The sequence below is a fragment of the Salminus brasiliensis genome, chromosome 19 (genome assembly GCF_030463535.1).
Source record: "Salminus brasiliensis chromosome 19, fSalBra1.hap2, whole genome shotgun sequence".
Lineage (NCBI taxonomy): Eukaryota > Metazoa > Chordata > Actinopteri > Characiformes > Bryconidae > Salminus > Salminus brasiliensis.
Window position 1 is genome coordinate 4,429,592 of NC_132896.1, and position 72,089 is coordinate 4,501,680.

Here is a 72,089-nt window from a genome sequence, read left to right on the forward strand (position 1 = left end):
AGGAGGGTCTTCAGTCTGGGTTTGAAGACAGCGAGCGTTGGACTCTGCTGTTCGGACACCCAGGAGAAGTTCGTTCCACCACTTCGGTGCAGGACAGAGAAAAGTCTGGACGCTCGTCTTCCGTGGATCTTAAAGGATGGCGGGTCGAGCCGAGCCGTACTTGAAGCTGGAAGGGCTTGAAGGCCCACTCTCAATTATGATGAAAAAAAATAAAATCTGATAAATTAACATCACCAAGAGGGAGGCGTTGGAACTGAATAAAACTGTGATCTAATGGTGATAAATGTAAGTGATTACAAAATTAGAGCGAAAGGAGACTTTACAATAACAAGTCATTTGAGAAAAGGTCCTAGTCCCCTGTTGGGCCGCCTCTAGCCTGGATACCAGATGAGATTCAGTTGGGCATAGAGGCAGAGGCAGTATCCTGTATGCCATCCTGTGGCACATTTATTTACCCAGCCGATTCCAAAAACACTCAATTGGTGATAAATCTGGCGACTGAGCAACCCTTTCTGTGTGGGCCAAGCATTATCCTGCTGCACAATGCCAGTCAGAAGCTCTGCCATGTGAGGCAACACATGGGGCCGCAGGAAGTCCTGCACATATCGCCGAGCTGCTAGTGATACAGGCAAGATTGAAGGGCTCATCATAAGGCCTCCATACTCGAGCCTGAGCGACGTCGGATCCCAGTCAGAACCTAGAACTGACGCTAAAGGTGTTCCAGTCTGTAGCAGTCTGTTTCCCATGTGTGCATGCCCTCATGTGACCTCTGCTCCCGACACCTTTGAGAATGGCCTAGATGGCGGGCAGTTTGTTCTGGGCAAAATGTCAACAATCTCTCATCAGGAGGAACACCACCCAAAAGTAGCCTCATATACACCCTCTTGTGGTAGAACCCAGTGTCTAATCAGACCTGTAATTGTTTACATTTTGCAGCAATCCAACATTTTGTGCATTGTTTTTTTGTTGTTGCCAATAGGCGTATTAATTGGGTTGGATATCAATATATATATATATTATGAAATGATGTTTTAATATGCAGTATTTCTCATTATCTGATTAACATGGCATAGAAATTAGGACTGTATCTACCTGGATAATCATAAAGAAATATACTAATCAGCCATAACATTAAAACCACTGACAAGTGAACGAACAGCATTGACTATATGGACTATATGGCTCCAGTGGAACCTGTCAATGAGTGGATATATTAGGGATCAAGTGAACAGAGTTCTTGAGCTTCATCACCAAAACTGATGGAGGCCCCATCTCACAACTTGTTGTAAAGGTGCACATATTTGTCACTGTACACCAAAATGTGTTTTCCACATTTAACCTATCTGTGGTAGTGAACACACACACTCTAGTTAGTGAGCTAGGGGCAGTGACACACACATCCAGACGGTGGGCAGCCAACTCCAGCGGCCTTGCTCAAGGGCCCAACAGTGGCAGCTTGTCAAGCCTGGGAATCGAACCCACAACCCTGTTATCAAGAGCCCAGTGCTCTAACCGCTGAGCCACCTCTGTCTGGATAGCTCAGAGCTGTTTTGTTGGTCGTAATCAAATAGTTTACCAGTTTTGACTTCATACTTTTACACTTCGTACTTACTCAGGCTACTGTGCAGATGTATATTTGACAGCTGCTGTATTGGAACTCCTAAATTTCCCTTTGGGAATTAATGTGGTTGCGAATGTGTTTCTTGTCTTGTCCTACGTTATCTAGCGCAGAAGCATGCAAATGTGGATCCAGCTACGATACTTTGTCTGAAAGGTCATCAGGACTAAGTAATCAGGACAGCATGTACTGCAGCTGACAGAGAGGCTGCCTTCCATTCCACAGGTTCCCTAAGCAGTAATCTTACCTCCCTGATTACACACTGAGCACAGGATGCTGGTTAGGAGAACCGCAGTTAATAAATACCTTCATTCGGAGTGCTCTGTAACGTCGCCATCAAACACGAAACAACTTGTGCTCTTCAAGAGACGTGACGTGGTGACTGGGCACAGTCAAGGGGTGGATTTAGGGGCTTTGTGTAGAGCCAAGGCTTCACTGACTCTCCATCAAATACTTGGTACGTCTCTAGGGCCAAATATATCCGAACAGTGGAATGGGTCATACCTAAGCCTTCTGAGATCTTTCTGCATCTCCAAGCTTCTTTCTGAAGGCCTTGGAGATGGATCTCTGGATCTGGCCATGATGATCCTCACCTCTCACTTCAACCATCAGGAGCAAACCAGGCTAAATGTCTGCCAGGCTGTTGCAACGTACGTGGTTGCTATGACATTCCAGGTAGTTTCTGCTAGCACTGCTAGCTAGTTGCTACAGTGTTGCCAAGTGGTTGCTAGGAGCTTGCTAGATGGGTAATGGCTATGGCGTTGCAGGTGGTTGCCATGATGCTGCTTAGTGGTTGATAGGATTTTGCTATATGGTTGGTGCCATCCTGGTATCCCAGGCGGTTGCTATGGTGTTGCCAAGTGATTGCTGCAGTACCCCATGTGGTTGGTTGGGTGTTACATTTGTTTTTGTGACACTTGAGCGGTGCACACATTTTGCTGCCCATTCATTCCTACAGAGCCCATGCGCAACCACAATCATTGTTTGCCAAAAGTTTGTAGACACTTGCTCCTCCAGGCGGCTTTTGAATCAAGGGTTATTTAAGGGAGTGTGCGCCCCCTTTTGCTGCAGTAGCAGCCTCTACTCTCCTGCAAATTTTGCTGTCAGCATTGCTGTCAGGATTTGAAGGCATACGGCCATGACAGCATCCGTGAGGTCAGGTACCGAGGTATTGGCTGAAGCTATTGTGCTGCAGGGCTTTATACCCCTGGATCTACCTCCAGACATACGGTTATACTGCCAATGCAATTAACCAAGCTGTGCATGCACAACTACAACTACATGCATTACTGTAAAGTACCTGAACTCAGGTACTGTAAACTGCAGTACACTTGAGGGGTGCACACATTTTGCTGCCCAGTCATTCCTACAGAGCCCATGCGCAACCACAATCATTGTTTGTCAAAAGTTTGTAGACACTTGTGGTGGGGGCTCAGTGAGGGGGCAGTGGTGGCTCAGCGGTTAGAGCGCCGGGATATCGATAACAGGGTTGTGGGTTCGATTCCTGGGTTCGGCAAGCTGTTACTGTTGGGCCCTTGAGCAAGGCCCTTTATTTACCCTCTCTGCTCTCCGGGTGCTGGAGTTGGCTGCCCACCACTCTGGGTGTGTGTGAGTGTGTGTGTTCACTACCAGATGGGTTAAATGCAGAGGACACATTTCACTGTACAGTGACACTTTTGTACGGATGGGATGGGATGGGATGGGATGGGGTGGGATGGGGTACTTGATGAATCGCACTGCTCCTCTCTATCGCAAGGTGGCGCTGCAAATAAGCGCCTTCAGTGGTGTTTTAGGCCTCCTCTGCTCTCCAATTCAGAAGGTGGCAATAATGCGCCACGATCTGGTGGAGAAAGTGTCGATGGAGAAGGAGGACGAGACGGTTCTGGAGCGAGGTGCTGCGGGGCAGCAGAGCTGAGCAGAGCACAGCAGAGCACAGCAGAGCACAGCGAGCTTCCCCCCAACCCGCCCGTCTCCGCCTGGGGAAGCAATTCGGGCTTTTATCGCCCCCCGAAATGAAGAGTAAAACCAACCCTTATCGCAGAGGACAGCTTTAAGTACGCGGCAGACCCGACCCGACCCGGCCCGGCCCACATTAATGGCTCAGTCCGCAAGTTGCTCCGCAGTCTGAGGAATGAGGGAGTCGACGCTCCTCGCTCCCTCGTTGTCCAACGAGAGGACAAGATGGCAGCTCAGCCAGTGTTTTGAGCGTGGTGTGGGTGCATAGCTACTAACCCCTGACATGTTCAGAGAAGCCTCGCATTTCGACGACGGTTGCTGGCTGTGAAGGTACGACGGAGATTACTCTGGAAAACCACTCGCTTTTCACCGCTAGCTGCCATATCTGGGTTAGCCACGCAGCTAGCGGCGGTGAACAGTTGGCGACTTCTGTAAACAAGCTCGCCTGCTGCTGCTGCACGGTCGGGTTTAGTGCCAAAAAGTTGCATTTTCGCTCTGTGTAGCTGCTAAAGACGGAGGTACGAGAATGTAAACATCTGGCCAGGCGTAAACGAGCGAAGTATTTGATTCTAGAGGGCTTAGGTGCGCTGGAGTTCGTCGCCAAAGTAGTTTTCCTAAGTTTGGCTGAGTGTCGGTTGTTGTCACTGCTCCCGTGTTACTCAACGCTTAGCTAGCGTTAGCTAACCGGCTAGTGCTAGCTAATACCACTAACGGTGGACGGTAGCTATATTAGCTCTTTTTACTATATATTTATTTTATTTTTTTGCACTTACTAAATTATTTATTTAGCTATATTATTTTTTTGCACTATGTTTTAATCTCTGGCTCACAAATCTGTCTAAAGTTTACCCATATGTAACGTTTAAGCACCTTCATATTCTTACTCATACTAATATTCGTTTGTATTTAATTATTATTATTTTTTAGTATTATTTTTTACATTTTAATGTTATTAAACACCCTCTTTAGACCAAATGTGCTTAAAAAATTGCAGAATATGGCTGGCTAGTGCTAGCTACCACTAACGGTGGACAGTAGCTATAGCTCTTTTTACTATATATATATATATATATATATATATATATATATATATATATATATATATATATTTATTTTTATTTTTTTTGCATTTACTAAATTATTTATTTAGCTATATTATTTTTTATTTATTTATTTGCACTATGTTTTAATCTCTGGCTCACAAATCTGTCTAAAGTTTACCCATATGTAACGTTTAAGCACCTTCATATTCTTACTCATACTAATATTCGTTTGTATTTAATTATTATTATTTTTTAGTATTATTTTTTTTACATTTTAATGTTATTAAACACCCTCTTTAGACCAAATGTGCTTAAAAAATTGCAGAATATGGCTGGCTAGTGCTAGCTATGTAGGTCCTGGGCTTCGTTAGTGCAGTCTGGAGCACAGCAGTTTAGTAGGTAAACAAAGGCAGTATTTTACTTAATTTAAGCTTATTTAAGCTACTTATATTAAAAGTAAAGTTTTAGCTGTTAGTTTGTTTTGTGTGTAATTTAATTGTTGTTTTTTTTTTTTTAAAGAGGTCTAGAACAGGGCTTTAAGACTTTAGCTGCTATGATGTGTGCTGGGCTAAGTTAGTACAGTCTGGAGCACAGCAGTTTAGTAGGCAGTGTTTTACTTAAGATTTTAACATTGAAAGGTTTTAGGTGCAGATTTAAGGTTTATCGTGGCATCTAGACCAAAAATGCACCAGTAAAGAGTTAAAACGGGGCCTGAGACCTCCTGTGTTCCTGTGTTTATAGGAGCTTTACAAGTTCCTCCTTCTGTGCTTTCTGGTACTTCTCACTTCTACATGCCACAAGTGACAGCCCTTTACTTTAGTGTTGGCTCTTTTTTTATATATATATATATATATATATTTTTTTTTTTTTTATAAATGCATATGGTGTTTTCTGGCTTAATCTATATGTCTGGCAGCTCCAGCTAAAACTAATTGAAGTTACTAAACTCCTGCTTGTAATTTCCCTTCTTTTCCAATGGACCGCTCGGAGTGGGGATGGGCAGCGTCTCACATAGTGCTTTAGAGTTTTGCTCCTCTCAGGCCTGATAATAATACTAATACTTTGTGATACTGATACTAATACATGGATTTTACCCAGTGTTTTACACTCTGTGCTGCACAGCATCTAAATAAACAGTTGTCAGTGCTTAGTGTTTGTAACGAAACTGTGTTATTTAAGCACGATGTCCAGAATGTGCCCAGCAAAGCATACTGTGTTGTAATCTATCAAGCTAACTATGCAATACGGTCTTAGTGCCCACCCCGAGTCTGGGACTTTTTGTTTTTTCCTTGCCGATCAGATTTGCCAAAGCATTATGTGTAATGGTAGGCCTTTGGTTGGAAATCGAGGCTTGTGCAATTTCCACTTGGTCATATAAACAGGGGCAGGTTGGCTACTTGTGTTAGTTTGGAGTACCATGAAAACAGTCCCTGATCCCTGCCCTGTTTATTCACTTAACCAACACGGCAGCTGAGTGCTTTGCATGGGGTAAGGCTGTTTTCTGTAAGTTTTAATCACTATTGCTACTCTTTTTTTTGTTTTTGTTTTTTGATGGAGAGAGGTTTACTGAGCACATTAACAAACAGAGGCAGCGAGAAGCCTTTTATTTGCTCACACTTTCTGCCAGGAGGACAGATCCTCTCTCATTAAGCTGCTTTTTGTTTTGGGGCAAATGCAGCTCCCTGTAATTTCCTGTTGTTTGAGTGAAACAGTTGCAGCGTCAACAGGTGTGATTCACAGTGACCCCCCCCCCCCCCCCCCGCCTCTCTCTCCTTTAACCCCATTGGTTACTGACATGGGGGAACGGGTCAGTTGCCACCTGTCTCTGGCATACGGCAGCAGTTGAAACTGCAGGACGGGGAGAAGCGTAACTTAAGACCTTGGCTGGGGGGTGGCTTAATGGCCATAGCAGTGTCGTTCTGGTTTGGGCTAGGAAAAAAAAACCTGCTTACGCACAGTTCAGGCGTGGTAGTGTTAAAGGGCCCTCCTGTCTCAAGTGTTTGGAGCTTTTAACCATTAGAGACACTGTATGTCCAATTTTTTGTGGACACTCTTTCTAATGAATGCATTCAGCTACTTTAAGGTGCACTCATTGTTGTTGCAGATGTGCAAATGCACACACACAGCTTGTCTAGCCCTTGTAGAGAAGGACTGCCAATAGAATAGGACTGTCTTCTGGAGCAGATAATCAAACATAAACCTGTTGGCACCGTGCTGCCTAATGCCAAGCGTGGGTTAGAGGGGTACAAAGCCCCCAGCATTGAGCTGTGGAGCAGTGCAAGAACTGTGTTTTCTGGAATAATGATGGTGGAGCTCCATCCAGTACTTTGGGATGAGGGTGGTCATCTAATATCCTAGTTTTTGTCTCTGAATGCAAGCAAATCTTCAGTGTTGCTCAGTCAATCAATCAGTATCATTGATTTCAGAAGAAACTATAAATGAGCAGGTGTCCCAAAACTTTTGTCCATGTAATGTATCTTGGTACTTTGAAATATTTCAGGTTGTTTTAGAAGATTTGCCTCTGTTTGGATCTTTCGCTCATCTGGAAACGGATGAATTATGAAATCTGTACACAGGATTTAGTCTGGCACCACATGATTCCTCCATGTCGACGCTGCAGGCGTTTTCAGTCCTTCAGGTTTGGCTCTCTGCAACCAAACCAGGTCCAGATTGCTATTAGTCCCCTCATAATCCACCTTCCTCGTTGTTTCACGCTTGCCTCTCTCTCTGGATTCTTATGTGAAATACAGGGGTGTGTGTGAATGTACGTATATACATGTGTGACTGTTCTGCCACACCTGTTCCCTTGTCTTCTGTTCTCCTGTCCAAACTTGTGCCATATGTTGTGCCAGCCTAAGCAGCTCCTGTGTAACTAGCGTGACTAATCTCCACCAGCTAATGGAGAAGCTCTGTCAGTTAATGGCACTAGTTTCTCCAACACATTCACGATGCAGAGAGGTGTATTTGTGTGTCTTGATGCGTATTAGCCTAATTGGTATTCCATTAGTATATTGCGCAGGTGTAATTAGCATTACAAAGCCAGTACGTCTATTTTTGAACCATCTCACCAAGAGCTGAACTTCTTATTAAATACAGTAGTTCTTTTTATTTATTTATTTTTTATTTTTCCTAGACAAGCCTGAAGACAAGGAAGGAAAGGAGAGGGTGTTAACCCCTAGATGTCTGTAGTAACTAATGTTTTGCTGTAACTAATGTTATATATTACATGGTTACAGTCAGCTTGTCTTCGTTTTACGCCAGAAAAGACAAAATAAGGCAGAAATCTAAAGGACGTATCACAATACTGGGGTTGAGGTAGAGCTGGACAATATGATGATATTTTATTGTATCGTGATTTTGTTTTTGTGATACACAATCAGCTTTTCTAAGCATATCGAGCATATGATCAGTGCTTAAATAAGACTGATCAGCTGCACGTTTCTTTGCAAACTGTGTAATTAGTGCTGTTTCACTGGATGACGTGCAGCAGATTTTGAGTGAGAATCCCTGCGTTCAGTACAGGAGAGAACCTGAATAGTGGTTTTTAAGAATCTGTTGCTACTGATTCATTCAGCCTGTGGTTACATGTATTGTGATTAGGGCTGGGCGATATAGTAAAAATGCTAGATCACGATATTTAAACACTTGTCCGCGATACGATCTTTATCTTGATGCATGTCAACACAGACTAAATGCATTAGTATCCACAGATTCTTAAAAACCACTATTCAGATACTGTCCTGTACTGAATACAGTGATTTATACTCAACATCTGCTGCTCTTCATCTCATTAGTACAATAACAGTTTATCATGATACGATGAAATATCGTCATATTGCCCAGCTCTTATTGTGATAAATATTGTGTATCGCACAAAATGTCTAGATATCGTGATATTGTATTTTTACCATATTACCCAGCCCTAGGTTAAGGTTTATTATGTTCTGACTCATTAAAAAAAATTTAACTTGAGGGAAACTAAACTATATTAGTATGAAAAAAACACAATCATATGCATTCTTATGCAGTCAGAACGGTGAAGACTGAGCGCAACACTCTACCATCATTATCATCATATTGCCCAGCTCTAGTTCACACAGTGATCACTCCCATAATATTGTCTGGTATGACGCTTTGTGGAACTGCCTTAGTATTGAAAACCAATCCCCCATCTTCTGGTAGTGTGGCAGTCTTGTAGTATCGAGTGTGGTATCAAACGTTTAGCATCTAGAATTTCTTGTTTCTGGACTCGTTGGCACAAATGCTGAACATGAAAATCCATCTTGGCTTCGTTAAGGGTTAAATGTGAGCTGCTTCCCTCTGGGAGTCAGATTATACCTGAGCTAATCAAATTTCCTCCGTTTGTTTTCCAGGTATGGCAGCACAGGTTTTGGTCTGCCCACCGCATGTGTATCAACCCCAGACAAGTGCCTTTAGCAGTGTGAGGAAAGCGGAGGCCAGCGGCTGTGCGTACCATGAGAAGACCCCTCGCACCTATGTGGTCGGTGTGAATCTAGGCATTGCTCACCCAACCAATATTGTCCCGGCGTTAAAGACAGAAGAGTGGCAGGGCGCGAGACCCCGTGGTGCGCCGGACCCGTTACAGACTGTGTGTTCTTCGTCGGCTCCTGTGAGGCGTCACTCGCCCTACAAGTGTGTGGAGCCGGGGGGAGTTGTAGGGCGTGGCTTCAGCACGGCCAGAGCAGGTGAGGAGGGCAGAGAAGACAGTGGCCAGAGCGTCCGGAACGAATCTTCTGGAGGAGCGGGAGCAGGTGAAGTAGAGGAGGAGGACCAGGAGGAGGAGGAGGAAGGGCGGAACGACAACGAGGAGGAGAAGAGAGGGAGGAGCGGAGGTTTAAATTCTGTAGACGGAGCCCTACGCTGTGGGTTTAAGCGCAAAGGTGAGGAGCTGGACAGTAAGAGTAAGAGCACCATGCAGATAGTAGAGGAACATTCCGCACTACCTGCCATGCTGCAAAGCAACGTGGGGAGTACGGCCACGGGTGTGGCGCCCTCCAAACCGAGCGGGACAGGAGTGGGCGGGGCCGGCGCCGCAGGGGACGGAGACTACCAGCTGGTTCAGCACGAAGTCCTGTATTCCATGAAGCACACCTACGAGGTGTTGGAGTTCCTGGGCCGAGGAACTTTTGGGCAGGTGGTCAAATGCTGGAAAAGGGGCACCAATGAGATTGTGGCCGTGAAGATCCTGAAGAACCACCCTTCGTATGCGCGGCAAGGCCAGATTGAGGTGGGCATTCTCTCCCGCCTGAGCGACGAGAACGCAGAAGAGCACAACCTGGTGCGGGCCTTCGAGTGCTTCCAGCACCGCAGCCACACCTGCCTGGTGTTTGAGATGCTGGAGCAGAACCTGTACGACTTCCTGAAGCAGAACAAGTTCAGCCCGCTGCCGCTGAAGATCATCCGGCCCGTGCTGCAGCAGGTGGCCACAGCACTGAAAAAGCTGAAGAGCCTGGGTCTGATCCATGCCGACCTCAAGCCCGAAAACATCATGCTGGTGGACCCAGTCAGGCAACCCTACCGCGTGAAGGTCATTGACTTTGGCTCAGCCAGCCATGTCTCCAAAGCAGTATGTTCCACTTACCTGCAGTCACGGTATTACAGGTGAGTCATGTGATCTGTGTTTTTACAATTTAAGTTGTCTGTTCTTATACATACCTTCAGCACTGTGCAAAAGTTTTAGTCCTCTGTGATCGAGCGTAAAGCTGCTGATCTGGGCAGTAAGTGTTTATCTGCTCAGTAAAACACTGATATTAGAATAAACACTAATAATATCAATCCTACAGAAAGTGGTGGAGGTTCTCCATCACTGTGTTCATCATTAGAACATCTCCAAAGTTCTCCTCTCTCATGGAGTCTAGTATTATTTAGAGTTCTCCTCAGATCAACACCTGGTTTGGTGGTAAATCAGGGCTTAATGATGGTAAATCAGGTGAGCTGCTGCTGCTGCTGCTGCTGCTGCTGCTGCTGCTGATTGAGTTGAACACATCCTCCACGCTGTGCTGGCTGGACTGAGGGGCGTCCAGGAGAAACCTGGAGGAACCGAGCTCTGTTCTTCAGACTAGCTCACAGACAAGATCTCACTACTTTCTTTCCTCAGAATGAGAAGCTCTTGTTTCTCCTTCTTACTGGATTTATGTTCAGCTGCTTTATCTGATCTGATGAGATCTGGAGTTTCTACAGTTTCTACACTCTCTTACCGCTGAGAGAAATGGCTGTAAATAATCTGCTTAGGTGTCTAAAACTTCTGCACAGTCTTCTGAACTTGTCTTAACTTGTTTAATATTCTGTTACTGAGATGCATTCACAGCTCTTGGTGAGTTTGGTAGCTTAGGCGTGTAGACAGCGCTTGACCAAATGTTATTGCTTCACAGCTCTGACTTGTGTGTTCATAAGCTAGGCTGTCGCAATTTGCGAGGCTCACATTTTTGAGGAAATTCAAGAGAGGAAGTTTTACTTATGTGGTCCTCCAGAACAATTATGTAATGTGGCCCCTCTTTTATTCTTTTTTTTTTTTTTTCCCTGCAAGTTTAATGTCAAGGAATTTCTTTGTTGACCGCTGTGAAGTTACACCCAAGCTCACTGTTATGTAACTCAATTTAAGCAGAAGTATTTACAGAAGTGGGTAAAGCACTGGTGCGGTAATGGGGCTTAAGTAAAAGGAAATACAAGTATTTTAATGGTAATATAGATGCTGCTTGTGTTACAATAATAGACTACTGAAGTGATTTGGCTAGCTTCTATAATTTATTAAATACCAGATCTAGTGTCGTTGTAATTGGTCAGCTGGCTCCCTTAGTCAAACACAGTAGTTTAGATCAGTGAACATTGGAGTAAAATAATTAATTAAAATATCTAATTGGCACAGGTTTACAACTTCTCTGATCAGCCTTAATATTAAAAATAGCACTTTACAAGACGGGGAAAGTGAATAACATTGATTTATCTCATTACAGTAGCATCCACTGGCGCAATATACTCAGTGGGATATACATAATAGGCAGCAAGTGATCAGTCAGCTCTTGAAGGTGAAGTAAGGAAAATGTGAAAGTGTGAGAATCTGAGCCACTAAACATCATTCAGGTCTTGTTTGGGTGTTCCTGGTATGTAGTGGTCAGGGCATGGAGGCCCCATCTCACAGCCCTTATAGGATTGAAAGGATCTGCTGCTAATGTCTTGGTGCCAGATACTACAGGACACCTTATGAAGATGTCTACACAGTAAAATGCTGCGTAGAGCTGGGCAATATGACTATTTTATTGTATCATGATAAATTTTGTTTTCGTGGTACAATATGCTTTTATGAGTGTATCGTGAATATCGTCATGGCTTAAAGAGCAGCATATTTTGAGTAAAAATCACAGTACGCAGTATGGGAGAGTATTTGGATAGCAGTTTCTCAAACCTTTCCGCTGTTGGTGCATTTTGTCTACATGACGAAATACTACAAATATTGTATATCATAAAAAAGATATTCCCCAAAATATTCCCAAGCAAAACTGTTGGCTGAAGGCTTCCAAATTTATCACAACTATATGTCCCAGTTGAGAACAGTTGGCGCATTATACGTTTTTTTTTTTTTTTTTTTGTGCAGCCAAACATCATGAGAACATGTCCACACATGCACGTTGGTCAGTACTGAGTGTACGTCTTATTTAACAAGTCCCAAATAGACAGAAGTGCTGATAAACTGTGTAATACCGCTGCTTTTATTACTGTTGACGTACGATGTGGCCATCTTGGATTTTGGACTCTGGGTTGGTGAGGCTCTCCTGATTTTCCTAGTTGGAAATCCCACTTGAAATTGCAGTTTAAAGTTGTGGTTATAAATTTAATTGAACATAAAAACAGGAGTAAAACTGTAGTGAAATGGTTAAATTTACTCGCCCGAGTGCAGTCATGTGTCCACTTGAAAAACACTTGAAGTATGAGTTCCTACAGAATCCTCCAGTGAAGACAGTGTTGCATGCCTGCACGGCAGGCTGAGCCCTTCAGGCTAAGCTTTGAACCAACGTATTTGCATTGAGACTTTTCTCACAGTGGCGTGGGATCCCCCCACCCCCCACACACACCCACACACCACCCCCAACCCACCGACCCACCCAAGCTGGTTTGATAAGATGGTAGTCTGGGCCACCACAGCAGTGTGGTGGCTTATGGATGCATTCCTTCTGTCTCTCGGCCGGCCTGAGTGAGGCCTCGGGGAAGAACGTGGCGCGTAAAGTCACATTTCGCTGCCAGAGAACGACGCTCTGAGACGAGGCTGTGCCGAGAGCAGTTTTTGAGCACGTCGCCCCGCAGATATTTTTAGCTTTTTTCCTTAGTGGGCTGCGTCATTGGTTTGTTTTAGCATGTTATGTCAGCCATGTTTTTTTTTTAAAGGAATGTTTTTGAGGTTCTGCTCACAGGAGACCAACTTAAAAGGCAGGGACTCTTCCTGTGCTGGATGAAGGTCTTATTTGCTCTCTCTTTATTGTTCATTTAATGATGGATGTCTCCTAATAGTCATCAAATATAGGTAGATATAGAGGTTCCTTTATTGCTATGAAGATTGTATGAAGTAGTTGTCTTGACTGTGTTCACACACAACAAGCAGCAGCTAATTTTATTTATATATATATATATATATATATATATATATATACACACTTATTATAGACTGTACTTATCTTCTTTAATCTTATCCTTAATAAGCTCTGATAATCACTAAATGCTGGTCTTTCAAGCTTGAGTAACTGCACATTTGAATATTTATATATATATATTGGACACACCTGGTTGAATTTATGCTAAACATAATTTTGGCAACATTTGATCCACATGCTTGAGTGACCATTTTTATGTTTTTAAGGAAGAGGACGCTGGAGGCACACAGGTATCCATCGTATTTAGGATGTTGTGCCTAAGTTGTATGTTGAACTGAAGGCAGATGTTCTGGTCATATAGGCTAATAAGGCTATTTATTGGCATTGGGCTCAAGGGCTAAATGTGTAGCTGCATGGTTTGAGAGGTATTTCCACCATCACACATACACAATGCTTTGGCCCTACTGCTTAGGCCTACTGAACCCCCCCCCCCAGCCATGCATTCTAATCACAGTGGATGCCCGTGTGTCCTCAGTGTCAAAACAGAAATATTGGTCACCCTAGATTTTGGATCAGATGTTTTTTGATCAGTTGTTTTTTGGATCAGTTGATCAGCAGCACGCATTCAACCAGGTGTGTCCAGTCTTTTGGCTGATGCTGTACATACTAAAGTACTGTTGGAATGATGGCCAGATTCACATTTAGCTGTGAAGTGAAAACTGAGGTGAAAAATGAGTGACCAAAATGAGGATACTAGTTTTGTAGGACAGCGAAATCCATGAGGCCATCTTGGATTTGGGTTGGTGAGGCTCTCCTGACTTCCTAAGTGGGAAACCCAACTTGTGGGGGCAGTCCAGTTGAAATTTCCTACATGGAACTCAGAAAATCTGACTTCCTAGTTTGAATGCAACCTTAACAACCTGGTTTTAATGTTGTGTCTGAGTAGTAAATTTTATACATACCCATATATAACGCTGTATATAACCAGATGTGAGCAGTGTTGGGTTTCACGCATGGCTCTGGGGTAGAAGCCTGTAAAAACGTTAGTGTTTCCAGTGAAGTTGACCACGCATTGCCCCTCATTCCTTTCCCCCCATTTCAACGTCCGTGATCTCTGTGAAGGCAAACGAACAGAACAGGCACCCTTCCTCCCTCAGGTGTTTGAACGGGCCCAAGGACGTTATATAATGTTGCACTGGAGAGTACAGCCTGTCTTTGAAAAGCATGCAGCCGGGACGGTTTGAGGTGAGCTTATCAGCTGTTATAGATAAAGAGGACACTGGAGCTCGCATGCTGGAGCTTTAAATGGCCGAAGGGACGGATTTTGCACTTTGGCACCATGTGTTTTTCTCTTGAATGTGGTTGGGGCAGCTCTGTGTTTGTTTTTCAGTGTCTTGCAGAGGGAGTGTGCGAACTCAGGTTGCACCCTTGATACGAGAATGAGTCACGATGACGCGCTTCCAAGCTTTTGCAGCTATATTTTAAGTAGCCTAATGGGGAGGGATACCGCAATATGCTTGGAGTTTGCTCTCCATGTTGGCTCTCTTTGGCTGCCACGTCTAATAGGATGTGCTTTCTGGGTCTGAAATTCAGGTATCTTGGCCGTCTGTGCCATGTGAACTCAAGTACGCAAGTAAGGGGTAAGAAAAGTTCAGACACACTGTACTGGGGTGAACGCGTGGGCGGTGTATCTCAACGTCTTATTCAAGTGAAAGTGAAATCCTGGAGCTAAAAATGTACTTCAGTGTGGGTCAATGTAGTACAGTTACAGTTATCTGAATTGGATGTAGGAATATTGTGAGAAATTAAAATAAATAAAAATATGTAATGTTTTTAACCTGTGTTTTAAAAGACTAAATAAAAATTAGTACAATTAAATGTTTCAGATGAATAAATCTTCTAAAATTATATTTAAATGAGTAACATATTCGTCCTCAATACAGTTGCAATACCCCTGTAAATTTTTTTTTATTTTTTTTTTATTTTTTAAATGTTTATTATTATTATTTTTTTTTTATTTAAAAGAAACAAACAAATAAGCAATTTTCTACATTTATTTTTGTGTGTTGAATTTAACAAATCTTAATTTATGTTTTAGGTGTTGGCCCAATTTATTAAAGTAGGTTAATAAACAGTTTTTATGCATTAGTGTGCAACAGTTTCTCTGTGGGGAGTTTATACTCATTTCCCCTTCGAAACTCAACAGTACAGAAGCTTTATGCATATTTTATATTTGTATATTTCCTGTCTATAAAGCCTCTGTGTCAAACACAAAACCTGTGGCATGCAAAATTATTTCGATTTTCCATGTTTCACAATGTGCTGCTACTGCGTCCCCAGAATGCACTGTAATGCACAATGCTTTCTGTGGCCCCTAGCTTTGTTGGGTCATATAAAATAAAATAAAATAAATAAATAAATAAATAGTCTAGTCTCAAGTGGTAGAGTTTGACACCCCTGCTATAAAGTTACTAGCAGTGCTGCTATGTTGAGGGGAATGCTGCAGCTCAAAGTACTAGCTGTAAAAGAGGCACGGATAAAGGAAACGGATGACTTGCAGATAACGACGGGGTACGAGAGAGGCAGGGTTTTAATGCATGCGCAGTGTGTTATGTGGTCTGTAAGAAAGTACACAGCGCACTTTACAGAAGACTAAGCGTAGCTATGAATGATGATCTATGAATAAAATATCACGAGCGAAGTGTAGCACACGTATTTTGTCTCGTAGGCGTCGAGTATAAGCCCGGTTCCCTGTGTTCCTTCTTCTAAACGAGTTTCCCTTTTCTGCTCTCTGAGAGTCACCCACTAGGCTTGTCACACACATCTGGTTTGCCTATATTTAGGCAGAGCCTGTTCGCGTTCACAGCCACCATGTCATGACAAGCAGGCCGTTCTCAGTAACGGCAAGCACGTAGCGATGCCTCCAGGAAGTGAACCTGATGATTGCCTCAGAGGTAGTATATCAAACAGCTTGGCTTTTCCACTCCTTCTACTCGTTAAACCTTCTACTTGTGATTCAGTGACTGGGACTTTTTTTCATGTTGGATTTCGCTGAGAAAGTGGACGGTCTGGGTGGACGGCACTGTATTTTGAGGCGGTGCTCTTCCAAATGACAGGAAGTCCAATTCAAAGAATTCCCAATATTCCCATATTTATTTTCATATATATTAATTATTTATTTATCTGGCTCTACACTATATGGACAAAAGTATTGAGACGCCTGCTCATTCATTGCTTCCTCCAAACTCAAGGCTGTTAAAAAGAAGTGTAGTTGCTTTTGTTGGAGTAACTGTCTCTGCGGTACATGAAAGAAGGCTTTCTGCTAGATTTTGAGAAGCTTTTCTGTGAGGTTTTGATTGCATTCAATGACTAGTGTTAGTGAGGTTTTGAGGATGTTTAAAGATCACCACCCCACCTAATCATCCCCAACTTGTCTTAGGTGCTGGATCGACAGTTCCTCTGCTGCTCCACAGCTCCGTGCAGGGGGGGCTTATACCCCACAGATGGAAGTACAGTGCTATTCTATTGGCAATGCTTCTTTGCTAGGACTAGACAAGCCGTGTCTATGCTATGTATAGTAGCTAAAGAAATGTGTCCACAAACATCTGGACATATAGTGCAAGTCCAACTTGTTCTATATTGCCTATCAGTGTCTGTGCCCTATCAGAATGAGCATTCAAAATGGTGTATAAAAATTTAGCTATCACTGATGGGCCTCTGTCTCTAGTCCGAGCAACTCCCAGTTACTCCCAGTTATCATCTTCCATGGAAACCAAGGTCAGTGATCCAAACGAGGCCTCGTAGGGGAGCCTGTCTGAGTAAAGGAGGCCAAGAGAGGGGAGGGACGTATGCTACGCGCACACCCACTCTCAAATGACTGGGCCTGTAAATTTCAGGGTAGGGCTACTAGGTTTCGGGCCTGGGTGGCTGGAGTTCAGCACGGTGTGGTGATCTCCTTTCTCAAATGCACCCATTTACCAAACAACACAATACATGGTCTGCATTGAACAGTGCAGTTCACAACAGTGTGCCATATATTATAGGGTTGATGTCCAATGAAAAACTCAGAAATGGTGACTTTACAGGGGAATGTTCTTAACTCTGAATGGAGGTCAGTGTAAAAGGAGACTTTATGAGGGTAATTTAGAGCATTTCTATTGGTCCATTCATTCAGAGCTATTTACACAATCATACAGAGCAGCTACAGGGGTCAAACCATGGAGAAAAATGAAATGGAGATGGCTTTTATTGGACAGCCGTGATATAAACTTTATATAACTTTTAGCTTATTTTATTTTAGTGTTATTGTAGCGTGTTCAGAAAGTGTTTGGTACATTAGGAGACATGAGGAGAGTGCAGTAGAGCGAGTTGTGAGCTTAAGCTCAGTTTGTGTACTGCATGGTTGTGGCTCAAGTGTCTCTCAGACTCCGCTGGTTGGCGACTACGAAGTTCTTACAGGACTTAACGATGTCTCTGCTGTGTGTGTGCGGTAGCCTGCTATCGCTAGCGCAGCTGTGCTAAGAGCTTGTGCTGTTGTTAGGCTTGTAAATGATACAGGCCTAATTTCGCCCTGCACTTTATTTAATAGTATTACAGTAGTGGGATTACGGAGACCGTAGGGCAAATTTCTGATGGTTACTCGAATGAGCAGCACTACTGCACACCCATCCTCAAGCACCACAGAGCCTTGGATTGTGATATTAAGGGGTTTAATTGACAACTCCAGTATGATCTCAAGGCTGAGCTTAAGTAGTTATAATAGACTAGTTTTTATTCTGTTTCAAGGAGTGTAAAACTCTCAGTACGTTAAAAATCTGACTGAATCTTGACCTGAGAATACTGTAACTGTGCCAGACCAGGAACATGTCTTGTCCCTGTGAGTGCTTCGACCAGAGAAACCAGTGTGGCTCATGCATTATTCGCCATGTTTCTCAGGTTAGCGTGTGTAGATTTCCATGTAAAGTGAGGTTACTGCTCCAGTTTCAGATCAGAGGGTCACTAGGTGCGTTGGTCCAAACCACCAAACACCGAATGCAAGAAAAACAAACCTGTACATGTGTCTGCATTCTTAGTTTCACAGAAATCCCCTGAAATTCCTAATGAAATATTTTCGTAGGATCAAGAACTGAAAAGTGGAGCATTGATGTTTTCACATGCAAACTCCAGATCGAATATCCCGGCTTGAGGACTGCCTCCTAGAGTTAGCTTAAACCTCATTCTGGAGTCTGAGGTCATGGCTTCGGCCAAGGAATACCCATCAGTCTAATGAGGCTCCTGAGACGCGTCAGATGAGCCACCCGGCCTTCGTCTGTGCTCGGATGGCAGTGCTGGGAGTGAGCTGGCAAATCCGTCTTTCTGTCCTTGAGACCGATCTGATCTCGGATCAGTTTGCCTTGTCTGCCTAGGGAATACAGTTACCTGGTAGCAAGAAGTGATGGAAATGATTAGTATTCATACTAATGTATTTAAATAGATTTGCAACTATGGACAAAAGTATTGGGACACCTGCTTATTCATATTCATTTTTTTTCTTCTGAAATCATGGCTATTAAAAAATCCGGATCCTGCTCTCTACTGTGCAGTGAAGAAGGCTTTTAGGTTTTGGAGCAGCATTGCTGTGAGGATCTGATTGCATTCAGCAACAGTAGTGTTACTTTTGTCAGTAAGTTCGATGATCACCACCCCGCCTCATCATCCCCAACTCATCCTGGAAGTAATTGATGGAGCACCACCATCATTCCAAAGAACACAGCAGTTACACTGCTCTATGATCTGCAGGGACTAGACCAGCTGTGTGTGCTTTGTGTGTGCATTTGCACACCTGTGTCAGCACCCAATGAAGACAAACAAAACGTCCCAGGGCTCTCGTGCCGTTTCTGACCAGGTCCACTTCTAAGGAGCGCTTGAACACAGCGTCGTTATGACGGTGTCTGGGTTGGTAGCCCCTCTACATGTCCGCTCTGAAAAAAGTGAGTTTTCCATAATGTCCCCTTCAGACCATGCACTCCGAAGACCTTTAGAATTGAGAGCTGTCCGAGTCCAGTTTTATCTCTCCCCACTACCTCAGCTGACCGCTCTGCAAGGTTGTGAAATACCCCAGCTTTTCAGCCACGGGGCTAATTTTATCAGACTGTCCGAATAGCTGAAACACCAAGAAAGCTAATATTCATCGGTCTGTTGCATAACAAGCCACTCTCATTTACCAGGCCCCGGCAAGTGACCGAGCTCAGGTCTGAATGGATCGAGTGTGCCGTCCCTGCCGTCCACATAACTGGCAGTGTGTGTTCTGAGTCATGCATGCAAGCCTCAGAATTAGGCAGCCTGGGAACATCCGGCCCTTGGCTTTTTCCAAAATCTGAGGACCTGGGGAGTGATTGTGATGGCAAATCATGCTTCAGATTCATGGCTGCGGTAGTTTGTTTGCTGTGTGGGATAGTTTTGAGGCCTGTAGGGTGCATATTTTAGACCTTAGACTGAGTTTGGTGGTGCTTCTGTAACTGCAGAACAGTTAAAGAGCGGAGACTTAGGTTCTTTCCGAAATCCAGCAAATTTGATACATGAGTTTACTCCAAAATAATAGGTTTAGCATCCAGTACCCAATATTGTTCCCTCTTTAGGAGAATGACTCTCTTTATGCGTTATGCAACAGCTCTGTTTGCCTTCTTTTCTTTTTTTCTTTCCCCTGTGGGTCATAAAGCATGTTTCCATGTCACTACAGCAGCTGTTGATGTCTGATATGGAAGGGTTCAAAGTCTTTACATGCCTCACTCTACTGCAAAACGTTTGTTCTAGGTTGCTGGGACGTTTCTCGCAGAGCCTGTTTCGCCTTTAAAAAAAAAAAAAGAAAGTAAAGGGACGCACTAAAGCTGACTGCTAGTGGCCCTGGAATTAGAAACAAGTCAGTAATTTATTCTCGTGCAAGATCTCAGATCTGCATGTCCGACAACCAACCGCAACCCTGACGTCAACGATGGTGGACACTGTCCCGTCTTGCTAGGGCGGTTGTTTGTTTGCAGAATGTTCAGTAGATATTGTGAAGCGCTGAATATCGCACATCGTCCTGAACGCAGCTGTCAGAGCCGCTTCAGTGCTGTGACCGTAGTGGCTCGTTTCTGAAGGGTGTTTTGTGGTTTACCGCAGACATGAGCTAAAAAAAAAAATGGAAGTTGTCACTCTCATTGCTAATTAGGAGTGCTGGGTGTACTGGTGTTAAAGTAAAGCCTGTATCTCAATTTCTGTCGTTTTACCACTTTTTGACATTATTCATATCCGGCAGTTGTTCTTTTACATGGTGTTACAGTTTCATGATGAACGGACCGATAGAAATGCTCTAAAATCTTTCTGCATTGACTTCTATTCTAAGTTTAGAAGGTTTTTTCCTTCTGTTAAATTTCTAATGTGGAGATGCACAGATATGCTGGTACAGTTATGTTGCCTTACATTTTTGCTGAAGGTAGAGACGCTGCCTCACTGCCTGAAAACCCTGCAAGTGCAGGCAAACACAGAAGCCACGAGAGTGCACGAGAGTTAGCATTTGCACAATAAAAGGAAGAGCTTATCAGTTGCAAAGTTTGTCTCTGTGTATTTGGTTTAATTGCATTTAAAAGGGAAAGCTGTTTCATGTGCATGGCTGAAAAACATATGATGTGACAAATATAAAAAAATAATTCAAATTATTATCCGAGATGCACAGATATAGGAATCGGATGCAGGTATCCAGCATTTCGGTTCATTGGTAAGCATTTATAATAAAAAAATGATAGTAGACAATGTCAGTTTTATCGTTATATCGTTTTGAGTATATTGTGGATGTTGCCGGTACTTACACACTGATTACCTGTTTACTGTGTCATTACTAAGATAAAAGTCTATATATATAAAGTATATATATTTAAAATAATATATATATATATATTAAAAAAAAAAAATGCCCAGTCCTCTTAGACATATTACAGTGTACAGAATTAAAAACATGTAAATAATGGATATAGGCTAGATTACATTGATTAGAGGTTCTGGATGTTTAAAATGGTCCAGTCCTAACTGAATTTTTGACCGTAGTGTTTTTTACAACATCGAGTGTTGTAACAAAAAAATGGATTAAACTATCGTAAAATATCACAAAGATCAACATTACAGATAATTAGAAAGTTATTCCTCTAGAATTACACCTTTAGTAATTTCTGTAATGCAGATATTTTAGTTTATAAAATATAAATACATATTGAAGGATGTCATTTGTCTGATGCCAATAATTTATACAATTTTTTTTTTTGTTAAATATCTGCCAGTACTGATATGAAACCACTATTCGCTGTCCCCATTTTGTTTTTTGACACTTTAAAATTGAAAAAATTAACTGAAATTAAATACCTTCCAATTTTGTATGTTTACGTAATACGTGTCGTCTTATTGTCCAGATACTGCCAAATCTGGGTGTTCATTTGTGTTTATCTTCCATTCCTATGTATAATCTTAACTATTGAGAGGCCTCAATATTCATCCACAGCAATGTTTTTGTGCAGTCGTCTCTGTTCAGATTCCTTTCCTTCTGGGGCTTGAGATGGCTTTGTTTCCTGTCTTCGTAATTGTATTCATGACCGCTGGTATGGAGGCCATGCCTGGCACTGTTTGTGTCCCGTCTCAGCCCACCCCCCCAGTCTCGACTTCTTTACTTGCTGAAAACTCAGCAGTTCACCGTGGCTCAGAGACCATCTCAGTATATCATTAGACCTTTTTCCTTACATGTGAAGAACTACGTCATTTCAGGCTCATCTCCAGAGCTTATATGCATTTAGTACGTGAAGGCAAAATCGCCAGGTTTCGCCCTTATGCACCGATTTACCTATTTACTTTTCAGGGATATTATGTTCAGCCATGACAGCTGTCGCTCTCCCCAGACTGGCCAGACCTAATTGGTTGGGTTCCTGCTCCGGTGAAGGACCTAGAGGGCATGATGAGCAGTCGTCCTATTAGCCCTAATCTGTACTGAAGCTGCCCAGCAGAACAAACAGCTTGCCGAGTTAGTGGGCCGCTCAGCCCTTGTTGAATTTAGCACTCCCAGGGTGCAGAGCAGACTTCATCATGTTTGGACTGCTTTGTAAAACAAGCTCCAAGCTTCTGCCTCACAAACTTAATGTGAAAGTTTAAACAAAATCTGTGTTTATCTTTCGTTTAGTGAATTCTGTCCTTTCGGCGTTCTCCGTGTCGGCTGTGTTAAACAGAAAGTCAATCAGTTCTAGCTTGCCGTAGCCGCAGCCCTGTTTGAATTAGGGCGAGGTAGTGTTACAGGTGAGTGGGTTCCTCTAGACTGGGCCCCCTTTGCATCTATTTCCTGGGGTTGAGGCTGTGAAAGCAGCCTTTTTCTGCTACTTTTCTACTACTGCTGTGGCATCACAGACTTGCAGTCGGCCCAGCACACATTGCACTGAGCACCCCCAGTGTAAAAGTTAGTTTTTGACATTTTGCAAATTTGGAAAGTGACTTTTGGAATTTGGAATTTATTTATTTTTTTCTTGCTGGAAAGTTTTTTTTATTATTATTTATTTTTTTTGGTGCATATTTACTGTTTGCTGGTTAGAGGTTCTACAAGGTCATCATGTTGGCTTAGATTTAAATTATATAATTATAAATGTATATACATAAATGACTGGACTGTAATAGATGAAAAGTGTTATGGTCCGATCCTTTGTTTTTACCGCTGTGCTAACACAGTTCTCTGGCATGCTCCAAGCACTGGCACTGATGACCGGTCAGATGGTAGCAAGGCAGCTTAGAGCCATTATTTTTGCAGTGCACTGTTAAAAGTATAAGATCGTTGAGGTTCCTGAAAGTTCCTCAAAGCACCTTTAAATTGAAGAACCTTAGAAAGTTCCTTTTCTTTTCACAGTGTGGAACGTGAAAGCTTACTGTAAGATCTGCAGCGCTAGTCTTTTATTTAATCTGCTGTGTTTAGGACAGTCAATGAAGGGATCAGACACAAGAATCAGATCGGTACTGATACTGATCCTCAGCAGTAAGGTACTAAGATCGGATCAGGGGCATAAAACTGAATAGGACGTCCCGAAATATAAATGTAGCCTCCGAGCAAACCTTGTTTTCCTTTGAAGACCGATGCAGCTGGAATCAGATGAGAGACTGTCTACATTTCTCACAATTTCCAAATGTACAGCGTGAACGTTGCAGTGCTGAAAAGGCTTTTGTGTGGCATCTGTGTCCTGCTTTGATGGCTCTGTAAATGCGAAAGATCTCTTTGTTTCCGCAGAGCTCGAAATTGTTTGCTGAGCATTTAGTGAAAATATAGCCTATACCCCCACTATTGCAGGCCCATAATGAAAGGTCCATAGTGTGTTTGGGCCTGACTCTCTGTAATGCCTAGCTTGCATCTGAAATGTCTGGTCATTACTGCACGAACCCCGTGCTCAGTTCTGGAAAAAAGTCTGGCCACCGGGTTCCCACAAAGTGCCGCGTTCTGACCCGTGTGTTTGCATTGTGCACGCAGCTTCTAGAACAGCGGTGCGCTGGAGCCGCCCGGATGGAGTGGTATGCTGGCTGGCCTTTGGGCCCAACTCTGAAAAGGGGCCCAACTCTTTACTGTTTTCAATGTATGAAGGCTGTACTTAAGTCCTGTGTAGATGGAGGGCAGCCAGGTAGATTTTGACCCATAAAAAAAGTAAAAGAATTTAGTTTTAATCTGGTTTCAAAACTATTATTACAAAATCCAGCGTGAACTCAGCCTGGATGTGCACTTAATTAATTGGACTATTAGGGTTGTAACTTTTAGTCGTTTGGGATGTTTGTAGTTGTTCGTAGTGCTAGGGATGCACCGATACCACTTTTTCCTTACCGATACCAGATACCAGAAGTATCTGCCGATACGGAGTACTGATACTAACGCTGACTTAAATACTCAATAGATGGCTATAAACCATGATGCTCCTTAAAAAGACTAGCATGTACTGGTTGATTTGATTTGAAAAGTTTCAGAGCTTTGAAACTATGAAAATCGCCACAGTGCAGTAAGCAAGTAAGGAAGCATAAGCTTGCTAAGCTCGACCAAACAGCTTTTTATTTAGTGTTTAAAATTCATCATTTTCATTACAAGAACACATCTCTATGTAAAAATATACTAAACTTCAGTGTGTGGCTCAAAACAAGCTTCTTACACTTAATTTTTGGTTTTAGAACCAAAGAAAAAAATGCTAAAAGTTGCATTAAATGTCTTTAATTGTGATAATTATTTATGACTGGCTGTTTACTGATTGTTTAAACATTTGGTTTCATAAAGTATGCAAACCGAAATTTTCTATGTCAAAAAAACAAAAGTACGGTGTCAGTAAGCTTTATGGTATCGGTGCTCTCTCAGATCTGTGTGACATTAAAAAATGATATTAAAATTATTACAAAAATGATAAAAATTAAGTTTTAAAACCAGATTAATACAAAATCCAGTGTGAACTCTGCTTGTATGTGCGCTTAGCTCATTGGGCTAACTTCAGCTTTACTGAAATACAGTAAGAATAAGTGACGGTTAGGGATGTAACCTTTAGTCGAGTTAAAGACGTTGTTCGAGTCTTGCTGGGCTAGTAAAACATCATTTTGACGGTAGTGAAAACTACAAGGTGAAAATGCTCTGTTAGGAGATAAAAGAAAGTTGGACGATAAAGCCGGCTTGTCCAAACTGCATGGTAGAGGTGGGCGATGTGGCGAAATTGTATGAAATCCTGTGTATATTTATGCACCGTTCCCTTAAAACCATAGTACCGCTTGTGTACTCCTGTGGCTCCACCCCATCCCGTCTGCGACATGGAAGCAATATGGAGGAGAACTCCAACACCGGGCCAACTGAGCAACTTAAGCATCTCATATAATCGTTCATTAATCGCAATTGATTCGAGCTCATACCGCCCAGCACTTATTCAGACTCCAGCAGGTATTTAAGGTTCGCCCTTATTCAGACTTATTCATATCGCCCAGCGCTTATTCAGACTCCAGCAGGTATTTAAGGTTCGCCCTTATTCAGACTTATTCATATCGCCCAGCACTTATTCAGACTCCAGCAGGTATTTAAGGTTCGCCCTTATTCAGACTTATTCATATCGCCCAGCACTTATTCAGACTCCAGCAGGTATTTAAGGTTCGCCCTTATTCAGACTTATTTATACCCCCCAGCACTTATTCAGACCCCAGCAGGTATTTAAGGTTCGCCCTTATTCAGACTTATTCATATCGCCCAGCACTTATTCAGACTCCAGCAGGTATTTAAGGTTCGCCCTTATTCAGACTTATTTATACCCCCCAGCACTTATTCAGACCCCAGCAGGTATTTAAGGTTCACCCTTATTCAGACTTATTCATACCGCCCAGCGCTTATTCAGACTCCAGCAGGTATTTAAGGTTCCAGCTGGAACAAAGAAAGACTTCTCTTTGGCTCAGGTTCTGAATTTGGAGCAGGTTTCTGCAGCTTTGTGTGCATTGAAACTGCTAAGCCAGTTACAGGAGTCGGTCGACCCTTCCAGCGAAACCATGATCTTAAGGCTTACCCTGAAGTGTCGGGTTTCCTGTTACCGTAAATGAAAAACGAGCTGCCTCTCAGTTATTTAAAGCCCCTGATCCGCTGGATCAACTGTGTTTTGGGTTTTAATTTCACACCGTACCTCTGAAAGCATCCCGTCTGGTGGTTGCGCTACTGAGAAGGTGCGCTTCCTCTGCTTTCAGGTCGCATATTATCTCGGGGAAACTGCGTTGGGTGCTGGTTTCAAGTTTATCGTGGCATGGGTTGTTTTATATTTATGTATTTGCACAAAAAAAGAATACTGTTATTATTAACTACTGTAATTAAATGCTCTCTGGGTTTTATTCCAGTCCATAAGTGTGCATCAACTGTGCCAGTGGGGCTAGATATGGCCTTAGCCACCAAGTAGTGCGTGAAGTCCACCTGGAACTGGAGGCACTGAGCATGCATTAACAGTGCCAGTGGGGCTGGGTATGGCCTTAGTCTCCAGAGAGGCCAGTGAAGTTGGCTTGGAGGTGGGGTCTCGTGGGCTTGATTCAGTGAAACACTGGCGAAGGGAGGTGCCTACCTGATGGTGACCTCTCTGAAGAGCTTGGTGAGGGGGGTGGACGGGGCCCTATGTGTAACCCAGAGCAGTAGATTAGTAGTAGGATGTTTTCATCTTCCTGTATTTTTTTCACATTATATATATTTTTAGAAATCAATCGATTTTGAGACTCGTTGAATCTCCAAAAGAACCGTGAACAAAGATTTGAAGAGATTTACACCCTTACTCCCTGGATCACGCTGTAGCTCTGTTTTGGAAAACCCGTTCCAGACTGCCTGGTTGGCGTGAGTTCTATTTCCTCCATTTTCAGCACCAGGAGCTCTCGCCCTCAGCCAGGTTCCTGATTAGTTTCTGGGATAAAGGCCGCTGAATTTTTCCACTATGGCGCGGGGGCAGTGGAGCCGATGGAAAAGTTATTGCTGGGTTGTGGAGGGGAAGTCCGAATAACTGCTCTCTGCTGTAAGAGATTAGATAAGCTGTGTTTGGGTGGGATTTGTTTACAGAGAGCGCAGTGACTGGATAGTGGTGTACAGGCAGAGCCTGGAGGGAAAACCCAATGACCCGTGTCAGTTTGGACTCTCTCTCTCTCTCCCAGCCTTTTTTTTTTTTTTCCTCTCTCTGTTGCTTGCTCGCTCGCTCGCTCTCGTCTCTGTTGCTGTGTTAATGAAAGGCCTTAACACTCGGTGCCCCTCCACACCCAGACACACATGTACACACGCTCCCCTGGCAGGCACGTGTGGATCATTAGCTGTAACTGCATGCGCAAACTTGGAGCTCTGTGTGAGTTTGAGCTCCTGCCAGAAAGCTGCATTCTGTTCTCAGTACTGAATGTCCTCTCCTGCTCCGTGCGCAGCGGGAGAAGTGGAAATCCTGAGTTTGGTGCTGGAGACGCGGGATGTGCGGATCGATTCTGGTGTCTGCGGTTTGTTGGAGTTTCTGGAGTTCTGTCTAGGGGGGTGTGCTGATGCACCCAGTCCAGGGGGCATTTCGATTCTCGTGATGCGTAGAAACGTAGTACGTTTAACTAGATTTGAATAAAATGACTTTTATGCAGTTGTTGCATGATCAGCTGGACCTAATGAGGCTAGAGTGAGAGGTGGGAGGACTGTGGCTCGTGACATGACCCTGCTGGAGTGGGCTGTTTGCTGCTGGTTGCTTGCAAACCAACCAGGTGTTTATATGTAATTATAATCAGATGTAATTAAGAGCGCATGGTGTCGTTTGGATGCATAGTCACAGGCCTGGTTCCGTCCCTTTCTTCATTTTTGAGTAACTACTGTGAAATAGCCCTGCGCAAAACGCCCTATTGCATTCCTATTGCTACATATTGTGATTGCGATATGAAAGCAAACGGGGGGGCGGGGGGGTGGATTTTGCATAGAGCAAAACTTTGAATTGAATTTTGTAAATGACTTAATTAGGGATGCATGACGCATTTCATTATTACCTACAATTTTGACTTAATTTTACACAATTGTAGAAGTGCATCATTGCATGGTATACAGATACGGCTGGATACTTTGTCATTTAAAAAAAACGACAGTATTTCCAGCGCGTGCCACAGGGGGCAGTGTGGGTGGGCAGCACTCCAGCGCTTGCCTCCTCTCTGCAGTGAAGGCATGCTCAGAAGAGAACGTGTAGCATGGCTGCTCATACCAGTGATTTTTGCAGACCATCCTCAGCTTGTAGCACGAAGCGAAATATTTAATAAAAAAACAATTATCTTTTACTCCATTATTGTTCCTGATGTTTTTTTGTTTTTTTTTTGCAATGTGATTTTAGTGTCTGTATTGAGATATTTAGGCAGGTATCGCTTTAAAAGACTACAGAAAGTTTGGTATCGTGACATTTAATCACAGATGTTGAACATTTCATTTTTCTAGACCTCACAGCTGCGTCTACAGTCCACGTTGCCTCAGCTGTAGCGTATTGATGTGAGGTGGCGTACTGTAGTGGATAACACCACCGGCCAGGCTACACTGGACCAGAAAGAGTCCTTGGGCAAGACTCCTGACACTGCACTCTTCAAAATAGAGGCGCTACAAAGACTTTAGAGCCTTTAGTGAGACATTTTTGGTTTGGTTTGAAGATCTTTTAAAAGTTTTAAATAAGTGGATAAGAAGGTTCTTCATACTCACACCTCAACCATTACCATTACCATTCTCCTTCCTGTGCAGCGTGCTTTCAAATCTGAGTCACTGTAAATAAGAGCGTCAGCCAAACTGACTGTTCACAAAGTGCTACAGGTCAAAGACCTGCACTTTAATGGCTGCAGCTTCTTGCCTGTACAGAACTACCAGGCCATTTAAGGTGGAACAGAAAATTTGAATAAGCTGAATCAAGCCCAGCCAAGCTTTTTCCAGTTCCGATACAGATACATAAACTTTGCATATCGGTCGATACCCCATACAGATCTGATACCATTTGTTGAATTAATAAACCGTATACCTCACCATGTGGGAAAGACTTAAGGCATCAGGATTGACTTAAACATTACTTTATATAATATAACAAATTACCCAGATGTAAATGTACTAAATTGCCATTTATTTGTCAGTAAAGTAAACAATTGTGCAGGACCCTGACGCAGCATTCAAATTCAAAATAAAAAAGGAGTCAAAACTGAAAAGTAGGTTCACTTTGTCAAACACAAACAGTAATCAATCTTATTTTTAAATATTTAGCATAATTCAAAATAAAGTCTAGCAGCTGGACCTGAGAATATATAGAATAAATAAGTCACTTGGTCAAACATACAAGCAGCAATCAAGAATTGCAAACATGTAAACATTTAGTTCAGTCTCATACCAACCAATTAAAATGAAGGGATCTGTTCCATGGATCGGCCTAATTATTCGATACCCGATCCAGCTAATTTTGTTAACATCGGGACCGATATCCGATCCTAGTATCGGATCGGTGCAGCTCTTTAAAAAATTAAAAGATAAATAAAATAAATGAATAAATATTATTAATATAATTGTAATTATTATAATTATAAATATAATTTGCATTATGTATTATTGGTTTATTCTATTCTTCTAATATCAATGAATATCCACCTTAAGTTATTGGCTAATAGTATAGTATTCATATATAGTATATCAGCAGACCGGTTCTTAAGAACTGCTACTCAAGTCGTCGCTGTCGATTGGAAAAACATGTATCTCCAAAATGGTACTAACAATTTACTGGGTTTAAACTGTGGAGAAAACTGGACCACAATGGAGATGCATGGTTTTCATTGGACAGCAGCAAAATGCCCTCCTGCACTGAGGACAGTGATTTATATACAATGTCTGCTGCACTTCATCTAACTAAACAGCATTACTCAATGCACTCTGTGTAATGAAACAAGCAGTTGGTCAGCATTCTTTAAGCACTCACGATATCCACGATACGCTCGCTTGTATCACGATAATAAAAATGATCCACAAACATGTTGCCCACCCCTACAGAGAACACGCCATATAATAATATTCTTCTTTATAAACGTTCATTTTAGTTTTGAAAGCTCCTGCGATATCAGTATTGCAAAGACCAGGTATTACAATAACAATAAACATATTTCACAGCTGTCGTATGAAACCCCTCTGAACTGTGTAGTGGTATTTATTTATATATTTCTTTTCACAGACTCCTCTAGACAGCGCCTGCCCAGCTGTAACCTCATCCGTGGCGGAGTGCTCAGGGTTTTGTGCATGACGCGCTGTAGGTTTTCCCCTTGCGCAGCTGCGAGTTCTGAGAGGTTACTTTATGTCCGGGGATTGCCGTCACAGTGCGGCCGCATTCAGCCTGCCTCTAGGGTTTCGTGTTCTAATACAGGGGGATGGTTGGTGTGGCTTCCCTCCGTCCTGACCGCTCAGGAAATGGCTAATGTAGGACAAGGGTTCAGACATGGTGGAGATACAGGACAAACAAATTGCAATGGCTTTCTTTAACCCTGAAGTCTGTTTTGTGGAGCTACAGAGTGACGACATACTCAGAGTAGGCCTGTGTATTGGCAAGAACCTGGCGATGCTGCAGGTCACGATACAGGGGTTTCGATTCAGTGTGTTGGGATGAATAAGCAAGGTGGTGTATTGCGTTGGTTGTTTTTTTTTTATCAAAATTTAAGAGAAAGCCGTTAAAAAATAAATAAACATCATTGCCAGATTGTACCCATCTCTCATCAGTAGTTACAAGCCTATGAAGATGGGTCGACATGCTCGTCTCTGCGTCCGCCAGCTGCGTCTAACTGGTGGATTCGTGTGTCTGTCATCTGCCTCTCATCTGTTATTGGTGGATTCGTTCATCCGGCTATGTTCTGTACGAAACTGACCAATGCACACACTTAGAAACTCATCTTCCGCCTCTTACACAGTTTATGTATTGCTTTTGTGAACCTATACCTTTTGCAAAACCGTTTCAGGCACCAAAACAATTCGTCCGCATGAGTGATGGTATGTTTTCAGAAGAAATATGAAGAATCTCCCAAATCTGACTTCAGTTTTTCAGGTTGATATGCAAGTGCCTTTAATGGTGCATTTAAGAGAATATGCAAAAATCGATAAAATACCTGCCACAGTATAAAATCTGCCCTAGTCTGTCACAAATTTTTGCATTTAAACTGTTAATTAAAAATCAATGCTGTGTTTGAGAAATGATACAGTATTGCTAAACACATTTTAAAACTTATGTATAAAATATTTCACAGCCCTCATAAAGAATAGTGTTTTCTTAAGCGCAGATGGGCACAGATTTCATGTGCTCATGGAATGCTTTGTTTATGGACAGAGGTTATTAATATTGCTGTGCTCTCAGGCATAAGCTTGATCATAAGTAAGATATCGGTGTATTGTGTCTTGTAGGTGATTACGTAAGAGATCTTTATAGAATATCCTGTCTTGGAGGTGCAGTTTGGGGAAAACCCAGTCCACCTCTGCTGTCATGTCATCGTAATTTTGGATTTCTTATTTTTTGTGTGCATTTCCCCCCTATAGATGCATTATAGAAAATACAACTTCCTACTTAAGTGCTGGGAAACGGTGTCATGAGATTCTCTAGAAGTGCGAACCCAAACCGTAGCCTTCGTCTTGAATGTCAGTGATGTGATCTTCAGGGTGAATATCAACATTGTGTTTTTCTACTGCTACGTGGATGTGAAAGCTGGCTTATGCAAATGTCTGAGGAGGTTTGTGTGGCTTCGGTACGTCACCCAACTGTGGCTAATATGTTTCGGTGTCCCTTCCCAGTCTCAGTTGCTTTTTGCATATTCCACCTGACCATTAACACCCTTCAAACAGAATTTGTTTCCATGCCTTGTAGATTTGAATACAGTGCTCTGAACCCTTTGCCCTACTTTGCTTCACAAGTGTCTTGATGTGACGCTGAAACTTCAGGCCAGTTCTGTGCTGCTTTTTCCAGTAGTTTTACCAACATAACAGACTTTTCCTGTGGAAGAGACCTATGTGGTAGAGACAGTGCCCGAAGTAGCACTTTGACTACCATGTAACTCAGACGACAGTGCTATTTGGGGGTATGCTTTGGGAACTCAAACCCTCTATGATGGTTCTCAGAAACAGATGGGTAGGGCCAGCGCCGGTCTGCATGCTTAGGTTCCATTATAGCAATCTCCAGTCTCTGATGAATTCGTTTAGCATGTACAATGGACCTTTTATTATTGGCATCGCCACAGACGACTTTGAAGGGAGCAGTTGTAGCCCGACTGTGTGAAGTGGTTGAGCTAAATTCAGAAGATGCCGCTACCTTACCCTCTTTCTTTCTTCAAAAAACCTTCAGCAAGGCTTTGAATTTTTGTCCTCCAGCAGTTTTCCATCAAGTTCAGCGCTCAAAGTTGCACGACATGAGAAGAGAAGGTTAAATTGACCAACCAGTTAAAAACTAGTTTACAAAATTAAGGCTTAAGATAAATTTAATGACGATAAGTTCAACATCGAGTTGGGGTCCTGTGGTCCTCAGTGTTGCCGGATGCCGGGTTGGGGTCCTGTGGTCCTCAGCGTTGCCGGATGCCGGGTTGGGGTCCTGTGGTCCCCAGGTTTTTTTAGGGTTTTTTTTTTTGCATCGAGTTGTAGTATTCTTCTTAAGGTCTATGTATCCTTCAGTGGTGTTAAGTGAAGTTCCTGTGTTCCTCAGGTTGTTGGGTTAAGTTCCTGTATCCTGTAGTCCTGTTAAGTAATGGGGTTTGGTGTCCTTCAGCGGTCTGGGTTAAGTCACTCTCTGGCAGTCTCAGTTGGTGTCTCCTTTATGCTTAAGCCACTGAACCCCCTGCAGTGTTGGCTGGTGTTGGGTTTAGTCCTCTGAGCTCTGCCATCTGAGCAGGGAGTAGAGTTTAGGCAGGTTTAATCCCTGAAAGCTGCACTGCAAAGCTGCATGTCGGACCCTCTGTCTGTTTTGTCCCTGCTCCATTCTTATTCGGGGGGCTGTTGGCTGCTAAGCCCTGCTGTCATCATAGCGCAGAATAGCTCCTGATGTGAACCAGGCTCTCTGGGGTCAGAAATAGAACGAGGGTTTGTGGGGGGGAACTTGCAGGCTGCAAGTAGTCTGTTCTAAGATTGCTCTTGGTTGACATCAAGTATTAGGTACTTACAGCAGTTCATGATGTGCTGTGATTAAAATTTTAACTATAGGTGTTTTAGGTTCTAGTAAAAGTTTACTTTTAATGTTCATATATACTAGTTTGTTTCATATTTAGTAAGATTGTCCCGTATTTCATGTTAATGTAGTGACATCTGGACGTTTAAAGCAGCAGTATGTAGTATTGGTGCTTTTGGCTCTTGGGCTCACCCTACAGTTCTCTAAAGGACATGCTTTGCACATGCATTTCTGGACAAGCTGAGATACAGAACAGCCGCTAAAATGAAAAGCATATGGGCTGAGGCAGTCCTGCGTTGATCCACTGTATGTACATAAGTATTGGGACACCTGCCAATTCATTGTTTCTTTCGAAATCAAGGTTATTAAAAATAGTTTATCCTGCTTTTATTGGAGTAACTGTCTCTCCTGCCCAGGGGAAAAGGCTTTCTGGGGGGCTCTATAGCCCACGCCTGGCATTAGGCAGCATGGTGCCAACAGGTTCATGTTTATTCATCTGCTCCAAAGAGTCCTATTCTATTGGCAGTACAGTCTCTACAGGGACTAGATGAGCTGTGAGTGTGTGCATTTGCACATCTGTGTAGCTAACAAACACCATCATAAATGGCGTTTTCCATAGCACCCCGTCCCTGCTTGACGAGCACTTGGAAGACGCTGCATTTCTGACACCTTCAGAGCCGTGACTTAACGTTCGCGTCGTGTCCTTGAGCGGTGTCACCTACTGCCTCTCCTCACCCCTGCTATGGCCTTCAGTGGCGACATCATCATGTGTAAGATCGTTTGTCGCTAGGCAGCTGCTTTTTTTTTTTTTTTTTCTTTTTTTTTTTTTCTTCCCGTTGTCATGACAGCAGATGTGTTGCCGTGACGTCAGTGGTCCTGCCTCAGCTGCAAACATGTTTTGTCTGTGTTTGTAAGCACAGGAAGATGGCTTCATTAGGAGCAGCTTCTTTCTGAGACACTGGCAGCATTGCCTCCAGTTCAGATGGCTGCAGAATAAGCCAGTAGGGGCTTCTCTGAGTCTGAGCTATTGATGGCAGGGTTGTGGGTTCGAAACCCGGACTCTGCAAGCTGCCACTGTTGGGCCCTTGAGCAGGGCCCTTGAGCAGGGCCCTTGAGCAAGGCCCTTCACCCTCTCTGCTCTGGAGTTGGGCGCTGGAGTTGGCTAACCACCACTCTGGGGTGTGTGTGTTCACTACCACAGATGGGTCAAATGCGGAGGGCACGTTACACTGTACAGAGCACAGTAATTAATACCTGCACCTTTACCCTTATGTTTACGTTTTTGCTTTGTGACACAATCACCTATTATACAGAATCAGCTCTATTAATCACTGTGTGTGTGTTTGTATGTGTGCTTTTTCCATACAGGGCTCCGGAGATCATCCTGGGCTTGCCTTTCTGTGAGGCCATAGACATGTGGTCATTGGGCTGCGTCATCGCTGAGCTGTTTCTGGGCTGGCCACTTTACCCCGGCGCACTGGAGTATGACCAGGTAATTCACTAAGCCTAGGTAAAAGGCCACTTAGTGAGTTAGGTCACCGGTGGCCTCTTCTTGAGGTTTGGCCAAGTAGGCTTGTTTGAGTTGAGTCGTTGCTCAGGTAAGAAGACGTTGAGGCCTTTGCTGTATGGCCTTAACAAAACCTACTGGTCACACCAGTTTAGAAATCCCCAAAAATACAAAAAGAAATAAAGGGAGGTCTGAGTTTAAGCACTGTAGTGCTGGAGTATGATTAGGCAGGTAAATGGGATCAGGGTAGATGAAGTTATAGAGTCAGTCTGGAAAAGATGAAACAATAGCATGGCTTCTTCAGCCCAGGCTGTGAGTAACAGCGAACATGGTAAATGTGTGCATTGTGTGTGTGTGTGTGTGTGTGTTTGTTTCCTGGGTGTAACCATGTAGCGTTGCTGTTTGCAACCCTCTGTTGTTGCTATAACACAAAATAGCCGGACAGTAGATGGTTGATCATTGAGGCTTAACATGAAGCCTAACAGTTCAGTTTGTTACAGCTACCTGTTAGTAGACTATTTTCCCCTGTGTATTCTAGTGTGGAGAGTCGCCTGTATTTCAGGTTATTTCACTTATGACTGTTGGCACACTAACAGAAGCTCTGGTTAAGAGTCGGCAATGTAGGATAAATGAAAAACTGAGAACAGAAAGCAGAACCTGTGGATGTTTATAATGTATTGAAAAGGAATATCGCACTATAAGAGGGACTCAGTTCTCTGAGCTCACAGCTACTACCCAGCGCTCTGCTTCTCTTCAAAAGCTAGAAGCTCAGCAAAGTTGGTGGCAAAGAGATTTTTCAGTACCGTTATAAAGAGCTGGGCAATATGACAATATTTTATCATATCGTGATCAATTTTGTTATCGTGGTCCACAATATGCTTTTATGAGTGTATTGTGAATATCATCAGTGCTTAAAGAGCACTGACAATCTGTATGTAATAAATCTTATTGAATTCAATAGACTGCTGCATATTTTAAGCAAAAATCATGGTATTCAGTATGGGACAGTATTTGGATAGCAGTTTTTAAAACATTTAACGCTGTTGGTGCATTTTGTCTGTGACGAAATATTCTGATGCACATCATAAAAAATGTCTTTAAATATTGTGATATTAAATGTTTCCATATCGCCCAGCTCTACCGTTATGATCCCATAATGTGTTTGATGGACTGCTTGATTATTATGTCTGATAGACATGTGACCACCATGTCTAGGAAAAATTCTTGTCCTTCTTGTCCAGTGGTAGTTTTCATCAGTGGTCTCACATGTTGGCCTCCCTCATCCCACAGTGAACCTTCTTAAGAAACACAAAATGCACAGTAGTGTATCCGTCCCCCGCCCCTGTACTACAGGGCTGGCATGGCTCTACCCACCAGGAGAGAGCAAGGACAATTGTGCTCACTCGGGCTCCGGCTCGGCTGCTTTTAATAGTGCCTGTGTGTTTTGAATGGAAATGACTTTGGTCAAAATGAGTGACAGCAGAGTGCTCATAAGAGCTGGAATTCGAAGCTTACATACAGAACTAATCACAGGCCGTGTACAAAGAGCCATGCAGTAAGTGTTCTTTATGTACAGACAAACCTGCTTGGAAAGGATATTGTAACATATAACGATAACGCTTAGTCATATTGTGCATTCCTAGCTATGGAAATGCTCACAGTGCCCTGCAGGGAGGCTCCTGGGAAACCCTGCGTTAGCAGCACCGGATCTGGTTGTGTGTGGTGTTATGGGGTCGTGCTCTGCTGACAGTAAAGCTTCAGGCTGCGTCCCTTTGCCAGAGCTGGGTCCGATTCCACTCCACACAGCAGATTGTATTTATAACCAAAAGCTACATCCACCCCCCGCCACACACACACACACACACACACACACACACACACACACACACACACACTCACCAGCATGCATGCTTTACAGGCTGCACTATCAGCAGGTTCTCACTTCACTGCTCTCTGTGTGTTTGTGCAGCGTTGTGGCAACCTGATCACACTGCTATAAGTGCTGTATGATGCTACAAACACTGCAGCTTGTCCAACACGCGGTGTTGAGCCCCAGCGCATGTAAAACGAGAAGGGGGCGTCCTAGCAGCAGAGTGCAAATGTGAATAGCATCTCCTCTCCCTCTCTCACGCACACTCTCTCTTTCTCTGCCACAGACAGCTTTGTAGTGGCTTGTGTTTTCATTGTAAGAGGCCCTCTGACGCAGTCTTTCTGGGAAGTGACTGGGTCTGCGCCTCTAGTAGCCTCCGCTATGTACCCGTTTAGCATGCTTTGACCAGGGAGATGGAGTGGCCACTACCCAAAAAAAAAAAAAAAGAAAGAAAGAACTGTATACCCAGGCAAAATTGCCTTTATTAGGAACCCTTGAGGAACCAGGTTTGTTTGAGTGTAGTTGAGCTGGGTCAGAATTCACAAATTACCAATATTTTATGATTTGTCTCCATCAGATTCATTCACTGCAGAATCGTTCACAGCTCTGCTGATCTGCTTATAATGACGACTCTCATTGTCCACCTAACCTGAACAAATCACACATAAGAGATGTCTTGACCCTTTTCTTAAGTATTACGAAATTAAGGGGAGAAAAGGTGCGCTCTCCCTTAAGACACTTTTGAATCCAGCCTCCGGTCTTGGCTGCTTGATCAACACTGCATTGTGAAGGGCCAAGCCCTCATGTAGTCCATGCTGTCATAATGCTTTTGCTGCTGTGTGATGAAATCGCTGGCCTTGTTAGAACTTGCCCTTAACATTCGAGCAGGCTGGGGTGTGGATTTAAGGATGAAGACATTTTAAGTTTTGTGAATCCAGTGGTTAGTTTGGGACATCCGAACAAGCGGGTGCATCTCGTGTCTGGTGGGAAATCTGGAGGGGAACAGGCCATGTTAAATAATGTCCGTTCACATGTAGGTCTACTTTCATTTTTGTGGCATGGTGCATTTTGTGGTCTCCTGCAGTCATGTGGAGGGGGTCGAATTGCAGTCCCGGAAAGCGCAGTACTGGTTAAATGGGCATTAAAAAAACAAAAGCTAACCCAGTTCACACTTCACAGGCGAGTTTGTTTTTGTATGTTATATTTATGCAAAGTGTGAAAGATAAGCCGATCATGCTCAGTGAAAGACCAAGGTTATAGTTTAGATGCAAATCAACAAGACTGCAGTTACCATAGCGATACTCCTATATCCACTGCAGTTCCCACAATACCATGCAAATTTAAGGGCTTACAGTTTAAGGTTTCCGAGTGGCACGTGCTCTTGTGAAATTACCTTATTTACCCTAAAAGTGAGTACTACGAATTCTTTGAGATTGTGTGCTCTCGTACATTTCCGAGATGAACTTAATAATAAAACTCGTTCCAGTGTTTGGATCACCCTTCAGAAAAACTGCTTTTAGCTGCAGTGTAATTCATAAAAAAAAATCTCAATACAGCATGCAGCTGTTTTTAGTTGACTATTATGATCTATTTTAATTACAGTTTTTTCGTAATTATTTATTATTTTGCTATCTATTAAAGATATTTCTATATATTTCTCTTTTGCTTTTATCAGTGAGTTATTTTATTTACTTTTATTATTTAATTAATTTGATTTTCTCACTTTTTTATTTTGTAGCCCTGTTTTATTGTATTTGTTTCCTATTTTTACCTTATGTATTATGTTAGAATGTCTAATTAGCATGTTTTTGCTATACCTTTTTATCATAAATGTGTACTAATAATTTTTTAATCTCTTCTGTAAAATGCTCGGCTGCATTGTAAATGAGGGTCACCCTCCATGTATTCAGAGCAAACACTTACATGCCTCTAAATATGCATTGGGCTTGATTTCGTACTCTAAGGGAGATCTTTGGGAGACTGTAGTGTACAGTACTGTATGTACTGTCAATGTCGCACAAAAAAACCCATCTCAAATGGCAAATTTACAGGAGTTGAGGAAAACCCCCTTATTAACTTGGATTTCAGTGTAAAAAGATGCTGTTCCAGGTATGGAGCATTTCTATTGGTCCAGTCATCAGGAAATGTGCACATAATGTAAAGAACAACTCGTACGTTGAAATGATGTCAAAGTGAAACACTGCCAACACTGGAGATACAAGGTTTTTGCTTGACAGTGACTGTATTACCTCACAAGTTGCCAATAATCACTGCGATCACACAGAGGAGCAGTTTTACTAGTTGCAGTGTAACTCTGTGAACTCTGTCCGTGGCTCTTCAGTCACTGTGTACAGAGACCTTTGCCTGTCTTGGCGCTCTGTGGAGTGGGAATAGTGTTGCAGTCATCTGTTGTAGTCATGTTGAGAGCGACTAGCATCTTGACTTGGCAAGTCAACAAAGCCTTTAGATTAGCTTGGGTAAGCTGTGGGCTCGAGAGGAGTCTGTCCTGGCCAGAGGGGCCAGCGAGCGGGCCAGCAAGCGGGCCATTTTTGTCTCCTAAACTGAAAGCATGTCAGCAGTGTTTTGAAAGGAAGTGTGTTTGTGGTGAGGGGTGGGCGCAGTCTTTTGGGTTTTTTTTTGAGTATTTTGGGTTCACTTCCAAAGTTGTGTACTGCAGTGCTTCTGGAACAGTTAGTACTTGGCTTTTTTTTTTTTTTTTTTTTTTTTGGTTGTTGTTGGTTTCCCTCCCCCCTTTTCTCTTCTCTGAACAGGGAGTGAAGGAAGTGAGCATACATGAAAAAATACATTGTGGTAAATCACTTTAGCCATCTTTTCACCCCATATAACGTCATCCACCCTCGCTGGAGCTGAACTTTGATAGTTCAGGACTTAGGACTTTTTCCACTGCAGTTGCGTGGTGTTTGCTTGCAGAAGATTTGCTTGGTGACTGCCGTCCTGAAATTTGACAAATACAGCTACTGTGAATGTCCACTGTTCTGTTAGTATGGACAGAGATAGATGGTAGTTTAGAGGATCTCAGTTCATATTGTGATTTATTTATTTATTTTTAATAATAATGATAAACGTAGGGCATTTGGGCCAAACTTTGACGTTTGTCTGTTTTTATTTATTTTATTTTCTGGCTCTGACGGCTTCTTTGCAACCCATCGGACATCATTTAGAGTAAGTGGGACGCCAGCAATGCTGAGCTTCACCCACTTGGAGAAATTGTCTTATTAAAAGCAACATGGTCAAGTCGTAGTAGAGTAAACGCAGACGTAAGAGCAAAACTGGACATTCTCTATATGGACAAAAGTATTGGGACACCCTCTAATTCATTGAATCTTCTGAAATCAAGGATATTAAAGCAAGCTTATGCTTTGAGTACCTGTCTCTACTGTCTAGAGAGGACTTTCTATACTCTATTGATTGCATTCAGTGATGAGAGTTAGTGTTAGTGAGGTCAGGGTCTTGGATGATCTCCCCCCTACCTCATCCCGAAAGTATTGGATGGAGCTTCAGCCATCATTCCAGAGAACACAGTTCTGCCGCTCCACAGCTCAGTGCTGGGGGGCTTTATTACCTTATTCTTTTGTCAGTTCTTCTTTACAGCAACTAGATAAGCTGTGTGTCAGCTTTATAGGAAGGCCTAAAACCATATGCTAGCATATACTAGCATTCAGACAGAACAGCTCAGACATTTATACTGTCAAAATAACGTTTAGCGGCTGTTGGACATGTTTAGAGGACCTACCTCTTGTATTTCCCTATTTTGTGGAGAATCCCAAACAATGACTTGATCTGCCAACAATGCAGGGCGTCACACCGCCCATCAGGTGATTGAGTGAGGACGTTCGGGAGATGACAACACAGTCAGCAGATTGAAACCCCATCGAGGGCTTGTGGAACCACGCTGGGAAATGTGTGGAGACGAAAAACCCAGCCACCGTAGGAAGTGTGTGGACAGCAGTGGGGGAAGCGGCTTATTTAGATCAGCTTATGAAAATGTATGAAATGCACTAATCAGCCATAACATTAGTACCTGTCATGACTGGACAGGTGAAGTGTCTTTATCCACATTGGCATCAGTTTCTAAAGGTCATGTTGGTGTTAAAAGCAGGAACATGGGCAAGCATAAGAATCTGAGACACTTTAACAAGAACCAAATTATGATGGACGACTGACGACTGGGTCAGAACATCTGCCTGATGTTTCTGAAGACTTGCCTTTTTTTCTCTAGTGTGCGTTGGTCTGTACCTGCTAACAGTGGTCCCAGAAAGGGCGACTGGTAAACAGGCAACAGGGTCCTGGGCATGTAAAACTCATTGATGCTCAATAAGGAGGCCCCACCTCACATTTGACAGTACTGAAAGGTCTGCTGCTACTGTCTTGGTGCCAGATACCACAGGACACCTTAAGAGGTCTGGTGCAGTGGTCCATGCTTGGAATGGTCAGATCTGTTGTAATGGCACAAGGAGGACCTAATGCTAATGTGAAAGGGAGAAGTGAGAGAACGGTTCTGCTGTGTTTGGACTCGTAGTCAGCTATCTAGGCTTAGATAAGTTAGCCAGCAGTCCAAACACCACCGCACAGGTCGTGTTCCAGCTAACCGAGGCTTAAATCACACCAGTTTAGAGGATAAAGCCTCATATCTGAGAGCACAGAGTCGAGGGAATGGTGTTAGGAGTGTTTTCCACTGTTTTCAGGCTCATTTGGTCGACTGGCTCATCCAGGTTTGCTTGCTCTGTCTTTCACTTGAATTCTGCGTCGCTAAACTTGCAACTGTGGTTGGCTTCTTCTTCAAAGCACGACCAGAAATTTGACACATCAGACACATGATCATTTTTAAATACAATACAGTCAACATTTATAAGTACTGCAGTATCCGGTATTACCGTTATACTGCCCAAGCCTACTTAGAAGTAGGAAATGGAGATGGTAGAGAGAGGGGTAACCTTGAAATACTCTATTGTCATACTGCATATTTAACACTCTGCTCATGGAAGTTCATGTAGGCTTAAAAAAACACGCCCTCCGAATACTCAGCATTGTCTCACCCAGAGAAAATATCTAGTTATATTTAGTAATCCTCAGGATTATGATGTAGATATACTTGTCATGTCCAAATGCCTTTCTCAGGGCTTCATAGAAATGTTGGCTCATGGCACTCGTGCCTCACACAAACCATAGCCATTATTGCCAACTGGAGATCACCCCCTGTTGTAATAGAGATGGAGGCTTTCCGTCATCTCCTGTTGCCGTACAGAGGTACAATAGAAACGCTGAACTGTACTACACCATGGCTGATTTCTGCATGGTGTTCAGAACGTGTTTAGGAATGGACTGCGCTCAAACTGCACTTCCTGCTGACACTGAAGTTTGTTATTATTGACATTGGCACAGATATTGTGAAATATTCTGGTTTTCCTCATCTGATGCGGATCAATGAAAATTCGGATCATTTAGTCAGTAAGGTAAACAATGCCGAGCTTTTCTTTCACAAAGAGGGGCTTTTAAGAGATGGCAGAGCGACTGTAACAAAAACCGTATCGGTATCCGTGCTTTATGAGCATGTTGGACGGTAGAGCGGGCGATAAACCGCTCCAGAAATAAATCTGATAAACGATTATAGTCAGAATACGTCACAGTTTTTGCAGCACAGATCGGATCAGCAACAGATTAAAAAAGGGAGAGGAATCTCTTTGCTCTCCTCTGAAATACTAGAGTCACGTCACTTCAGATGTGCGACTATGCTGGATGTGTTCCCATTGTCCTATAAAGAAATGGACCAATCGCCGTCTGTGCTGTTAGTGGCTGTGCTCTGATGCGCACTATACTGACTGATTGAGAGAGAGGTACCTTTGGCTGAGTGCGAGTTGGATATACTTATAGTAGATAGAGCGGTCTGCTATATCTGCTACGGCTCTGAACATTTCCACGATGCTTGTTGTTTAACAGTGAACGTAACCCACACGCGTCACAGGGCGGTTTCTGTTCGTCTCATGTTGGAACACCAGCTGCAAATGTCTGTGTGTGTGTGTGGCTTGAATAAACAGGGTGTGTAACAGTGATAGCAGTAAATCTGTATTCCACACTATTACGGTTGGGTCTTTGCAGTTGATCCGTAGTGTGACTGCATGCCGGAATTGAAGTGGTCACTGTGCGTACTGCACTCTTCCTACACAATGGATGTTCTACATGATCTACTCGAGAAAGGGCGGGCGAGAGAACAGAATGGTGTGACTGAATAAAATGTATGCAAACAAACACAATGGGCAGTACCGAGGTCAGCAGAAATGGTTGAGGTCATGTCCATATGTTGAACGATAAGTTGATTAGGCAGTGACTTGGGTGGGCAATATGACCATATTTTGTCAAATTGTTATATTGTTATTGTTTTTTTTTTTTAGCATTTTGTAGATATTGTCAGTGCCAAAGGTGCACTGACCAACTCCACATACCATTAGAGAGTGTAATTAACCTTGTTTAATTGGATTAAGTGTAGCAGATTCTGATTAAAATGAATGTACTAAGATGGTCAACTGAATAGCAGTTTTTAAGAGTCAGCCATGACCTTGCATGGCATTTTGTCTGTGTCAAAATATTGATGTTGAAAATCTCTTAAAATATTGTGCTACAAGATTTATACCATAACAGCCACCCTGAGCAGTGACTTATGATTGATACTAGGCTGTAAAAATCAGAGCTGAGTGGAAGTTGAGTTGAAGTTAAACTTTAAAATATTGCTTTTGTCATAAATCTTTTAATTAATTCATATTAAAACCAATTCAGTTGATTCTGTTGTTGGTTGAACAAACAGTTTTGTTCCTATTTGATTTGTAATAAAGAATTCTGAATTGATGTATGATTCTTGGAACTGCATGAAAAATGGTATAAAGGGGAACCGAATCATTTTCCTCTGTGGTTTGTCTTGTGCTACATTAAATGAGAGAAGATATTGTATAGTAACTTGCAGTTGATTTACGTATATAGCTGATCTTATTCACAGAGACTTGCAATGGTAGATGGATGTAGCGTTAGAAGTCTGACTCTCCGTTTGTTGAATTGTAATCAGTTTATCACCACCTGTTTGAGCACAGCCTCTGAACAGTATCTGCTTTCTTTTTTCAGATTCGTTACATTTCTCAAACTCAAGGGGTGCCTGGAGAGCAGCTGCTCAATGTGGGGACCAAAACGTCTCGATTCTTCTGCAAGGAGTCAGACTTGCCATATGCAGCCTGGAGGCTAAAGGCAAGTTTCTCTGATTTTCAGCCTGTGTTTTTAGACGTCTTTCCATAGGGGCATTTTGTATACATTTGTACCCCTAGCCTCTAAATAATCCTCTAAAGATCTGGGAAGAATGGAATATAATGTTATTAAGAAATAGCTGTTAAGTGTTTTGGTCTTGTGAAGTCGAGATGAGATCTGTAACACCAAGAAAAAAAGTCTTAGACAGAACTGCGCATATGCTGGTAAGAAAGGCAAATCAATACCCCAGTAAAACTGCAAGGAAGTGTAGCTGTGTGAAGATGCGTGGTGCACTCTTCTACCGTGAAGCATTGCTTACACAAATATACCTTTATGATAAGAACACCCTGCCAACTGTAAAGCATGGAGCATCTGTCATTTGTTGTGATGCTGCCAGTGGCAATGTTGCACAAGTGGAGGAAAGAAGGCATTCCATTAAATTCCAGCAAATCCTTGATGTAGCTGAAAAGAGGATGGCTTCAAAAACACAATAATGATATAAAGCACATCTCAGAATCCACCGTGCACTATCTGAAGATTTTGAAATGGTCCTCAGATTTTCCATACCTAGATATTATTTATAAAAAACAAACAAACAAACAAAAAAAACATTAGGCTGGACCTTATCCTTGGGTCATCTTGCATGCACAGATTGTCTTAAAACTCGAGTTCATGTAGCAAGACTAGTAAATATTTGGCAGTACATGGTCTCTTGTGGTTTAGTTATTTAATGTGGTCAGACTTTATAAGTGTTTTCAGTGATGAGTTGCTGTTATCCTGCTAAATTACTCCAGAACTGTCGCTCTCAGTCAGAGCACCGGAGTGTAGCTAATTGTTGCTGTAATGATTCTGAACTCATCTCCTTACGCTTTGGGTTTCTACAGACAACTGAGGAGCACGAGGCGGAGACTGGAATGAAATCAAAGGAGGCCAGGAAGTACATCTTCAGCTGTCTGGACGACATTGGCCATGTAAGATATATTAGTGGAGTAGCAGCCAGTGATCTCAGCATGTGTTGTCCTTCACACATCAGCTCCATAGCAAAGATCATGCTGTTTTTAATCCGTGCTGATCCTTTCCTGTATGTGAAAGGTAGAGCACAGTGTTTGCAAAATGTTGGACAGACTTTAAAAATGGGTTTCTATTTCACACAAGTACATTTTTGACCCAGTAAACTCCCATATCTACAATACTACCACATTGATGTCACAAACTCCACCACGTGCTGAAATAAAACATTCCCAAATCTGTTCAGAATGGGTTCTGCATTAGGACTGATCAACGAAAAAAAATGAACCCAGGGTGTGTTAACAGAAGGTGTTGGGGAAATTGATCTTTAGTCGACTGTGCTTTTCAGGTGAATCTGGTGCTGAATATGGAAGGCTGTGACCAGCTTGCAGAGAAGGCAGACAGACGGGAATTTGTGGATCTCCTGAAGACGATGTTGCTAATTGACGCAGAACAGCGCATCGCCCCCTCTGACGCGCTCAACCACCCCTTTGTCACTATGCAGCATTTACTGGATTTCCCCCACAGCAACCAGTATGCATTTATTGTCTCTAGAGGGATCTTCCTCCCACCTGAATAAAAATTCTGCTTTACCTTAAACCTTAAGGGACCGTAGATGGCCCTGTAGTTTATCATGGAGATGAACAATATATCCGGAACTGACCAGACACTAATTTACATGCTTTTCCTGTAGTAAAAGGGGCACAAACACCTTAATAATACCCTTTTTTTTAACATAATATGTTGGTGGAATGGCTGTCTGCATACTTTTGGACACACTACAAGTGTAGTTACCAAATGTGTAGTGCTACTGGATAATATGTTCTACGATATCTAAATGATATGAAATGATAGTACTAGTTCTTATAGTAGTTCAGAAGTAAGACGACTGTATTTCAATCATAGCCAGAAATAATTGCGACTTCATGTATTTATAAAAAATCTGACTCTTGAGCTTTAATCATAAATTTGTGTTAATTTGCCAGTAGCTTGGCCAACCACAAACAGGCCCAATGTAAACATGGGAAAGTACCTCAGTGATTGGCGTCTGATGGCGTCTGCTGTACTGAACATGTTTCAGAAACATTAATAGACTTAACTCCGTTTCTTCCTGCGTGAATTTAGACTTTGTCCATGCTCTATCCCACAGTGTGCAGTCTTGTTTCCACATCATGGACATCTGTCACTCCAGGGGCAGCACGTACGACACAGTCAACCGCAACAAGATCCCGCCCCCGCTCATGAAACCAGTAACCCTATCCAGCGCCCCTAACATCACCGTTGCCTTCAACAAAATGCACTCCATGCACTCACAGGTAGCACACTAATTTACAGTTACCATTATCTAACATTTGCTTAATTATGTCTGATCCAGGCTCATCTGTTCCGCTCCGAATACGTATGCTGACAAAGTATTCTGCAGAGGTTTACAGTGTGCGGTTTCCTGGTAATATGTGACTTGCTTGTGTAAATATTGACAGGAGTCGTCATGATTGATATTGTGATGACACTCGCACATGTCTGTGCCTCCTGTATTACCAGCCTGGGCTGAATATCTGTGCTCCTTTGGCTTGATTAGTTCCTATTGATGTTGTAACCTAACCTGTGTTTGCCTCTATCGCTGTCTCTCTGCCCCCTCTATAGGCTCTGCCTCCACCTGCTCCACCCGTGGTGCATCCCGGTATTCCCCTCCAGACCGGAAGTGCTCAGTTTGGCTGCACTGACTCTTTTCAACAAGCACTCATTCTTTGCCCTCAGACCATTCAAGGTACTGTTCTCAGATATGGTGCCTTTTCATGTTCAGCAAGTGTGTTTAGTGTTTGTGTCTAAGAAAAATAAATAAGTAAATGTCAAAATGGGTGCAGGAATTGGGTCGAACCCAAACCAGCCTTCTGGATATTCTGTCCGGATGGAGAACACACTGCCACTGGTGACCCAGGCCCCAGCCATCCAGCCCTTGCCCCTGAGACCAGGAGTCATAGCACAGGTACTGCATCCTCTGTAACCTCAGTCATCTTCAGTCAGGCTCTCCACTCAATCAGTAGCTCATATAGCACCTAACATATGAGTGAAGCACAGTCCCTTAATAGGATATAAACACCAACACACACATAAATTATCTTTATATGTGTGTGGAGACAAAGATGGACATTCCTATACAAAGAAGCATCAACAATATGCTATAATAATTAATTTTATGTGATTTGAGAGCAGCAGCAGAAGTTCTTGAAATGATTCATGATTCAGAATTATGCTTATTTCTCTTGGAGGTCGAGAGCCAGTGGTTTTGTTTCTAGAATCACTATATTCTATTATTTTAGATTATTCTGATAATTTCAGTCTGTTTATCGCAAATATCAGTCTGCTTATGTTGGCTCTCTATATATTCTATAGTTGTTACTGATTTCATAAGACTAATCGTCTGTGTTTTTGATGTTTGTGTGCTTTGCCTTTGCAGCAGCCGTGGTCCAACAGGACTCAACAGATCCTGGTTCCAGCATGGCAGCAAGTGGCTCCTCCGACAACAACTCTTCCCTCAGACACGGTCACTGGCCCACAGAGGAGAGGAGACTGGGGGTAAAATACTTCAGCTGAGATTTACAGTGCTGTTGCAGCAAGAGTCTATGATGACTTTGTGTCTAAATCGGGCCGTTTACATGACATCATCAACATCATTTCGGAGCAAAATAACGTCTATGGGATGTAAACGAAGCAGTGGTTTGAGTTCGGGGGCCTGTCCCTGACTATGACTAGTCCCCTGACTGCAATTCTGCATTCCCTATAGTTGCCTATTTGTGCTTATGCTGCTCTGTGGTACTGTCTGTGTCACAGCAAAACACTACGCCGGGTCTCTTCCCAGACTCATACCATAGGTTGGGTGTTTGGGGAGGTCCTGGATCACTGGAGAATATCATTTTAAAGCTGTATTATAGAATTGGTATTTCTGCACCTGGGCTCCCTCTATAGTTGTTGAGGGTAATTTCCACTGCCATAAATGCAAATCCTGCTATGAGCGCCCCCTTTGTGGAAAACTGTACACATGCATTTGTTGACAGGCTGATGGGGATACAGTCAGTGGTAGAGTAATGCATGAGTAGGGCATGAGATATATATATATATATATATATATATATATATATATATATATATATATATATATATATATATATATATATATATATTTTTTTTTTTTTTTTTTTGGGTAGGGCCAGTTAATCACCCCATTCGTAGCTCCTCATAGCACCAGCAATGCTCCAGACACTAAGAGGTTATGGACTTGCAAGCCAGACACCACCTCTTTTCAAACTGCCGCCAATGCGGCATTGCCAGGCAGCCAGCACGCTCTGAGGAAAGTGCCAGCTCCACCAGTTCCACCACACAAGCTGATGGACTGTGTAATGTGCTTTTGTTCATTTGTAGAAATACATGTGCAGGAACCACAAAAGCAGTTCCCTCTGAACTTACCTAATTAGTTCTGATGACCTGCTCTGATGGTGTTCTTTGCATTTGTTGTCTTATCTGCAGGAAAGTGCGCACACACAGCGGTCACTACGGTTCCATGATGCCGCAACCGCTCATGGCTAATCAGATGGCTGTGTCCGCGCACCAGCCCATAAACATAGGCATCGCTCACGTAGTGTGGCCTCAGACTGCACCCAGCAAGAGCAGCAAGCCCAGTCAGAACAGGTGAGCAGCCCACCGTCACTGACGTATCGCAGCGCTCCAGGCGCTCAGTTCTCTCTGTTCTTGGATATTGAATAAAAGAGCTCTGTGTTTGTTTTCCAGGAGTGTGAATGTTTCTCACTACACGGACATGCATCCCTCTATGTGTCTCTCGCCAAAGACCCGGGACAGGCTGCGGAACCCGGCGGCAGGGCTTTGTCCTCGGGGCAGGGTGGTGGAGCCTCGGGCAGAACAGGAACCAGAGAGGATAGAGGAGGCGGAGGACGTGAGCTGCTGTAAGGCAGGGCAGCGTGCTACTGAGCAGCTTTCAGTATCAAATCAGCAACGAGAATCCATTGTTATTGGTGAATCACCGAGCCCAGCAGTTAGCGTCATCAGCATAAGCAGCGACACAGACGAAGAGGAGGAAGTGACTCAGAGATGTTCACCTCGCACGTGAGTTTAACAAAGACACCAAAGCTTGGGAACCACAGAACAAGCGGAAGTTTTCACAAGACCCTTCCACCGCCATGGCGGTGTTCTGCTTTTTCGTTTGAATAGAGACATCCCAGTTAATCTTGCATTCACACACTTTTCCCTTGTTTTGTGCGAGCTGAGCTCTTTGATTTATAATTAAGCATTTGTGTACGTGTGTTTGCAGGTGCAAGGGCAGTCCAGAGTGTGAGGCATGTAAGGGGTCTCTCAATATGGAGCGTGTGTGTTCTCTTAGCAGCCCAGACAGCAGCCTAAGCACCAGTTCCTCAGCATCAGCCCAGTCCAGCCCTTCACCCTGCAAAAGACCAAACAGGTAACACATACACAAGCGTTCACAGGTTGCCCCCGCTTTAACTCCTGCCTCTTGCCTAACAGTATGCCTGTAAGTAGGATTACTGCATAATGGAATACCGCATTCTTAGCATTGGGATCACCTTTTGTTGTCTTTTTTGCTTTTCCAGTAGAAAAGGATCTTACTCTTAAACATTAAGATAAACATGTTCTTATGTCTGCAGCATGTCCGAGGACGATGGTCATGAGAGTGGCTGCGAAACCATAGATGGTTCCCCCGCATCGGACACATCTCTGGGGCCAAACCACAGCCCGTTCCCCGAGAGACGGTTCATGAACAATAATCAGAACCAAGAACCCAGAGTACAGAGAAGTGAACCACAAACAGAGCTTAACAAGCCGGCCGTGAGGACCATGGTGGTGCCGCCACTAAGAGTGATCAATAACAACTATCAGCAACACATTCACCAGCAACCCAGTGTTGATCACCACCACACCAGCACAGGTACTCTTCCTATATATGCTCAAAAGAGCAGGTACTCCCTCCATAAATGCTCGAAAGTGCAGGTACCCTCCTCCTGCATGTTTAAAAGCACGGTTACCCTCTCCATAAATGCTATGGTGCGCAGGTACCCTCCTCCTACATGCTGAAAAGTGCAGGTACCCTCCTCCTACATGCTGAAAAGCGCAGGTACCCTCCTCCTACATGCTGAAAAGCGCAGGTACCCTCCTCCTACATGCTGAAAAGCGCAGGTACCCTCCTCCTTCATGCTGAAAAGCGCAGGTACCCTCCTCCTTCATGCTGAAAAGCGCAGGTACCCTCCTCCTACATGCTGAAAAGCGCAGGTACCCTCCTCCTACATGCTGAAAAGCGTAGGTACCCTCCTCCTGCATGCTGAAAAGCGCAGGTACCCTCCTCCTGCATGCTGAAAAGCGCAGGTACCCTCCTCCTGCATGCTGAGAAGCGTAGGTACCCTCCTCCTGCATGCTGAGAAGCGTAGGTACCCTCCTCCTGCATGCTGAAAAGCGCAGGTACCCTCCTCCTGCATGCTGAAAAGCGCAGGTACCCTCCTCCTGCATGCTGAAAAGCGTAGGTACCCTCCTCCTTCCTGCTGAAAAGCGCAGGTACCCTCCTCCTTCCTGCTGAAAAGCGCAGGTACCCTCCTCCTTCCTGCTGAAAAGCGCAGGTACCCTCCTCCTTCCTGCTGAAAAGCGCAGGTACCCTCCTCCTGCATGCTGAAAAGCGCAGGTACCCTCCTCCTGCATGCTCAAAAGGACAGGTACCCTCCTCCTTCATGCCCAAAAGCGCAAGGTACCCTCCAAGAGATGAAAGGGCCTCTGCACACCAGACTATTCAAGCAGTTTATAGTTTGTTTGTCACAGGATGGTCTAAAATACTTCTAATCAGTTCATTTTCAGTAGATTTTCACATATTATTCTTTAACAGTGTTTATTCACGTTAAGTTGTGCAGGGAAATGCAGCGGTGTTTCCACTCCAGTCCAGTTTGTATGTAGTTGCAGTAAGCTTTGAACCCCAGAAAGCTTTCACGTGATGCCGTGTTCTGCTCTGTGGTGCGGCAGCTGTGCGTCGGAGTGTGTGCATGTGGTCACAGCTCAAATGTCTGCTTTGCAGGTCATAGGGGAGAGGCAGGAAGTTACCACAGAGGCTATCACAGGTGATTATGGGTATTGAGTGCACTGTGACCCCCGTGTCTTGTGCGCTGCATCCCAGCATTGAGTGAAAAGCCTTTGGGTTTGTGCTCCTCACTTCTTGTCTGCTCCCCTCGTATCTCCCAGCTCTCTCTCTCTCTCTCTCCGTTCAGGTCCATCTGTGTGCTGGTTGCCCTTTCTGAAACACTTTCCTCTCTGAGAGCAGATTTCTCCTGTTGACACTCAGGTCATGCATGCTATCAAGCAAACCCTGTGGGTGCGTCAGACTCTTCTGACACGCTCTTGTGGTTTGTGACCTGGGCAGCTATGGAGAGCTGTTCAGGCTGGAGAGTCTGAAAAAAGGCCCTTTTGACATAGTCACCGAGGCCGAGTTATTTTCAGAGATGCACCGAACGATTGGCTGATGACCGTAATTGAACATATCGCGATCAATCTCACATAACTGATTCTGTGCTGGTCACATTTACGCTAGTGCACCTCACGAGGACGCCAGTGGCACAAATACAGCCACACACATACCCAGACAACATGGCTGTGACTGAATTGGCTCCCTATAGACCTTTTTGACAGTCAATGTGTCGTCCATCTACACCTTTTATTAGAGTGCTTGCTGATCTTTAGCGTTCCTCAAAAATCTTCATCGGACTTCAGCATTGCCAACAGGAGGGCAGTTAATGTCCGCAAGTCTTTCCAATACGGCAGCGTGCTGTTTACTGCTGCACGTAGCCCAGCATTAAGTTAACCGTAAAACAGTAAAATCAGGCAGCGTTAATTTTTCTGTGTAAACATTAGCAACATTAGGCAGTTTAGCCTTTGTAATCCATAGGAGACCCACATTTTGTTCAGAATAATTTATTTGATTTATTTAATTAATTGAGGAGCTCATTATTGTGTTTCAATATATATCCAACAAATAACTTTCATCATTTTGTTATAGAAATTAAATTAGAACTGGTTATATTAATAAAATATTACATATACAGACACAGACCTTTTAAAAGCAAAATAAATACACTTGAAATGAGCTTGAGGTTGATGATGAGGTTTTGTCTCCAGCACTAACCAAGCACACACACTGTCCTGTGACGCATCCAGGATGTTGGGTACATGTCAGCTGGGGACTTCATGAGTAAAGGTGAAGGATAAAGTGCTGAATAGAACTTTCCACCAACTTTTCAAAGGGTCTGGGACACGTCACCATGGGCTCGTATGGGTTAACCACAAGTAAATCGTTCAGCCCTACGTTCACGCCAGTTCATTTTAACTCTCGGTTTATTGGTCACCTCACTGAAAATGACACATGATGGGTGGAGTTAAACATGTTAAAACTTGATGGAGGGGAATCTCACACTTTTTTTTTTTTTTTTTTGATTGAGGGGAATCTTACTCGTTTTTTTATTTATATATATATATGCGCTGTCATTTGTAATTCTTGGAAAGAAAGTAAACCAGAATTGGCCAAAAACCAAACAGTCGGTGCATCTCTGTTTTTCTTATTTGTTTTTTTTAAGATGCCATACAGGCCGTAATCCTGAATTTTAAGGTGTGCGTTGATTTTTGCCAGGTGAAAGTTGATACCATGTCAGTTATCATTCTGTGATCTTGTCTTTCCACAGTGTTGGTTGAGTATGTTGTCATTTTTGTTTAAAAAAATATTTTCTGACACTGATGCCTTTGCAGTTGCAGTTTGGCAGAATTAGCATGTTTAGTAAAACGAACTAACAAACTAAACGATCAGAGTCAGGAAATATATTAATATGCAAAAATGCAAAATTTATTTTAAGCTGTCAGAGGATTTGTCGCCAGGTTTACATCCATTGTACCTCCTCCCCCCTCCTCCATTTCTTTCCTTTCGGTGTGTTGCTCTGATCGTTTCCACTTGCTTAATCACAATTTGTGTTGCTTTTCTGTCTCTCAGTCTTAGAGTCGTCATGCCAGTCTCGCGGGCGTTGCGGCCCAGGACGGCTGAGCCTGCACTCCACCCCAACTCTGCCCCGCCAGCAGAAGATCACCTCCACATTCCAGCAGCAGCCGCTGGGCTTTGGCCAGGTTTGTTCTCCTCCTTTTGCCTCTTCTATCTTTCTGTCTCCCCATTTCTTTTAGGAAGAGATATTAGGATAAGATGCCAAATGTGGCATCTTCCCTCAGTTCCTATGGTCATCACCCGTTGCTAAGCTTAAAGGACAAACCTGCATCACATGAAGCCTAGAAAAATATATTACTTTACTCAAAGTCTTCTTGCTTCCTGAATTTACAGGCATTTCCCCCAGCTGTAAATGAATTGCCCACATGGCAGGGGAAAGGCTGTAAGAAGATAGCCAAGCCTTTTCAGCTTGCAGTGTCTGCAGTATGGGATGTTAAGAAATGGGAGTTTAGGGGAACTGTGGAGGTCTAGATTAGACCTGGGAGATCAAGAAAACTCAGAGCACTGCTCGTGTGCTGGTAAGAAAGACAAGTCAGAACCCCTGTGGGGCTACCAAGAAACTGCAGGAAGGTTTAGCTGAGTGAAGATTGGTGTTTCACTGTGACGAGAGAAAAATTGATTGTTATGCTTAGGTGTACAGATATAGGTAATAGCAGTGATGGTAAGGAAGATGTGAGCAATGATGCTGCAGTAGCCATCAGAGTCCTTGTAAACTTGTCTGTAGTGTGTAATGAGGGTATGAAGCAGTAGCTGGTCTGAGGCAGGTGGCCGGAGAGCTTCATTAAAAGAACACCTTGCCATCTGTGAAGCATGGGTGTGGATGCATCATCCTTTAAGGTAGCGTTGCTGCCAGTGGCATTGTCAGTATTGCACTGGTGAAGCTAAGAATGGATTCCACAAAAGAAATGGCAAATCCTGGCATAGACAATTTGACATTCCTTTTAAAGATGACGAGATCTTTCATCACACACCTGTGCTCTTGGTTATCTGAGGTTTTCTCTCTTGTCTCTTTTAGGTCCAGCACTACGCCTCCTGTCCCAAGGAGTGGAACGGCAATTACACTCAGCCACCGCGCCGTCCGCAGGCCTTCATCCCCCCAACAGTTCACGGCCACCCCTTCCCCACGCTGCAGCCACACGGCAGCCCCACCCACTCTGCCGGCCCTCTGCACCCTACCGCCCTGCTGTCTTACCCACCCTCCGGCCCACCCGTGGCCCACCTGCTTCCCTCACCGTGCCCGGCTCCCCCCCAGCCCCCGCGACCCGTCCTGCAGCCCGCCTACAGCCTGGTGCCGCAGGGCCTCAGCATGGGCATCGACCCCCGCCTGCTGCCATCACCCACCCTGCACCCAACCGCGCACTTCAAGGCCCTGTTCCCACCGCATTCGTACGTAGCCTCACCCGCTTACGCAGGATTCCCCCTCAGTCCCACCAAACTGCCCCAGTACCCGTACATCTGAGCTGCTGGAGCCCGCAGAGCATGCGGAGCACGCGCAGCCGCCACTGATATATGTATACACACATGCACAAACGCACCCACTGCTCCCCTCCCTCCCTTCCACAGGGGCCCTTACTGCTCTGATGCTGTTTTTCTAATGAGGAATCGCATAGTTTAATGCTGAAATGGTGGAGATTTGAAAAATACACATTCAAAACGGAGCTTTATAAAGATCATAGAGAAAAAAATGAATGAATGAGAGTATGAAATGATTTAAAAAATGAAAAAAACTCACTTTTCATGTCTTTTGCACATTTGATATTAAGAAAAAAAAAGATGATGGTGAAACCCCCAGTCATTAGATCCTCTCCTGTAAAGTGAGCGGGACATCCCTTCTCTATAGCTATTTTTCTATATTGCCTTCTCTAACGTGTGCGAGACACATTGACTGACTTTCTGGTGAAGCCATCCCAGTATCCAGCGGTAGGGCCCACACTTGAGTGTGCGCACGGCTCCCCCTTGTGGTGTACTGGTGTTACGCGTCTGTATTTTTGTAGTAGGCTTGTACCTCTCCTCCCCTACTCCCTCTCCAGTGTTAACTCTGTGGTCCCATGTTTAATAAGGTTACTAAGCTCTGCATGTCTCTGCATGGGGGAAACGGAAGCAAAGCAAGGGAACGCAAAGGAAGGGAGAGACCTCACTCTTTCTCTCTCTGCGAAGAGTGTCGCATCGTAACCTGATTCCACACAAAAAAAGAAGTGCCTTAAAAAAGAAATCCATGTCTCTGCAAGGTGCCCAAGCGTCCCCTTGCAATGGCATGAATTGAACTGGACTGCAGCACTTGAAGTCTCAAAAGTTGTTCTTTGTGATTAGGGCTGTCCTTTTATGACGGATTCAGTTTTTTCGGTAGTTTCGTCGCCCATGTCGTGCAAAAACGATTGCATCACAGTCTTTCTTTGTATTCGTCTATGTTGCGGAGTGGCTTAGCGTTGAGGTGAATGCGTCACGCTTGTGTTCTTCATCTGAACCCCAAATAATAGCGGCATCCTGCTCGGATCGTCCACATCATCCGGATCGTTGTTCACACGAGGACTCCTGCTAATTACATACTGTCAAAAGGCTGTAACCTGGACTCATCCCAACATGAAACCTAAAACATCCCAGTTCCTCCTCCTCTTCCTCCTCCCTGCCCTCCTTCATCACTTCTGAGAAGGCTTCTGGCATCTTCTCCGCACCTCTGTTTGGCCTGTGATGGATAATGAGACAGTTGATGGTTGAAATCCTCACAGTTTTGCCCTCCACAGATCCTTTTTTTTCTTTTTCCATATGACAGCTCGATGTCTATGGTGTGTGTGTGTGTGTGTGGTGTGGTCATCACTGGTTCATGCTTTAGTTTGTAGGGTGGTTTTGAGAGGAGGTAGCAGAATTGAACTTTCAGAGGATGGCACGACTTTGCTGTAGCAGAGGATCTTATCCGGATGAACTGTTGTACAGAAGGCAAGTTTGAGAGTAATTTCATAATTTGATAATCAGTTGCTCTTCTTTTACTTAATATTAACAGTATTTCCACTGTTTAACAACTGCAATACAATCAGTAGTTTCTGGGTGTATTCTTTCGCTTACGTTGTTTTATTCACTAATTCTAATTTTTCTTTTTTTTAATAATGAGACGTGTTTTTGGTATTGGCATTAACCTGCAGGCCGCAGCAATTTAAACCCATTTCCATGGTTTTATGGTTTCATGGTTTCATGTTAGCTCGTGCAGAAGTTTCAGTATTCAGTCCTCCCAATATTGTTTGATCGATCAGTTGATTGATCTCTTGATCTGTCATTGCTGGAGTATTTAGTGCTTTTTGAGGTGTGACTTGATTTGTGTGCAATTTCCCCTCCCCTTCCTCCAAGCATGTGACGCGACTCATTTCCTCATTTCCCTCCTTTTGTATTGTACTGTTTGAGCGACGAGCTTTTTGGATGCTGGCTGTTAGATTTTTTTTATTTTCTTTTATTTGATACATTCCGTCAGGGAGAAATGAGAAATGTGTGTTTTCCGTGTGCTTTTTCTCTCGTGTTGTTTTTATCCACATTAAGTTTGTAGGCGCATTTATTTCTTTGCTATCATTATAAAGATGCTTTTGCTACACCAAAGACAGTCATTTCTTTGATTTCTTAAGCAAAGTAGCTACTGTTCTAGCATAGACCTCGAGCATATTGTAGTTGGGGATGTATTAAACATACATACACACAAAAAAAGTATATTCTATATATATATATATATATATATGGTTGAGGTTTAGCTTTTGTTTTTTTGGCAATGATTGGTTTCATTTATTCTCGAATGTACCATAGATAAGCTGCTATTCACTGATTGCCACTTCATAAATAGCTGTGAGGTTCAAGTGATTAACTTTGTTCTTAGCCTTCTTATTTTTGTACGTGTCTGATGACGTGTTGAGATAGACGTGAGGTGTGTTTTGGTTTGTGATGATTTATTTTTTATTATTTTTTGGATCCCCTTCTCTTTTTGGTTTTACTCTACTGACCGGCATCGAAAGCAAGCATTTTAATGCCTATGTATATTTTGCTTTTCTGTTTGAAGTGTCATTGTAACTACTGTATTGCTTAAGTTTTAGTTTGTTGTGTTTTGGGGTGTTCTCACAATCTCTCTCTCTCTTATGTTCTCTCTCATTTTAATTCAGTTTCTCCTCCCCTTTGCATTCGTGAATGAACTGTATTGTTGTCGTAATCTTGGGGCTCATCGTTGCATATTAAATGCATATTGGTGTATCGGAGTATGTTTCGGTATTAGCGTTTCGTTAAGGCGTAGCTTGCAGGATAGATTAACTTGTGGCCGTTACAGATTGACCCGCGATTGCGTAAGTGTACCGCTTATCCTTTAAAAAAAAAAGCCTACATTTTGTGTTTTTGTTTGTTTTTATTTTTTTATTTTTATTGAGTCATCAACACGTCTTGTTTGGGTGAGCTGAGGACTCACATGGTGTTTTTCAGGCTTTCCGTCGTGTTTTGATAAATTGCAGTGCTTTAGACGTTATCGGTAATCAATTAATGCATTTTTTTCCAGTGTTTACTCGTCTTTTACAAAGATCGATGTTTATTGATCACTTTGCCGGATGTACTTATTCAGCACGAACCTGAGGAATGACCTGAGGGGGGAAAAAATAATAACACGACATTGTAACTGTTGGTCTCATTATGAGTGAATTCCCAAATGATAATGACTGTTGGATGGCCAGCAAAGATTTTTTATTTTTTTTTGTTCTTCTTTAAAAAAGGCCACCTTCTGATTGCCCTCGATCATTTTGGTGTTCGGTAGTGTGACCGAGTTCACACGTACGTTTCCCTGCTCCGTACAGAGAGCAGCGCCAAACTAGTGCCTTTCAGATAATATGCTTTAAACCTTTACGTCCTACACACACACACACACACACACACACACACCACACACACACACGCCTGCTGTCATCCTGTCTGATTTCAGGATTAAATGCAGCAGTTATTTTATATATCCACCTTCTCGTCCCTCATGTTACTGATATTCAGTACTGTGCACAAGTTTTAACACCTAAGCAGATTATTTACAGCTACTTCTCTCAGCAGTAAGAGTCTTTACAGTAGAAGCTCCAGATCTCATCAGAACAGATGCAGGTAAACATGAATCCAGAGCTTCTCATTCTGAAGAAAGAAAGTAGTGAGATCTTGTCGGTGAGCTAGTCTGAAGAACAGAGCTGGCTCGGTTCCTCCAGGTTCCTCCTGGACGCCCCTCAGTCCAGCCAGCACAGCGTGGAGGATGTGTTCAACTCCATCAGCAGCAGCAGCAGCAGCTCACCTGATTTACCATCATTAAGCCCTGATTTACCATCAAACCAGGTGTTGATCTGAGGAGAACTCTAAATAATACTAGACTCCATGAGAGAGTAGAACTTTGAGAGGAAATGTTCTAATGATGAACACAGTGATGGAGAACCACCACCTCTTTAGTGTTTATTCCAATATCAGTGTTTTACTGAGCTAATACACACTTACTGTCCAGATAAGCAGCTTTATGCTCTGATTTTTACAGGTGCTTAAACTTCTACACAGTACTGTACATCTATGTATATGTATATTGGGGCTGTCATGGGAAAAAAAAACAAACTTGTATCTCCGTTTTTGGCATTTTTCATTTTTTGGCGTAATTTAAATCTGGCAGCTGTTCTTTACATTTGATGAATGGACCAATAGAAAAACTCAAATTATTATTATTATTATTATTATTATTATTTTACATTGACTTCTATTGAAAGCTAAAAAGTTTTTTTTTTTTCCCTTCTCATTTAAAGTTGCCATTATGGAGATCTTTTTCTTTTCTTTTCTTTCAAATGACAGCGACGATCTGTACATGTGTGTATTTGACTCTTTGGACCTCTTTAGTGTTGTCAAATCTGTTATGCACTTGCTACCAGGTGTGTGTGTGTGTGTGTGTGTGTGTTATCTGTGGTAGTGTTTCAGTGTCACTTGGCTATAATGAGCCAAACATGCAATGCAGTCCCTCCTCCCTACATGATGTCTTCACCGATTTCTCTATTTTTATTTTTATTTTTTTTAATTATTTTTTTGCCCCCCTTTCCTATTGGTTGAAATCTCTAATTACTTTGTGTTTTTTTTTTATATATTATTTTTTTTGGTTTATTATTAAATAGGTAACAACAACAGCTACAGAGCTCCAATAATGAATTGCAATCAGGGATCATTACCATTACCCTAACCACGGTCCTCTTTCTCTGTCATTTGGGAAGCTTTACATGCATACACTGTGATTGTAAACATCAGCCCTCAGTCGACCACCTCGTCCCAACACTTTTCTTTTTTTAAAAGGCAAAGAAACGAAACGCCGCCCATCTTTTCAAACTGGGCACCAATGTTAATTGCTTTAATGTACTTCATGCAGTTGCAGATTTGGTCCAAAAATGCAAACAAACAAAACAAAAGAAAAAAAGAAAGTGGTTCTGGTGCCGAAAAATCCCTCATTTCACTTTTCTACTTGTAGATAAAGACTTATTAAGCATGTAGCACTAGAGACAAGTACAAAAACAAGTACATGGATATATTGTACAGTTGTATGCATTGCATCAGATGAGTCAATCTTTTTAAAATGACTTCTTTGACCAGATCAACCAAACTCAACTGGAGATAAACCGCCTGAAATCCAGCTGATACTGATAATGATACTATTGTGGGCAACTATAGAGGAATTTACCTAAGCAAATGCTTCAGACTGTAAAAAGAAATAAATATTAAAGAAGAAAATGTATCAGACTTCTATTATTAATTATTATACCAAACAATTTCTCATCTAAGTTGGTCTTGGCTTGTTTTAATTAATGTGTGTGTTTTTGTTTTGCTTGGATTTGACTGATTATATATATATGGTTTCTTTTAGAGGTTTGTGTACAGAAATTCAGGGTCTTTGTCATTTGTGCTACTGTATGACCGTTTCTCCCCTCTTGTTTGGGTTTGATTGCTTTAGAGCGAACTATTAACTTTACCTGCAGATTCTATTTTTAGTAGACGTTTAGTAGAAATCTCACTGCAATTTATCAGATAATATACTTTAGACTTCAGAGCAAATGGACTTGATTTATGAAATCTGAACTGTTACTGTTTTAATATTTGTAGATTTTTGTGGCTTTCTAATTCGTTTGCTTCGGATTTATTTTTTACGCTACATTAGTTTGCCATGTAGCCATTGCACTGTGCAATATTCAGTATATGAGGACTGGGAAACCTTTCGTTTTTCCTTTTGTTTTTGTTTTATTTTTCCTTTTCTTTTTTTCCTGAAGGTGTAACGTCTTGCAGTCGTTATTTCTCTCTAGTTCTCAGTGATTTTTATGTGACCAAGCCTTATGTACTTTGTCACAAAAAGCGGGTTTTCCTGGTAACTTTTTGGTGAGTGTCAAATTACAGAAATGATGGTGTATTGTCGAAATTCACTTTGAATTAAAATATATATTGCTGCAGGCATGTTTTCGTCTGTCTTTATGCTTCGTTTCAGTCTTCATCTGCACCACGTTGACAAAAGTATTGGGACACCTGCTCATTTATTCATTGTTTCCCCCAAAATCAAGAGTGTTAAAGAGTTAATCCTGCTTGTGGTGGAGGAACTGTCTCCACAATCATTCCATCATTCCAGAGAACATCGTTTTTCCACTGCTCCACATCTCAATGAAATAACACCAAAGCAACCACCTGAGGTGCCACAGGAACCCCACACAAAACTGTAGCATCCTTCACGTAACCATTTACCAACACCATGGCAACCACCTGAGGTGCCACAGGAACTACACACACAATTGTAGCATCCTTCAAGCAACCATTTGCCAACACCATAGCAACCACCTGAGGTGCCTCAGGAACCACACACAAAACTATAGCATCCTTCAAGCATCCATTTACTCACACCATACCAGCCACCCAGGGTGCTAAAGGAACCACTTGCCATGCTATAGCACCCTTCAAGCAACCACCTAGAGTGTCACAGGAACCACATGCCACACTTTACCAACACCATAGCAACCACAAGGGGTGCTATAGGGACCACATATAAGGCTATGGCACCCCATGTGGTTGCTATGGTGTTGGTAAAGTGTGGCATGTGGTTCCTGTGACACTCTAGGTGGTTGCTTGAAGGGTGCTACAATTGGGTGTGTGGTTCCTGAGGCTCCTCAGGTGGTTGCTATGGTGTTGGTAAATGGTTGCTTGAAGGATGCTATTGCGTTGCATGTGGTCCCTATAGCATCCTTCAAGCAACCAATTCGCAAAACCATCGTAACCACTTGACCACCAGCTAGCAAAAGCAGCCTCCTCTAGTGGCCACGTTTTAACAGCCTAGCAGCTGCCTTGGAGTGGAAACCACGTAAGTGCCACAGTACAGTCGTTCTGCCTGTCCTTGGAGAACTGTACTTTTGCAGATAAGTGCAAAGGTATAATAAGTGGACCTGAGGGTCTGAGCTGGTTAGTGGACAACGACCTGCTCCCCCTCCTGTGCTCGCCTGTGAAGCCTCGTTAAATAAACGGTGAAACAGCGCCACCATGTGGACGAAGCTGAAAGCGCTCCTCTTATGACACGCAGCTTTGCGTGCCTGGTTATGTAATTGCCCTGATTATTTTAGGCCTTTCTGTACTGGATGAATGTGTCTTAAGCCTCCTATTATCCCTCCTAAACGTGCTTTAAGCCCACTCGCTTCTTCAGGAGTTAGCGCTGGAGCTGAGTGCTGTATTATAGTGGATAATGAGAGACATCAGCCAGACCTAAACGGTAGCAGGGTTGAGTAGACGTCCTGTGTGTTTTAGAGTAAATGACCAGAAACGAGGTGTGTGTGTGTGTGTGTGTGTGTGTTCCCAACGTAGATAGCACCAATTAAACGTTCCCCTCCAAACGTAATGCGTGTGTCCCGGTAAAGGCACAGTGCCAGGGGGACAAACAAAAAAAAAAAAATCCCATGCATCCTCCTCCTTTCTCGGCCAGCAGGGGGCGCTGTTGCGCACGGAGCTCATACGTGCCGTTTTCCCCTAACGTGCGTTTTTCCCCATTTCACGTTGCTGTCATTTCGAGAGATTGTTCCGCGCGCCTCGCGTTTACACTCGCGCTGATCCTGTTTGTTGTGTTATCATCATCACCACCATCATCATCATCACCATCATCATCATCCTCACCACCACCACCACCGTTACCGTTTCGTAACAGCCTGAGATGCTCAGCGTTATCCCGGCTCTGGCTTCAAGGCGCACGGTGCGCACGGACGCGGCTCTGCGCGCCTCCGCTGCTGCTGCAGACTCGCTGCCTTAAAGTTTCCATGCTGCCCGTGGGAGAGGAGCTCGAGCCCAAGACAAGCCGGGACGGCTCGATCAGATGCCTCTTTCGGCGCGTGTAGAGCCGCTGCCGTGTGTGTCCAGTGCGTCCAGATGGCCTCGAGAAACGCGCGTAACGGTTTATCCGGCAGGGCTGCTGGATGGAGGGAGCGCTCGGCGGCTGCTGCTGCTGCTGCTGCTGCTGCTGCTGTCTGCGGGAGCGCCGCGCGACTGAGCGGAGGATGGAGCGCGCGCCTGAGGGATGCGGTGGCCGTGCTGCTCGTGCTCATGCTGCTGCACCCTGCAATCGCCACACATGGTGAGACAGAGCGACCGGGCAACCTGTTTGAGCCTCCATTGTTTGCACGGTGGCCTTCAAGCATAATGATGATAACGGCAGTGGGCTGCATTAGTGGGGGTCGTCTTCCCTCCTCGACCCCCAAGACTGGGGTCTCGTGCGCTTGAGGCAGCCTTTGATCTCGTGATGAGCTAGAACATATTTGATGGGGAGGGGGGAAATGAGCGTGCGTTTTTCTGAATGACCAGTGCGACGCTGTGTGTGTGTATCTGAGTGTGTGTGTATCTGAGTGTGTGTGTGTGTGTGTGTTTACATGAGGCTGCAGTCTTGAACAAAAGCCTCGCGAACAGACACAAACAAGGCCTTTGCAGGTGGATCACAGTAGGTAAAGGACGCGCGGACCTGACTGAGGGCACGGCAGTGGCGCAGTGCTGTGCGCAACCGTGCGTGTGCGCCACTGTCCTTCCCCGTCCGCCGCTGTGATTAAGGCACCGAGGGACGTTTTATTTCTGCATTTGGTCACAGGCAGTGATGTGTGTGGTGGGGTGAGTCAGTGAATGTGAGGCAGCCTCACATGCAGCCTGCTCCTATCTTCAGCAGGGTTGTTTACATCAAAGGCGCGAGGCCTGGATGAGAGGGAGAGGGAGAGTCTCCTGGTTCACACTCTGAAGACAGGAGGCAGGTTGGGTATAAGCACAAGCTCTGCTACCTTTGTCTGGGGGCAGACAGGCAGGGTGGGCTGCTGTTGTGATGCTGCTCTGTTCTCACACCTGGTTTGAGCCCTGATGTGACCAAAATAAAGCCTGTAGGAACAGTCCAGGGTTGGTGAGATGGTGGAAATGGGGGCTGTGTCCTGATGTTTAAATATTAGAGACACACAGACACAAATGCAGCAGATTCTAAACACTGCTGTCCGACCTCCGTCCCATACTCAGCACAGGCATTAGTGTGCAGGATTAGCTGCACTTTGGTCAGTCAGACAGGACTGATTGGACCGTTTGTGATGAGGTGTGTTGGTCAGGTGTGTTGGTCAGTGTTTTGTAAGCACTTACAGTCCCCGTATGATCAAATGATCAATACAGTGTGATCCAGTATTGTTATATTCCCACCTAAAACAACAGGTTCAGCACATAATAGGTCAAACTCCCAGGACTGACACTGAGAATCACCAATATACTGCATTCAGCTTAACCACAGCAATACTGATTATCCACACTGAAAGGTGGCCTTATGTCTGCTTCTTGTTATTATTATTATTGTTATTGTTATTATTATTATTATTATTATTATTATTATTATTAATGTTGTTGTTGTTTAAAGGAACAGTACTACTGCTTATAACAACGACATTGACATTATTATTTTTGTTATTATTATTTAAAGGAATAGGGCTACTGCTAATAACATTGACATTATTATTATTATTATTATTATTATTATTATTATTATTATTATTATTGTTGTTGTTATTGAACTGTTAAAAGGAATAATGCTACTTCTCATAAACATCATCAACATTTTCATTATTACTATTATTATTATTATTATTATTATTATTATTATTTATTGTTATTGAACTGTTAAAAGGAATAGTGCTACTTCTTATAAACATCATCAACATTTTCATTATTATTATTATTATTATTATTACTATGTATTTATTATTATATCATTATTTAAATGAGTAGCGTTAATGCCTATAAACAACAGCAACATTATTTTCATCATCATTATTATTGTTATTGTTGTTGTTATTGTTATTATTCATAGACTATACATGCTTGTTCATGTAGTTGCACACCTAATGCATCCCATAATGCCAATCATCAAAACATTGGAAAAATACATCTTTATATATTATAGTTTAGATGTTATGCCTTTATCTTATAGAGAAACAAAGTGATATTATTGAAATAACACCATTATTACACATTCATTTATTCAAGTCCAAGTTTTGTTTTGATCGTAGTGGAAAAAATGATACATTTTTAATATAGCCTTTGCCTGGGGTGGCAGTTTGTAAAAGCACGGTCTAAATCAACACTGAAGTTATGACTTGCATACATAATTATGTAATAACCCACATAGGATGGTATATGAATCCATAGAAGCATAAATCAGCTACACTGGCAGGTGGATGTGCACTAGCCTTACTGAGTGCACTGTGAGTGATATTAGGCTAATAGTGACAGACTTTATAGCCATTGTTCAGCAGAATCGAACCTCTGCATTTAACCCATCCATGGCAGTGAACACACACACACACACACACACACACACACACACACACACACAAGTGAATATGAGCAGTGGGATGCCAGCTCAACTCCTCCATCCCCCACTTTCTGACAGTCCAGGGCATTGAACCAGCAACCTTCTGGTCCCAAACCTGCTTCCCTGACCTTTAGGCCTTGGGCTGCTCCTTTAGGATTTCTACATGCAAACAATGTTTGCAACAGTTTGGGCAGCCTGGTCAAATTACACGGTTGGTTTTGTCCAATACGCCAAATTCAGCAAATACATAGAAATGCACTATATGGACAAAATTATATGGACACCTGCTCGTCTGCATCATTTATTTCAAAAGAAAGGGCATTAAAAAGAGTGTATCCTGCTTCTGTTGGAGTAACTGTCTCTACTGTCCAGAGAAGAAGACTTTCTACTAGATTTTGCAGAAACATTGCTGTGAGGATTGGATTGCATTCAACGTTAGTGCGTTAGAGCGTTAGTGAGGTCAGGATGTTGGATGATCACCACCACCATCATCATCCCTAAATCCCCAAAACTCATCCCAAAAGAACAGGATGGAGCACCAACCATCCTTCCAGAGAACACAGCTCAATGCTGGGCACTTTATACCCCTCTAGTCCACGCCTGGTGTTAGGCAGCATAGTGCCAGTAGATTTATGTTTATTGATCTGCTCCAGAGAGTCCTATTCTATTGGCAGTACTTCTCTACAGGGACTAGACAAGCTGTGTGTGTGCATTTGCACATCTGTGTAAGCAATGTCCAGCAAAAGGGGGTATAAAGCCCCCCAGCATTGAGCAGTGGAGCAAGAACTGGAAGAACTGTGTTCTCTGGAATTATGGATGGTGGAGCTCCATCCAGTAGCTTAGGGATGAGTTGGAGTGGCATCAGAGATCCAGTGCCTCACCTCACTAATGCATCTGTGTGGCGGAATGCCATCAAATCCTCTTCACAGCAATGTAAAAAAAAAGAAACAAATCTAGAGGCTGTCACTGCAGCAAAGGTGGGACAAGCCCACTACTAATACCCTTGGTTGCAGCCCTCTGGTGCTGGACCTCAGCGCAGAATGACCAGCTTCACTAACACGTCCTTCTGCCCATCGTTACCCACACTGCCTGTGTGTGAGGCCTGTGTGTGTGTGTGTGTGTCTTCCTAGAGACACGGCCGTTGGTTTTCTTCAATGCCTCCATAGTGATGCTCCAGCGAGTCAACAGGAGCCTACTGTGCTGTGTTGCCATGGGAACTGATCTGCCTAACATTTTTTTTGCTCCTTCTAGAGCGGAGCGGAGTGAGTGTATTATCAGAATGACAATGATGAACTGCGCCGTTTGATTGTATTTCCCCCTCTGAACGCCTCGCTGTGTGTTTTGGCTGAACTGGTGACGAGCTTCGGCTCTGCCAGATATGAACAGAATGGATCTGGCTTTCGTTTGATCTCTTTAAAGAGACATTTTGTCACCTTTGAGCATCATGTAATATTCAGAGTGTGTGTGTGAGTGTGAGTGACCAAGGCCAGTGTTTTTCATACAGTTTCACAGTGATCAGCTGAGCAGGTCCAACAAATGGGTAGGAGTTAAGGCTGGACGATGGACAGACGTTATAGTGGGGTGATTTTCTGCAGCTGAAATATGGTTATGTGATATGGTTATTAGGGAAAAAAGGGCTACTCAGTTGTAGGCCTGTCACGATAACTATTTTTTTGGACCTCAGAAATAATTCAGAGAGCATTTTACACTAATATTAGGCATAATAATACTATTAATTAGACCTTTTTAATAAGCCATACACTTTTAATTATGAAGAATTTGCAGATATTGGAATTGGAATATACAAATATTGAAATATCGTACAGAAATAAAACATCAGTACAATAACACCACTGTCTTTAACAAAGTTGACACACCGACTCGTCGATTCGGCTTAAAGCTAAAATGTTCTCACGCCGGAGCTGCGGCTTTAAAACCCAGTCCATTTGGCCTCACACTTCCAAACATGGGTGTCACCAGTAGCTGGGAACTCGTTGTGACACAAATCCAGCAGTATTTCATTTTCCCATCTCTGAAAATGATCTGCCATATTAATTACATTTACATTTACAGCATTTAGCTGACGCTCTTATCCAGAGCGACTTACAAGGGTACTCGTATCACAGAGGAGGGCCAATGTAGTGTTGGGAATCTTGCCCAAGGACTCTTATTGGTGTAGCGCAGCACAGTCACCCAGACCGGGAATCGAACCCCAGCCTCCCACATTGTGTGGTAGCTCACTGGCAGGTAGTGGTGTTATCCATTGTACCACACCAACCATTATAACGTATAATGTATGTTATACGGCGAACCTGCAAACAGTAGGCGTAAGCTTAATGCCAAAACTCAAAGTTACTCAGAGATACGTTGAAACTAGTGAGCTTGGTGTCACCGATTAAATATTAGTAGCTTGTAAACGAAGTAAGAAGTAAATGAAGGAGCAGTTTACGTTTAAAGTAGGGGTTACGATCGGACTTGCGTTCAGCTGGTGCAACTGGCTATACGACTGTAGATTTGAACAATTTTAACATATCCAATATTAAAAATCTTAAGATCCTAATTTCAAACTGAAACAAATTTAAAAAATGTGAGCATCATTGACCCCAGTGTCCGCCGTTGTTTTACCTAATTAAATTTCGGATTCTACGCCGCTAGTCGAGATGACAAAAGCTGTCATTTTGCAATGACACACCTTCAGAGGGCAGCAGTGAGTAATGTTTGTTTATTTGAGCAGGAGTGTCTGCTAAGGACGATACAGCTAGGACAAAAGATCAAAGCCTTTTACTTTGATGAGTTTGATGGATAAAAAAATGAGATAATTCAGTTTTTAATCGCAATTAAATTATAGAATTAAAAAAAATAATAATTGTCAGCAAAAATGTCACAATCGTGACGGGCCTACCGACAGCACAGCCTGTGTTGTAAAGCGTGGAGGGTTACAGTTAAGATTCCTCTCAATTTCTGTCAAAAGTGAAATCCAGCACTAAGCCAGAACCTCTAAACCCTTTATTCCCCCAATGCTTGACCGCTCTGACGTCTACACGCTCATTCCTCGTACAAATCTTCGCTAAAGCAGGGTTTGACCGCTAATGACCCTGTCTTCATTTAGAAGCACCTTTCTCTCTCTCTTTCTCGTTTTCTCTGATTACTATCACTGAGGCCTTTGCACCATTCAATTATGCCCCGCTGCTGTCAGCTGGAGGCCGTCCATCCGCTTCTCCAAGTGACCATTTCCCAGCTGACGTGCGCCGTGTCCCACTCGGCCATGCCGCATTAGGAAAGCTGTCTGTGCGAAAGTTGATTACGTCCTTCCAGAGCCGTCCACGGCATACACATGTGCGCCTGATCATCTACTCTGTTCGCTAAACACATTATGCACGGCCATGTCTGTTGACACTGCGGGCCTCGAGGGAGCTTGTTTGGGTGCTAAAGCGGAATTTTTTACGGTCACTCTAGTTAATGTGTGCTAATTTTGTTATCCAGTAACCCAATAAAGCCGAAAGTAACTTTCGGAAGTAGCTCAGCTCGGGGCTGTTTATCTTTCGAACAGAACAAGGTTCCCTCAACCCCTTCAGAAGAGACTTTCCAATAACCACAGCCACTGCTCTCTCTGTACATTTTTCCACATTCAGGCTTTGTTTAAGGAATTACTGAAAAACACTGAAAATCTGGAAAATCTGGAAAATCTATTTTTCCTGTCATGAAATCTCCTGGATTCGTTTTATGAGATCCTGGAAGGGTTGAGCTATTGAGAAACATTGAGAGGTTCCATAAAACAATGTATGTTGAACGGCTCATTGTATGTACAAATGGACAAAAGTATTGGGACACCTGCTCATTCAGTGTTTCTTCTAAAATCAAAGGAATTAAAAAAGCATATCCTGCTTTTCTGTCTCTACTGTCCAGGAAAAAAGGAGGCTTTCTACTAGAAGAACATAGTACATCAGACAGCAGACACCAATGAAAATGCTCTAATACACTTTTACAACCCCATTTACAACCCTGTTATTTTGCCTCTTTTCTGGAGGGCTTCTGAAAACAAAGCACTCGGCTGGTTTAGCATAGCTTAGCCTGTTCTAGCATTGTTATTAGGACTGTAACATGAGTAAAACCCTGTAATTATTGTTTTTAATTATTATTCCAGATTCTTATGAGAGATCACCTGTATTAGCTATGGTTTAGCTTTTAGCAGATACCCGTGGCTCTTTCCCCAAGGTTCTGCCAGCTGTGCTCTTCTGAACTGCATCTATCTTAGCTGTCGGCTGTGCTCTACTGAGGGGAGCTTTCATCGACTGGGCTTCAGAACGATGCCTCCATGAGCTAAGATTAGCTTTTAGCATGGCACAGGCTAGCTTTTCTGGCTTTAGCATTGTGGTTACTACACGACAATGAGCAGAGTCTATGTACAGCGAAATGTGTCCTCCGCATTTGACCCATCTGTGGTAGTGATCACACACACACTCAGAGCAGTGGGCAGCCAACTCCAGCGCCCGGGGAGCAGCGCCTGAAGGGCCTTGCTCAAACAGTGGCGCCTTGCCGAGCCCGGGTATCGAACACACAACCCTGCCATCAATAGCTCGGAGCGCTAACCGCCGAGCCACCACTGTCACGAAATATGCCTTGGTGTAGGATTGTCTCTGAAAAGTAATCAGCCTGCAAGTATCAGAAACACCATAGTCTCCTGAAGTGGCTCTTGCCTTTTTTCCATGTCGAAGCTTTGACTAGGACTAGCCGGCCGTTCGCCAGTGGACTGGGTTTATATACATTTTAGAGTCGTTAATAGCTTTACACACCAGTGTTTAAGGTTCGCAGGGTGTCACGTCCATCTACCGAACTCTCATTATTCAACTATTGCAAGATAAACACAGTTTTCCATTCTGGGGAATCTTTACAAAGCATATATGGTGTCTGTGCAGCCCTAGCATGTGCTGGCGCTGTAGCTGTGGCTGTGTCTCTGGGTTCAACGCACTGCAGTGCTGCTCTGGCAAGCTATTTGTGAGTCTTTCCACACAGAAAAGAGAGGAAAAAGGAAAAACGACGATGCATTTAATCAGATTTCTCCTCGTCGCCTTTATATCGCCTGGCTTCTGGCATTAGGAGGAAAAAGCATCGCGCTGAGAATATTAAAAGGCTGTGCTTTGCGGTCTATTAGGTAATGGTGTTAAAATGATGCACGGAACATTTTCTGCATATTCAATACAGGCCTGCGATGTCCAGATTGTTTCACCCGAATCTGCATAATTGCATCTTGAAGGAGATTGTTCTGTATCCTGATCTCCTGTATTGGAGTAAATGGAACTAGATTATTCCCAGTCTTGTATATGGATATAACCCAAGATGATTGAATTAGATGTCAGAGCTTCTATTCGTATTACAGTAATAAAGGATCATAAGTATGAGATGAGATGCCACTTTTAATAGACCCGTGTCTCACTGACTGTTTTTCTATCTCCAGATCAGCCCAAAGTGATTCATGGCACTTCTTTTTTTTTGCCACCTGCCTTCTATTAGGACATCTGCTTTACCATAAGCCTGTCATTTTCTCGTCACGTGTACTAAGATAATACTAGATTAGAGCAGCTGATGGTCTGGTTGGCAAGCATGTCCGAAAAGGTTGCTTTCGTTCCAGCCATTACCTAATGCACAAGGGGTCGAGGCAGCTGAGGACACCAACGGTTTATCTCTTTATTTATGTTTTTCTTGCTTTCCTTTTTTCTTGCTTTTTCGGTCGTCACGGTAAGCTGTGTGATCGGCACCACAGGCCGACGAGCTATCTAACAAATGTGTCCCCTCCCCTCGCTTTCTATTTGTTTCCTATTCCCTGAGAGAACGAGAGCTGCTTAGTGATGAAATCCCTCAGATTAATCACGTATGATTTAACGGGACAGTAATGAAATTGAATGTGCTGCTCACACCTGAGGCCAGGCTTACGAAACAAGGCTTGGAGTGGGTGGAGCCTCATCAAGGTGGGTGTGTTCTCTTGTACTTGATCCTGCTTGAAGTGGGTGTGGTCCCCTTGATCCTGCTTTCCAGGCCTAACATAATGACAGTTTAAGCAGAACGAATGTTGATGAGTAGGTACGACAGACCCCACCCACCTGGATGAGGCCCCACCCACTTCAAGCTTTGCTTTGTTACTGTTATGTTATGGCTATCATGAATGAAGGTGATTAATTACACCAGACCCCAACTATCTGAGTAAGACCCCGCCCACCCTTGCTGGGGTTTTTGCGTTGTTTAGCATTTTAAGCCGTTTTACTGCATTCGGTTGTTCTGAGGTATGAATTCAATATGAGCTTTGAGACAGGCTTGACTGTTGTGTATGTGTGTGTGTGTGTGTGTGTGTGTGTGTGTGTGTGTGTGTGTCCTCATTTCTGTCAACCCTTAGCGCCTCCTTAGATTTTTCATGACAATCCGGATAAACAGGGTCTTGTCAGAATTTTGAGCAGGACTGGAATTTAGTCACTGCTCACTTTCATAATAAACACATTTTGTAATAATAGTCCACAGGCTAATAACTCATATAGCAAAAACATAGGGACATATTTTATTACACATTTGAAATGCACTTTAATTACATTGTATTTGATTCCAAAATACATTCCACACACTATACCAAATGTATTTAAAATACATATATTTTTGAATTTATGGGGAAATATTAAACACAGATATGAGTCACATCTTAAAGTTAAGTATTAGCATATATCGCTACATTAAACATGGCAAAAACTAGTTTCAGAGGTACAGATATATCATTTGATATATGTTATTATAGATTATAGATTATTTACTGGCCAATTTATATATGCCAGAATATAACAGCTATGTACATTTTTACAGCTATATATACACATACATATATATATATATATATAGCTGTAAAATATGTATATAAATATATATATATAAGGAATACAAACAACAGACAGTGGGAGTGTAACAGTACAACCTATCATATGCTATCATTCAGTATGAGCCTCATAAATCAATAACCATGAGCATCAAACAGACTGGAGCAGTCACACAATAAGGGCAGACCATCCTTCATCTGAAAATAGCACTCCGTCTTTACCCTAAAATCAAGAGCATGGAGGAAAAGCTCAACTTCCTGGATAAATATAAAAATATATAATCAAAATGTATTTATCAAATATATTTTTGCAATGTATGAAAATGTTCACCCATTTTCATGGTTATTGATTTATGAGGCTCATACTGAATGATAGCATATAATAGGTTGTACTGCTACACTCCCACTGTCTGTTGTTTGTATTCCTGTAGTATGAGAACGGCCTCTCCAGTGATATTCAGTGATTTATCAAGAAAATACTTAAACATTTTTAATCCTATTGTTGTCAGATTTAGACCCCTGTTGAATTCTGTTGGTTGCTATTCTTCATGTTGTTTTTCCTGCCCGTGGTTTGTTCCTCTTCTTCATGGCGTCCTCCAACAAAATAAAGCTCTCAGCTGTTACCTTTCCACACCTGGAGTTGCATTCACTACACGATAAGGACAGCGCTGAATTTGATTATGCTCCATTTATGAGCATTGGCCCAGGCAGCCTACTCACTGCTGCCAGCGTCACGCTTTATCCTCAAAAAGTCCCTGTGGGGAACTGTGGTGTGATGAAAAAAGGACAGGATTGGCATTTTGGCCGCCAGAAAACACTCATGTCGCGAA

At 43.1% G+C, this 72,089-nt stretch overlaps 2 protein-coding genes across 10 annotated transcripts in view; both read left to right on the top strand.

Annotated features, from left to right (window-relative positions):
• Positions 1-3,456: 3,456 nt before the first annotated feature.
• hipk3a (homeodomain interacting protein kinase 3a) lies at positions 3,457-60,003 on the top strand. 2 transcript variants are annotated; one of them, XM_072662984.1, is made up of 17 exons: positions 3,457-3,904; positions 8,991-10,239; positions 34,244-34,367; positions 43,384-43,503; positions 44,385-44,471; positions 44,858-45,042; positions 45,659-45,824; positions 46,153-46,276; positions 46,374-46,495; positions 46,967-47,085; positions 48,034-48,195; positions 48,295-48,627; positions 48,833-48,979; positions 49,182-49,462; positions 50,591-50,633; positions 52,547-52,677; positions 53,568-60,003. In XM_072662984.1, exons 2-17 carry the CDS (start codon positions 8,993-8,995, stop codon positions 54,056-54,058), a joined length of 3,882 nt encoding a protein of 1,293 aa, XP_072519085.1. In that variant the 5' UTR covers positions 3,457-3,904; positions 8,991-8,992; the 3' UTR covers positions 54,059-60,003. The 2 variants fall into 2 exon arrangements, with proteins under 2 accessions (XP_072519085.1, XP_072519086.1); XM_072662985.1 differs by lacking the exon at positions 50,591-50,633.
• Positions 60,004-61,522: 1,519 nt separating this feature from the next.
• kiaa1549la (KIAA1549-like a) overlaps positions 61,523-72,089 on the top strand; it is a 76,410-nt gene continuing 65,843 nt past the window's right edge. For 7 of the 8 annotated variants that reach the window (XM_072664275.1, XM_072664279.1, XM_072664280.1 and 4 more), the window contains exon 1: positions 61,524-62,153. In XM_072664275.1, the coding sequence (XP_072520376.1) occupies positions 61,949-62,153 (205 nt within the window). In that variant the 5' untranslated portion in view covers positions 61,524-61,948. Of the gene's footprint in view, positions 62,154-72,089 lie in introns of all 8 variants that reach the window. The other variant, XM_072664278.1, reaches the window with a different exon arrangement.

Excerpts from the sequence above, each read along its gene's own strand:
- hipk3a (XM_072662984.1), top strand. The coding sequence starts at position 8,993 with ATGGCAGCACAGGTTTTGGTCTGCCCACCGCATGTGTATCAACCCCAG. Across the intron at positions 45,825-46,152 it reads TGCACTCCATGCACTCACAG|GCTCTGCCTCCACCTGCTCC; the intron begins GTAGCACACTAA and ends CCCCCTCTATAG. Across the intron at positions 46,496-46,966 it reads GACCAGGAGTCATAGCACAG|CAGCCGTGGTCCAACAGGAC; the intron begins GTACTGCATCCT and ends TTGCCTTTGCAG.